Consider the following 68,109-nt stretch of genomic DNA (forward strand, 5'->3'; position numbering starts at 1 on the left):
GATTTAATAGGAATATTTGGAGGATGTATCACTGCAGTCTTCGAATTTAACCACAATTTAAATATATACATTAAACACACAGCTCAGTTCTTTAATACGTATGATTTTATAACTGGGCTAATAAAAGCAACTGTATTTGGCGCCATAATTTCTGTCTCAAGCTGCTATTACGGTTACCATTGCAAAGAAGGTGCACGAGGAGTAGGTGTTGCTACAACATCAACTGTTGTTTTATCGTCCATACTGATCATTTTAGCAAACTACATGATTACTTTGATACATGCGTAACCCCATAATATCAATATTGAACTTAAGCTTATCTTTTGATGATAGGACAGTACTAAAAGATCTAAATTTTGATATATTAAAAGGGGAATCATTAGTCATACTTGGTGGCTCAGGAAGCGGCAAATCTGTATTAACAAAAACAATTATCGGCTTGCTTGCTCCAGACTCAGGGTCTGTTAAAATAAATAGTAAAAGCAAAAATAAATTTGGGGTTTTATTTCAAAATTCCGCTTTATTTGACTACGTTACAGTGTGGGAAAATATATCTTTTAATTATAAAAAGCGCTTTAATATCAGCAAAAAAGAGGCAAAACAGCTAGCAATCGAGAAGTTAAATGATGTTGGACTGGAGGAAAGCATAGCAGATATGTTTCCAATAGAGCTATCAGGTGGAATGAAAAAAAGAGTGGCACTTGCAAGGGCGATTGCACACAATCCAGAAATCATTATTTTGGATGAACCAACTTCAGGATTGGACCCAATTATGTCAGATATAGTAAACGAGATAATAATAAAATTATCTAGAGATCTTAACCCTACAATTATCACGATTACACATGATATTCATAGTGCATTTAAAATAGCTGATAAAATAGCAGTATTATATGAAGGGGAGATCATTTCCCATGGAACTGTTCAGGAAATACAAAATACTAATAACCAATATATAAAAAAATTCATTCGTTATATATAGCTATAGGTTCACAAACGAGATTGTGAGTACTAAACAGTTTAACATAAAAATTGACAAAGCTCGATTCTTAAAGTATGTTTAATTGAAGTAGTAATTACGAAACTATAATGGCAGTAAAGCACATAAGAAAACGTTTATATCAAGCTATAATGTTACCACTTATAGCACTGTTCTTTATAGCAGCAGCTCCATTTGTAGCATTAAGTCTCTTGGTTTTTAACATCTGGAATACAGAAAGTATAAACAAAGCATTAAAGTATATTATTATTGCTCCATTAGTAGTGCTATATTTGCCATGTGCAATGCTAGCTCTAGTGCTACATTTATCAATTAGTACTTTGTTGACAGTCGCAAAAATTACACTTTTTCCTGAGTTCTTTTTGTCTTTGCGAATTAAGGAAGGAATTAAGTTTAGTAGAGTTTTTAGCTTATCTATTACTCAATTCCATAATATGGATTTTTATGCATATATAAAAGACTCTAAAACTTTTTTTAAGATAAAAGATAGTAATAGAAAACTATTAGTAGCACTTCTTAAAGATAACGACTTTAGTATACAAGATGATACACCTTTCCATTTCTATGAAACACACCTAGAGTTTGTGACAGATGTCACTACTAAGATTTCCGATAAAGAGAAATCAAAAATCATATTCGATTATTTAGGCCTAAGTAACTTAAAACCTTTAATCCAAAAAGATAGTTATGGTGAACGCCGTCTGTATGAAATTTATAACACACATGAAAAGCTTATTAAAGTAGTTAATGATATTGACATAGGATTACTTAAAACACTGCTCAAGTTAAATGAATCTTCAGTGAGAAACCCGAAATATATGTGCATTTCGCGGTTATCCAATGTTATAGATTTGTTTGATAATAATGACTTAGTAAAAAACATGTCTGATGCCTTTAGAAACAAACAAATACTTGCTGTGCAAATGGCTGAATACCTCTCCATATTTCTTGGACATGAGTACAATGGGTACTACAGTAAGAAGGTAATGCAAGACAATTTAAAAAAGTTGTTTCTAAAAAAGGATTTAATTGATAATTTATCTTCTAACTTGGGCGCACAATCTAGTTTAATGCTAATAATCAAATATTTTTTGCGTAAAGAGATGAGTGAACGCGAGTTTGATAACCTCACTTCAATGTTGGAAGATAAAAATATGATTGATAATTTAAAACATATTGATGATATTAACAATGTTCTGCCACATACATTAGAATGCAATGGCTATAGCACTTTTTTGGGATTAAGGGAAATTTTTGATCTTAAAACAGCAGCTTCTGATATAAGTAATCTGCACTTATTGTTAGCAAACAATAGGTTGTTTTATAAGTTCAGGGGCATCCCCATTGGAGTCCTTAGAAAAATCTGCAGTACCGAGCTATATGAAAACTGTGCAAATGTTGACGAAGTTTTAGCATTCTTTGATTGCTTGGGTGATAAAAGTAAAAATAAAAATATTTTAGATAATCTAATAGTTGCTTTTGAAAAAGATCCCGAAGCAACTCATGCACTTTTAAATAGTAAATTATTCAATTCTCGGAATGAAATACTACGGGTGCTTTCAGATGAAAAATTTGATGGTAATAAAGTGAGAGAAATATTGAATCACATTAACTTGTTGTGGACGTTGCGAAAAAATAGTATGTTTAATAATGATATGGATCTAGAGGACAAGCTTTTTTATACATTTCGCCCACGTTTCATAAATAGTGAGTTTCGTGGATGTGCACAAGATTATGCTCTATTAAGTGGAATACATAATAATCAGCGAGCAGAAAGAGTTTTTTCTAAAAGTGTTAATCTGTTTCAGATTTTCCTCAAAGAAGCGATAAAAGATAGGTATGAACTAATGTTTCCCATCATAGAAGACACTAAAGTTGAACATTTAGTTGATGGCAGATTTATCTCAAAAGTAAGAGATAAAATAAACCGCTACCTTTCTAACTTACTTATTTTTAAAGGGAACCTGTTTTCAGATGTAAGTAATATACTTAGATTACAGGTAATAATCATCCTTTTTTTTCCGTTGTTTGAATTTGAGGAAGGTCTGCATACCACTCTAGAAGAACGATGGGAAAAAATACTGAAAAGAAAGTTTACAGAGCTTTTTGTGGCACAGAAGTATCAGCAAATTACACCAGAATCTTTAGCAAAAATTCAAGATTTAACAATACAAGACTTATCAGCAATACCAGAAACTGAGGAGATAGAAGAATTTTTAAGAAAAAAAGGAATAACAAATTCAGATGATCTGTCTTTACTAGCAAAATTGATAGAGGACAGTATTCATATTGCAAACGTAATTGGAGAAAGAGTAAGTCTTACACAAAACATAACACAAACAATTTGTGATACATTTAAAGATATCTCTGTAAACCATAACACAAAACAAACACCACCATCTCTTCTTGATTTATGCAAGACAAATATAATTGGGAGTTCTTTAACTGAGCAAATAAGCTGCTAGGCAGGATTTATTTTAAAACTTTTGGCATTCGGCGCCTTGATGCTTTACCGCAACGCTTTTGTTAAAATCTGTCATCTGGAAAATGATAGTTTTTCAAATTGTCGTAAGTCAGTTTAGCTATATATAGGATGACAGAAATTGTTTGTATTAGCTATATTCAAAAGCTCTATTGATATTTTGCAATATTTGTGATAAAATAATAGCTTAAGGTTGAGAGTAAAAATTTATGAGTGAAGCTCAAGGTCCAAACATTGCAGAATGGCAAGCGCAGCAGCAACACCAAGAGGCTGCTGGTGAGAAAAGTGGTTTTGGTCTTGGTCATAGTGACTCTGTTTCAACAGTTGTCGATGGAATGAAATGGTTGTTCAACTTTCATGAAGGAGCAATTGCTGCTTATAGTAACGTGTTTGAAGGTTTGGTGAGTGGCAGTAGTTTAGTAACATTGTTTGGAAAGTCAGGTAATATGTTTGGCATAAAATTTCTTGAAGGCCTTGCAGAATATTTTTCAGGTGGAGGTGGGGAAGATATGCCATCAGAAGGAATGGATATGGCTCATGGTGATGATGGACATCACTCAGATGATTACCCTCATGCCAATAACGAAATAGCTCATAATGCTGATGGTTTGCAAGACATGCATGATGCAGGTGATCACCATGGTCAATCTTTTTCACCTGGTCCTTCACCATCTGTTGGCGATGACCACGGGCATGAACTTGGTTAAACGCTTAAAAACTATTGAATAGTTGGGTTCGCAAGAAAAGTTGCTATTGTTATGAGTTTGTCTTAGTGAAAAAGGTTTCAGTTTTAGGGTCAACAGGAAGTGTTGGAAAAAAGACTGTAGATTTGCTCTCAAAGAGAAAAGAAGAATACCAAGTGGAAGCACTAAGTGCCCATTCGAACTTTGCTCTACTGGCACACCAAGCAAAACTGCTGAATGCAAAATATGTTGCTATCTCCGATGAAAGACTTTACAAAGATTTGAAAGAAAGTCTACTTGGTACAGATGTAAAAATAGCAATTGGTGCTACAAATGTTGCTGCTATACCTGTTGATCTCTCAGTTGTTGCAATAGTTGGCATTGCAGGCCTTGGGCCAGTTATGGAGGTTATAGAAAGCGGTACCAAAGTCATTGCATTGGCAAACAAAGAAAGCATTGTTTGCGGTGGAAAGTTATTACTCAAAAAAGCTAAAGAAAAAAATGTACAAATAATCCCTATTGACTCTGAGCACAATGCAATTTTTCAAATTTTGCAAAATGACGACAAATGCGTAGAAAAGATCATACTTACTGCTTCTGGTGGACCATTCTTAAATTATAGCCTTGAGCAATTAAGAAATATCATGGTAGATCAGGCGCTTAGTCACCCCACTTGGAATATGGGAAAGAAAATCTCGGTTGATAGCGCAACAATGATGAATAAGGCACTAGAGATAATAGAAGCACATAACTTGTTTAACATCAGCCCGGATAAAATTGAAGCAGTAGTGCATCCTGAGTCAATAGTACATGGAATTGTAACTTATAAGGATGGGTTCAACTTTGCTGTGCTTGCAGAAACTGACATGGCAATTCCTATTTCATATGCTCTATCTTGGCCAGAAAGATTAGTTTTAAATTATAAATTAGATTTAACAAAGCAAGGAAAATTGACCTTTCAAGAGCCAGACCATAAGCATTTCCCTGTGCTAAAGCTTAGCATGGAAGTGTTAAACTCTTCTACTCCACAAACAAACAGTATTGTGCTCAATGCTGCAAATGAAATAGCTGTTAATGAATTTTTGAAGTCACGAATCGGCTTTTTGGAAATAGTAGAGGTAGTGGAATCAACAATGGAAAGTTTTGGTAGTTATACCGATATTAATTCACTATCTGATATAATAAATATTGATTGTGAAAGTCGTATTATTGCTCACAAAATTGTTGAAAGTAAAGTTGTTGCGTATAGCTAGAGTAATGTAACCAGACTGCATTCTGTGATTTTTAGCAAAACACGATACACAATCGTCATTCCGCTACTAATTAGCGGAATCTATGCCGAGATACCGCGGCGGTATGACGGTTCGCGGTGGTATGACGGTTAAGTAATTCGTCATCCCGCTGCTTGTTAGCGGGATCTAGAGATACCGCGGCGGTATGACGGTTCGCGGCGGCATAGCTATCTTCAAAAATATGGTTGAATAATTGTTAATAATAGTGTATAATTATTAATATTTTTAAGCACTTTGGCTATGGCTTTATCTAAGTTTCTCGACCCTAAGCTGGATTTGACCTTCAAAAAAATATTTGGCACTGAAAAAAATAAGAATATTCTCATACATTTTTTGAATGATATTTTAGGGTTTACTGAGATAAATACTATACAAGAAGTGGAATTCCTCAGTACTATAATGGATCCTGAAATTGCATCTGATAAACAAAGTATAGTTGATGTTCTTTGCAGGGATTCTAGTGGGGCCAGGTATGTGATTGAAATGGTGCGACCTGAAAGTCTTCGGTCATATTGTTTAAAAGGAGAGGAATTCCTCCAGAAAGAAACTGAAAGGATTCTAAAACTTATTAAACCAGATGTTTTGCCATCTGAGTCTACGCATCAGTGCGAATCGGGCAACCGGTTGGTGCCAAGCGATGCGGACAATGAACCTCCTCTTGAAAAAGAAGATGCTCAATCGTGAGAGGAGCATAAACTACAAGCATCATGTGGTTGGAGAGCTAGGCTAGTGGTATGGTGAACGTAAGTGAAACTTCAAAGTATCGTAATTATGAAGGAGCTAAAGATGCTGATAAGCTCTAACCAAAAAGGTAATGTGGATAAGTTACATTTCTCATTTCTAGATGTACGCAAATAATAACTCCACCGGTATAGAGAAGTCACCTAACCCACTGTTGTATGACAGAAGGAACAGGGTAAGCCTGTATTTTCGCCTACATGGCAAGCAAACCGCAAGGAATGCTGATGGAAGTGCAGGTAAAGGAGAATGGAGAAAGCGAATGCCATTTTGTAACGAAATGGATAGAATTTGTAACATTAATTCGCGTGAAAACGAGCAGACTTCCGTTTGGTCCCTCGTGACAAGAAACTTTGTTAACCACTTAAGGTAGGAAAGCAGATGATTACAAGTAAACCTGTAAGTGCATCTACCGAAAGCTTTGAAGCATGGAAGCAGTTGCCATGGAAGAAATGCCAGAAAGTTATTGTGAGGCTACAAAGACGTATTGTTAAGGCTGTCCAAAAAGGAAGATGGGGTAAGGTAAAAGCTTTACAACATCTTCTCACACGCTCTTTTAGCGGAAAAGCTTTGGCTGTTAAGAGAGTAACTGAAAACCAAGGAAAAAACACAGCGGGTGTAGATCGTCAATTATGGTCAACTTGCAATGCTAAATTTCAAGGAATAAAGCAGTTAAAGCAAAGAGGATATAAACCTTCTCCGCTAAAACGGATTTATATCAGTAAATCTAATGGCAAAAGAAGACCTCTTGGAATACCATCGATAAAAGATAGAGCCATGCAAGCATTATATCTGTTTGCTCTGGAACCGATAGCTGAAACAATCAGTGATCGTCACTCCTATGGCTTTAGGCCTAAAAGATCCTGTGCAGATGCTACAGTAGCTTGTCATTTGTTACTGGCAAGTCGTAATCAACTACAATGGATACTTGAAGGTGATATCAAAGGATGCTTTGACAACATTAATCATGAATGGCTTATGAAGCATATTCCTATGGAGAAGAAAATTCTGCATAGTTGGTTAAAAGCTGGCTTCCTAGAATCGAAAACTCTGTATCCCACAACTGCAGGTACCCCGCAAGGTGGTATAATTTCTCCAATACTAGCCAATTTAGCCTTAAACGGACTTGAAAAGTTATTGGAAAGTCGATTTGGTAAACTCGGCAGTAGAAGAAGAAACAAAATCAGAAGTGGAGTGAACGTAATCAGATACGCAGACGACTTTATTATTTCAGGTTTCACACATGAAGTACTGGAAAATGAAGTTAAGCCTTTAGTATCATCTTTTCTTCATGAGCGAGGTTTAATTCTTTCAGAAGAGAAGACAAAGATTACATCTATCACAACAGGGTTTGACTTTCTTGGTTGTAATGTACGTAGATATAATAAGAAGTTAATTATTAAACCTTCGAAAGAAAGTATTAAAAGACTTCTTAATAAAGCACGTACATTGATAAAAGCAAATATAGAGAACACTCAGGCTATAGTAATTAAGTCACTCAACTCTCTACTGAGAGGATGGGGAAATTACTATCACCATGTGTGTGCTAAAAAAGCGTTTAGAAAGATCGACAATGAAATTTGGCATAGTTTATGGAAATGGGCAAAGAAAAGACATCCTCGTAAAGGATTACGTTGGATAAAGAATCGTTACTTCAAAGTAATGGGTCAACGCCAATGGGTCTTTGCTGCACCCATATGCAAGAACAAACCAAAAGAGATACGGTATTTAAGACTGCTTAAGCTGATTGATATACCTATCAGACGACATGTTAAAATCAGAGCGGATGCAAATCCCCTTGACTTAAAATGGAAAAAGTATTTTGATGAGAGAGTGAAACGAACAAGAATGTTAGCAAGCTCTTTCTCAAGAGAAGGTTCTCTACTGTTGGTGTCACCATTAAGAATGATGTTTCCTGAGGAATCATGAAGGACAAGCCGGTTCGAGAAAAGAAGAACTTAGATAAGGGGCTCAAGCGTAGTGTGGGGAAACCTGCATGCTGCGTTTCTAAGGGAGGGGGTAGTAGTAATACTGCTTCCTTACCTGACCAGCTTACTCGCGATAAAGGCTTCGAAAAACGAGCTCAATTATATGCTGCTAAGGCTTACTCAAGGCAAGCTGATAAATCTGGTAAGTACATTGATTTAAAGAAGGTTTTCTTTATTGCTATCTCTAATTGTAATTTATTTCCTGATAAGCTTGATTATATATCCAGCCACACTATAAGAGATGAGAAAACCAATGAGCATGACTTAAAAGATTTTCAATTTGTATTTATTGAACTACCTAAATTTCCTAAGAATAAGGAAGAACAGCTAGAAAGCATAGTGGATCGTTGGTTATTTTTCTTCAAATATGCAGATGAAACTACGGAAGAAGACTTAAGGAAAATAGCAGAAAAAGCACCAATAATAAAGTTAGCCTACGATGAATTAGACAGGTTTAGCTGGAATGAAAAAGATTTAGTAGCTTATGAAGAAAGAATAATGGATCTACGGAAAGAAGAAGCCATTCTTGAATACAGACTTGACCTTGCTACTGAAAAAGGCATCCAAATTGGCGAAGAAAGAGGCATCAAAATCGGTAAAGAGGAAGGGAAAATTGAAGTCGCAAAAGCAATGCTGGCTAATAATGTTGATGTCAACACTATTGTCAAGTTTACTGGCCTTTCTATTAGTGAGATTGAAGAATTAAGTGTGAACGGTACAGAGTAATTTCAAAGTGCATTTGCAGTTGGAACGGATACATTTAATGAGAGTCCCATTTCACGGTGTTCAAATCTACTCCTTCTTGTACCATCTCCCAAAGTGGGCTCATTTCTCTCAGTCGGCCAACATTTTTAGCAACAAGATCTGCTGCATACAAAACTTCTTCTTTAGTTGTAAATCGGCCTAGGCCAAATCTAATTGATGAATGCTCAAGGTCATGGCCATTATTTAGCGACCGTACTACATAGGAAGGCTCAAGAGACGCAGACGTGCACGCAGAACCAGAACTTACTGCTAAATCCTTGATTGCCATGATGAGAGACTCACCCTCAATATAGGGAAAGCTCAAGTTTAGGTTGCCAGGAATTCTATTTTCATAATCACCATTTAAAACGATATCAGGAAACGCTTCTTTTATCTTGTTATACAAAATATCCCTTAATTCTTCCACTCTAGTTGTTTCTTTTTTCATTTCTTCTCTAGCAATACGTGCCGCTTCACCAAAACCAACTGCAAGAGGTGTTGGAACTGTTCCAGCATGCCTCTTTCCTGTCCACCACCACTAATTAGTGGTATCAGCCTAACACGAGGATTCTTTCTACGTACATATAATGCGCCTATTCCCATAGGTCCATAAATTTTGTGGCTAGAGAGACTCATAAGATCAATGCACATCTCATTAACATCAATTGGAACTTTTCCAAAGCTTTGAGCTGCATCTGTGTGGAAAAATATATTATGCTTTCTACATATTACACCAATTTCTTTGACAGGCTGAATTACTCCGATTTCATTATTTACCATCATCACTGAAACCAGGATTGTTTGATCAGTAATTGCTTCCTCAAGCTTTGATAAATCTATAATTCCGTTTTGCTTAACAGGCAAATATGTAACTTTAAAGCCTTCATTTTCCAGATGCCGACAAGAATCCAGAACACACTTATGCTCCGTGCAGACAGTTATTATATGATTTCCTTTATTTTTATAAAAGTGAGCAACACCCTTGATTGCCGTATTATTTGACTCAGTTGCACCTGAGGTAAAGATAATTTCTTTGCTATCTGCGTTCACCAGATCAGCGATGTGTTTCCTTGCTTTTTCCACTGCTTCTTCAGCAGTCCAACCAAATGAATGGCTGCGAGAGTGTGCATTGCTGAACTCACCAAAGTAAGGTATCATCACCTCTAAAACACGGGGATCTACTTTAGTAGTAGATTGATAATCAAGAAATATTGGTAATTTTATTTTAGCATCGTGTATTTTTTTACTTTCAACATTCATAAAGCTACCACGGAGACAAAATTTACAATTATTTTATAGCATTAAAACTTAATTTTTTCAAGATATAATCTTGCATCAAGTACAAAAGTGTCATCCAAGTAGCTGACACATAACTGTACGAACATTTATTTGCGAAAGCAGTGTGTTAAATGTTATAGCCAGTTTTGCCTCAAACACAAAGGCAGTGCCCAGACACTGGGATGACACCCTATTGGTGGCAATTGCTTCCAAATCATAATGTTTGTACAGCTGTGCGCCGTGCGCTGGAATCCGTTTTAGCCCTTATCTATATCTCAGTTCCACCAACAGTTATTGCGTCGACTTTGAGTGTCGGCTGACCAACTCCAACGGGCACATTTTGTCCATCTTTCGAGCATGTGCCAACACCAGGATCTAACTTTAAGTCATTACCAACCATAGATACTTTTTTCAACACTGTTGGACCGTCACCAATTAGTGTTGCTCCTTTTACTGGCTGTGTAATTTTGCCATTTTCTATTAGGTAAGCTTCCGAAGATGAAAAAACAAATTTTCCTGACGTTATATCAACCTGCCCACCACCGAAATTTACTGCATATAGACCTTTCTTTACGCTAGATATTATTTCCTTCGGTGTATACTTTCCGGGCAACATATAGGTGTTTGTCATGCGCGGCATAATAACTTCTTTATAACTGTCTCTTCTACCATTACCAGTTGGGCTTACACCCATGAGTTTAGCGTTCATATGATCCTGCATGTATCCTTTTAGGATCCCATCCTCTATCAATATATTATAACTGGGTGGAGTGCCTTCATCGTCTACGCTGATAGAGCCGCGCAAATTGGGCAGAGTTCCGTCATCAACTACTGTGATGTCACTAGCTGCTACTTGTTTACCCACAGAATTTGAAAATGCTGAGACTTTTTTGCGATTGAAGTCGCCCTCAAGTCCATGACCCACGGCTTCGTGTAACAATATTCCTGGCCAGCCTGGACCTAAAACGACTGTCATTTCTCCGGCTGGAGTTGGAATTGCTTCAAGATTTACCAGTGCTTGTTCTAACGCTTGGTTTGCAACTTCTTTCCACTTTTTCTCAGAAATAAACTTACTATAAGAGTCCCTTCCACCATGCCCTGCAGAACCTCTTTCGGTACGGCCATCTTTTTCTACAATGACTAGCACATTAAAACGTACCAGAGGCCTGATATCGCTTAATCTGTGATCACCCTTTATTATTTGTACAACTTGCCATTCTCCACTTAGAGTTATTTTTACTTGCTTCACGCAGTTATTTTTGGACCTTACATACTCATTAACCTCATTGAGTAGCTTAATCTTTGAATTCAGATCCATTTCATTTATAGGGTTAATCCTCGAATATAGGCTTTTTGTCTCTTCGTTTAAATTTATTGAATTTGTCTTGTTTAAAGACACTGAGCTTTTTACCATAGAAGCAGCATTACTAATTTCTTTTTCGCTGATCTCAGAAGAACAAACGAAAGATGTACTATCTTCACAAAAAGACCTTAAACCAAATCCCCTTCTAGTATTCAAGTCCATGTGTTTTAATATGTTATCCTCAAAAACCAGGGACTCCGACTGGCAAAATTCTAGAAACAGCTCACCACCATCGCTATTGCTCAAAGCGTTATTGACTATTTTATATACGTTATTAATATTAACATTGTTTTGAGCAAAAAATATTTGATCTAGATTTGGCATTACCTTTGAACTAAAAATTGTTTAAGTATATTATTTAACTTTAACATAGTAAACTATAAAAAGCCCGGGTGGCGGAATTGGTAGACGCGCTAGCTTCAGGTGCTAGTAACTTTTTAAGTTGTGGAAGTTCAAGTCTTCTCTCGGGCACTCTTAGCTTCCATATTGCTTATTGAATTAATTAATGTTATAATATAACATATTAGGTAATATTTATGCTATGTATGGTGAAAAAGATAAGTTAGCCTACAGAAAGAAGGTACGAACTTACTCGAAACGCTTAGTTACTACACTATCTACTATCTCTTTCATTGGATACATAGCGGCATTGGTCTTGAATATTCCTGTCTTAAGTCTGTATTTTAGTATTGCCGGCACTATATTCAGTGCACTTTCGTTTGCTTTAAATATATGGTCACTAAATGATCATTCCCGACAACAGAATCTTAATAAGAAATCTGGCATAAAAAACACTCCAGGACAAAAAAAGTTAACAAAGATCTATCTTGATATAGCATCCAGTGCTTCATTTCTAATAGGAGGTATTGCATCTATGTCGCTTTTTGAGTCTTCTGTTATTTATTTTGTTTCTACGCCTTTTTTTATTCTAGGCTGTGTTATTATGGCAGCTAATATCGTTCAAACTATGATTAGTGAACCACAGACAAAAAACGCCCTTGAGAATCTCTCTTCAAATACTGCAAGAGTACAAGCTTAAGTATTAACTTATACAGGAATATTAGCTATATAATTCCACTGAAGGAAGCCATTCAAAAGAGTTCGATGTAATTAGCGTCAAAAAAGTGTAAGCAGAAATTGTGGGCTTATTGGGGTAGGAGCTCTTAGTACTCCTACTTCCACATCAATTACTTGAATAATTGCTCAAGCTATCAAAATAAAAGTTTTTATTCAGTAATTTGTGTATAAAGGGTACTATTTTACTGGTAGTAAAATAAATCAGAATGAAGTCTATTTTATTAACGAGGCCTTTATTGGATTCGTTCAATACAAGAAATATATTGAGAAAGTATGGATACAAAGTTTATATAGAACCAGTATTCACAATAAAGTACTTAAATCCTGATATATCTGCGTACGAATTTGACGTTGTGATATCTACAAGTAAAAACAGTGTAAAGGCTTTTAGTCAAATATGCAAAGAGGATGACTTTCCGATTATTACAGTTGGTAATTCAACCATGCAGGCTGCAAAAAATTTGGGATTTTCTGATATAATCTCAGCAGACAGCAACGTTGATGGTCTGATATCATTCATAAAAGCTCATTATTCAAACGCAATAAAGTTCTTGTATATAAGGGGACAAGAAGTATCATGTGACCTCAAAAAGAGATTATCTGAAGAAGATTTTAACGTAAGAGAAGTTGTACTCTATAAAACAATCATTAAAAGGAGTCTAACTAATAGGTGTAAAAATTTACTGTTGGATGGTAAAATTGATAGCGTTGCTTTTTTTTCCTCACAGACAGCAAGGGTATTTTGTTCATTAGTTCTAAAAAGTGGGCTATCTCATGTGATGAATAATACAGTTGCATATACCATGAGTAAAAACATTGCTGATAGTTTAAAGTTAATCAAGTGGAAAAAAATTATAACATCGAGGTTGCCTACTGGGGAGAGTTTAATTGATATAATTAATAAGGATTGCTGATGCTAAAGATTGCAACTTGGAACGTAAACTCCATACGTAAAAGAGTTAATCAACTTTGTAGTTTTATAGTTGATAGTCAGATAGATATAGTTTTGCTGCAAGAGATAAAATGTACGGAAGAGCAATTTCCTTATGCAGAGATAGAAAAGTTAGGATATGAATATGCTATCTATGGACAAGTTGCAAGAAATGGCGTTTGTGTTTTATCTAAATATCCAATACTGGAAAAGTTTAAAATTGACATTGTAGAAGGTTATCAAGAAGCGCGTTATATAGAGTGCATAATAAAGCACAATAATCAGAAGGTAAGGGTGGGAAGTGTATACGTTCCAAACGGTCAAAGCCCGGACTCTCAAGCATTTGAATATAAACTCAAGTTTTTTGATAATCTATATGAAAGGATGAGCACTTTGTTAAAGAATGAAGAGTTAACTATTATAGCTGGCGATTATAATGTTGCACCGGATGAAATTGATGTCTTTGATTCAAACTTATTGAATGGCCAAGTGTGCTTTCATATAAGAGAACGTGAGAAGTTAAGAGCGATCTTGAATCTTGGGTTTAAAGATGCGTTTAGAATATCTCACCCAAATTTGCAACAATTCACTTGGTGGCATTATCAAGGCAATTCACTCAGAAATAATCAAGGAATGCGAATAGATTATATGCTGTTATCACCACAAGCTGTAGATAAATTGGAAACATGCTACATAGATGATAGATTGCGTAAGCTAGAAAATCCGTCTGACCATACTCCTGTTGTATGTGCTATAGAATAATAGCAGATCTCTTACACAATTCACTTTTAGCAAACCTGAGTAGTCTTACCTTTGCTGCTCTGTGGTTCTTCCCTTCGTTTGTTTTCCTTTCCTGTCCAAGATTGATCGCGCTGCTCACTCTTTTCGTTTTCCCTGTTGTTTCTCTGGGAAATTTGCTCAGGAACAGGTTGTTGTTCACTCTTTTCTTTTCCTTGGGAAATTTGTTCAGAAACAGAAATGGGTTGCTCACTCCCTTTAGCCTTCTCGACTGGGGTTCCTAAAATTTTATTGATGCCATCGCTAATTTCATTACCCCATTCTTTTCTTTCCTTTTCATCCCGTGAATGAGGGTTATACAAAGTACCTTTTTTGTCATTTGAAAAAAGAACCTCCACTCCTCCTTTTATGGCAAATATTGTGCCGATAGCAGTAAGAACTACTCCGAGTGTAGTAGGACCAAAAATTAACATTGGAATAGTGGAAAGAAGGACAGGAAAAAAGATCTTGCTTAAGAACGTTGTTACCATCTCTTCATCACTGAGTGGTGGTTCATCCTCTTCTTTTTTATCTTTACCTAAGAATGGTATTTTTTCTTTCATCCCATCCATAAAGGAGCCAGAAATATTTTTCGGGTCTATTTTGATCCCTCCAATTAGCAGCAGCAGCATTTCCAATACAAACTTTATGGATGAATCTTTAGCTTCTGTACCGCGTATATCAGCTACACAGTCATCTACTACTTCTTTTATTTTACCATTCTTGAGATTCTCCTCATTAGCTAATTTTTTCTCTCTAATTTTCTCAAATACGGAAAGTAAAAACTGAGAAAAATTCTCTTCACTGAGTGGTTCTACATCTTCTAGCTTGACATTATTGAATATAATTTGATTCTGACTTAGCATGAAAGCGAGTACTGCCTCGTCATCTTCCTTTAATTCTTTAGGTTGTACTTTGTTTTTTAGCAATTGTATAAAGGCATCATGGATTACCTGATGTTCCTCTTTTTCAAAAATTTTCTCATCTTCGTTAGTTACCTGAGTAGGTAACTTTGGAGGTTTTGAACTTTTTACTTGTGGGCCTGTCATGGCTGACCTATTTGCATTTGCTATGTTCTATTCTAACATATTTTTCGTATTAGTTCAAATGATTTATACTCCTAGAATTCACGATGTTTAAGTCATAATTAAGGGAATTTAGACCCCAGTTGTCGCCAACTTTTATTTCTACTTCAAGTGGTACAGAAATTTCTATTGCATTTTCCATTATATCTTTCATAAGTTTTGCTGTTTCTTGTACCTTTTCGTCTTCTACTTCAACCAGTAGTTCATCGTGAACCTGGAGGATTATTTTACCTACTTTTAATTGGTCAAAAAGCTGAATCGTCGCACGTTTTATTATATCAGCGGCGGTGCCTTGCAGTGGTGCGTTTATTGCTGCCCTTTCTGCAAATTGTCTTACATAAGGAATTGTATTATTTATGTCTCTCACAAAGCATCTCCTGCCAAACAAAGTTTCTACATAACCATGCAATCTTGCGATAGACACTGCTTTTTCCATATAGACCTTTATTTCTGGGTAATAGGAAAAATAGTAATTAATGTATTCAGCAGCCTCCGCAATGGTAATTCCAAGCCGCTTTGCAAGACCAAATGGGCTAATGCCATATATAATTCCAAAATTAATGGATTTTGCTTTGCGTCTTAATTGCTCATCTATTTCTTGCACTCCAAAAACTTGCCTAGCGGTGATATCGTGAATATCTTGTTCGTTTGCAAAAGCTTCTTTAAATGCTGCAACGTTTGCAACGTGTGCCAGGAGTCTCAATTCTATTTGTGAATAGTCAGCAGAAATTATCTTATGCCCTTTTGGCGCAATAAATGCTTGTCTGATAAGATTTCCCTCTTCGCTTCTGATAGGAATATTCTGTAAATTAGGATTGCTGGAGCTCAGCCTTCCAGTTGCAGTTGCAGTCGTTGAAAAGCTTGTGTGTATTCTACCATCAAGTGGATCAACTTGCTTTATTAATGCATCAGTGTAGGTGCCTTTTAATTTACTTAAATGTCGCCAATTTAAGATTTTACTTGCGATTTCTACCCCTTCTTCTTCGAGTGCCTCTAGAACTTCATAATTGGTGCTATACGATCCAGATTTTTTTGACTTTTTCTTTTTATTAAGCCCCATTTTGTTGAATAAAACATCACTTAATTGTTTTGGCGAAGCAATATTAAATCTTTCTCCTGCCAAATTATATATCTCATCTTCAAGCACGGCAATTACCTGCTGAAATTTATCGGACAGCTCCTGTAATTTTTGTATGTTCAGTAATATCCCATTTTTCTCCATATCAAATATTACTTTCATAAGTGGCTTATCGAAGCGCTCGTAAATTGTGAACAATTTTTCCTGAAATAACCTTTGCTTTAGCTTTTCATGAATTGCTATTAAAGTTTTTGCCGAGAAAATTTCTGCATTTTCACTCAAATTATGCGCAACTATGTTTGGAATACTGTGATCGTGTTTTCCTGTATCCAAGCTATACGACATTATCATCAAATCATCAACTGAATCTAACATCTTCTCTGTTGCAGGGAAGATTTTCCTGATCTCTTTAATGTTATGTATTATTTTAAGCACTCCATTTGAGAGTAAAGTTGAGTTAATTGTAATAAGTGCATCTTGTATGCTGTCTTGCTCTATATAAAAAATATTACTTTCGCTATAAGATAGACTTAATACATTGTTTTCAAGGTGGTAATGAATTGCAATTTTGCCTTCATATCTACAATGCTCCAAAAATTTCTCTAACTCTTCACTACTATATTCTATTTTCTCTTTTGTGCTAGACCCATTATAGGAAAAAAGCTTTTCCATTTTACCTATTAAAGAATTGAATTCATACTTCTTTAAAAAGGATAATAGTTTTTCCATATTTGGAGGGCGAACTTCACATTTTGCAATATCATGTTGAAGGTCTACTTTTTCGCATAGTGATAAAAGTTCTCTTGAAATTAGCGCTTTTTCCTTATGTTCAGCAAGAATATTACGAATCCTCGTTTGCTCGATGTTATCAATGTTCTCTATAATATTATTCAATGAATCAAATTCATCTAATAATTTAGTGGCAGTTTTTGGGCCTATTCCTGGAACGCCTGGAATGTTATCAGATGCATCACCAGTTAGAGAAAATAAATCAAGAAGCTTGTTTGAATTTACACCAAATTTTTCTACTATTTGTTTTTCATCTATGTATATATTTTTAATAGGATCAAATATTAGAATATTGTAATTCAAAAGCTGGAACAAATCTTTATCTGATGAAACGACTACCACTTTAAAGTCTTGGTGGTTGGCGTATTTTGCAGCTAGTGTTGCGATTATATCATCTGCTTCATAACCTTCAATCTCTTCATAGCTGAGGTTAAAAGCTTCTACCGCTTCCCTCAGTATGGTAAACTGTGGAGTTAGATCCTCAGGAGGCGTTACTCTGTTCGCTTTGTACTCAGGATATAAATCGTGCCTAAAATTCTTTTTTCCTGCATCAAGTGCTATAGTTAAATAGTCCGAATGGGCAATGTACTTAAGAACCATATTCAGAAAGCCATATACACCACCTATTGGCATTCCTGTTGTGGTAATTAAATGAGGTAGTACATAGTAAGCTCTGAAAAGAAAACCATAGCCATCGATGATTGTGAAAGTTTTTTCTTTCATTGTAGATATTTATGCGTGCTTTTGATGGTCCACTATTTAGCTGAGAAAATCAAGTTTTTGTTTTTCTGCTTTTGAGCGTTGTAAGAGATTTTACCGAAAATAGCATTCATGATGGGGATGTACACATATGTAATATTAAAACCTAGTAGAAGAAATTTGACCTTACCCAGAAAAAGTGGAGAGAAAGTGTGGAATGTTTTTTACAAAAAGAATGATGCATCAAATTGTTCTGGAATGCAATAGTTAATAGTGACGTTGTTTGTTATAAAAAATTTCTATGTATTCAAATATTGCAGTTCTAGTGTGTTGAGCAGAGTGTTGTGAAGTATCAATAAGTATTTCTCTTTTCAATGAGCTAAAGAAGCTTTCTGCAACAGAATTGTCGTAACAACAGCCTTTATTACTCATCTATATTCTTTACAGCTAAGAGATATTGATACCCTTGCGCAGTATATTGTGAACCTTGGTCACTGTGCAGCAGTAGATTTTTAACAGGTTTACGCCTATTAATGGCCATTAATAAAGAGTTCATAACCAATTGTTTATTTATTGCACTACTCATTAACTACCATACGTGAGAATTATTGCTGCCAAATATAGCCATCCCTCCTTGGTTTTGATGTAAGTAATCCCATACTTTATTTGGTTGATCAACAATAAAGTTTTGATCTAGTATATTGGGAGCTACAGCTCTATTATCTGTTTGTTGTTTTTTAATTTTAAACTTTCTTCTCAGTATAGCCCTGATGTCATTTTTCTGCATAATACTTTGCACCGTTTTCAAATTGCAACTTTTACCCAAAGCCTTCAATTCAGCATGAATTTTAGGAGCTCCATATCTACATTTAGAAACTTGATATATTTTTTGAATAGCTTCGAGTAGCTCTTTATTTGCTGATTCTCTACTGCTTATTTTTCTTGTGGTCCACTTATAGTAGCCACTAGCAGAAAATCCTACATAATTCCTGTACTTTATAGCAGTTACTATATAAAAAAATATTTTACTCTTTTTGACTGGCCAGGGCTTTTTTTTAAATGTCTCTTTCCCTTGTTACTCTTGCTTTGTAAATCAAACCTCTCTTTGTCATAAGGTGCTACATCTGGAAATGCATTTGCCGCTGACTTTTTTTCGTTATATTTCTTCATCCATTTTCCTAATACACTATCCCTTATTCCTAGATCTCTTGCTACTTTTGCAACTGGTTGACCTACCTTTCTTTGTTCATTTGCCAGCTTAACAGCTTCCAATTTGAATTCTGCCGTATATTCTCTTGCCATTTCTAATCCTCCAAAATTTTATTTTACCCGAAAAAACTCTTTTCTTTCTCTCCACTTTTTCTGGGTAAGGTCACTATTTCTTAAGTAATTTACACTTCAGAGTTTATCTGCTTTAAAGTTTACTCTATTCTGTTTCAGCATTTGTCATAAATCCTTAATTATTTCTGTATCCGTTCAGGAGAGTGGTTTAAGAAACAATAGATAGGAGATTTTGGAAAGGATTGAGACCCCTTTGTTTCCAAGTTAAGTATAATGAAATTATCCGCTCAAGGAATGTATTTCCCCGCTTTGATTGTGTAAAATATGAGTTTTTGCGATAAACGACATAATGCCGAATTTGCCGTTCAGCGTGGTTATTTGTCAGCGGAATATTTTCTGGGTCATCTAAAAATTTCCACATCATTCTTTCAGATCTCAGAACATTTTTTGCAACTCGAGAGGCTCCAATTGCTTCAGGTAAACGAGATATCTCCTTCAAGTAATACTTTGTACGTTTTCTTAATTTTCTGGCACGTCTGACAAACCTCAAAACATCTATCTCACTTTTTAGTAAAGCTTTTTTTAGTGCAAATAATTCAGTGGCCACGTTTCTCAAGTAACAACCCAGAACTTTAACTTCAATATTCCAACTATGTGCTAATCTTTCAAAATCTCTTGATAAATGTGCCCAACAGATTTGCCTGTTTTTATCGGCAAAATAATTGTATGCTGCATACCTGTCAGTTATTACCAAGCTATTGCGATTGCAGAATTTACTATTTTGTAAAACTTTCATTCCTCTTGACTCTGTAAATTTTACAAAACTTGCCGTATTGCTTGCAAACATCCAACACCAAGCGAGTTTACCTTTGTTATAATGGCTCGTTTCATCAATATGTAGAACTTTACTCCTACTTATCTCTTGTTCGATCTGCTCATACATTTTTTTGCATTTTGAAGCAACTCTATGTTCACTATTTGATATGCTACCGACGCTTATGTTCAAATTGAAGATATCATTTACGACACTCGCTATTTCGCGTTTTGAATTTTTGTAGAATCCGCTGAACGCTGCAATTATTGACTTAACCCTTGGACCAAATGTATCTGGCGTAACACCTTCCGGTAACTTGCTACTTCTTCTCTTTCCGCATCTCCGACAACGGCCATGTTCTAACTGATATTCCACTACATAAGGCTTGATTTCTGGAAGATCAACTTTCTGATGAATATATGGTTTTTCACATATTGCAATTTCTCCTCCGCATTCGCAAGTATTAGGCAACTCTATCTTTACTACTTTATCTGCATCCATGTTGGCGCGAAAACTTCCTTTATGACCAACCTGACCGCCAATATTCCTTTCGCTTTTCGGCTTATTCTTTTTTATTTTATACAACTCTTTGGAACTTGGTATTGATGAATTTTTTGAGCTTAAACCGAGTCTTTCTCTTAACTCAGCATTTTCTATCTTTAAAGCCTTATTTTCTGCTTTTAAACTTTCATTCTCTTTTTCCAATCTTTCTATTTTTGCTTCTAACCTTTCTATTTTTTGCTGTAAATTTTTGCAAAGTTCTAAAAGGTTTACCATATTATTTCACTTTTGCTCTATGATTATCTTTTTAGATCACCTTGTCTACCTTATTCTGCCACTCCGCTGAACGGATACTTATTTCTGACTTTTTAGTTCAGTTTTTAACCATTCTTTCCTTAACTTAATGGCAGTGACAATAAGCCTATCTATCATTCTGATGTGATTTCAGTTTTGTTTACGTGCAAACTCTCTAATCCCACCTTGTAGTTAGGATAAATTAGAGAGACATTAAGATCTTTTTTAATTTTAACATTACTTACTCTCTTTGATCCTAAATAAAAACTCTGTGCATAATCTGGTAACTCAATTGGTTCTGGAGGGCTAACATTGAGAAGTTTGGTCGCATATATTACCACTTCAGATTGTGTAGTGGGTAAATCGTCTGCACAATTGTATATTTCACCAGGTTTTATGTTTTGCATGGAAGAAAATAAAATATTCGATATATCTTCAACGTGAATACGAGAAAAAAAATGCCCTTCTTTTTTCACATTTCTTGCTTTGCCAAGCTGCAAGTCAATTAACACGTTCCTACCAGGACCGTATATTCCAGCTAAACGAAAAATATGTACAGGCAGTTTGCTATTTAGCCACTTCTTTTCAGATTTAAGGCGCTTTTCTCCTCTGATTTCTATAGGTCTTGTTTCAGATTCCTCATCCACCCAATTACCAGAGTGATCACCATAGACGCTAGTTGCAGACAAATAACCAAGCCATTTTACATTTTGCAGACAATCACCGTATCTCTCCACAACATCATCGCCATCTGGAGGAATAGAAATTAAAACGTGCGTTGCGCTTTTAAGCAGATCTTGACTAACTTTCTCATAATTAAAGAGGATTACATCTTGTATATTTTTACTTCTTGATGTGCCACTGACTTTCCAACCTAAGTTCAGTAATTTTTTCGATAAAAATTTAGCTACATATCCATAACCAAAGCAAAACAAGTGCATGAAAATTAATTTTTAAAATTCTTCTTGATAAATTCTACTCCTAATTTTATTCCCTCTTCATTAATAATATGCCCTAATGCATGAATTGGGTGTCCTTCAACATTTACTCCATTTTCTTTCAGAGCTTTAACCGCTAAGTCGAGGGACGAAAAAGGTACCACGTCGTCAGCATCACCATGGATAACACATATGTTAGGTTTTGACTTGATCTCTGGTGCAGTTTTTGAAGGTGAAAGAAATCTACCAGAGTATGCAACAACTGATGCACAGGATTGAGAGCGGGTGAGAGCTGTATGTATTGCAAGCATTGCTCCTTGAGAAAATCCAACTAAAGAAAGTTGCGTATCTTTTAAATTAAGCTCCTTTAATTTTGTATCAATGAAATGATTTACAATTGATGTAGCATTTTTTACTCCATTATATAGCGCTTCCTCACTACGATCTTCCAAGCTGAACCACTGATAACCATCACCTATTTCTCTTTCAAACGGAGCATTGGGTACTGCAAAATATGAACCCAGTAAAAACTTGCTCATAACTTTAGCAAGGTGAATGAAATTATCGCCACTTGAGCCCCAACCATGTAAAAAAACAATCAAATTTTTCTTATTTCCGCCTGCACAAATTTCTGGACCTCTAAGTTCAATCATTTTTTTTCCTTTTGCGTTTATATTTTTATCTAACACTAATTTTCAAATTTGTAAAACCAATGTGCAATTACGTTCCCGATACTATAGCTAAAGTGACTTAGGTTCATCGACGATTTGAAAAACCGTCATTCCGCTACTTGTTAGCGGAATCTATACTAAGATACCGCGAATGAATCGCGGTATGACGTAGGATTGCTGTCATTCCAGTGCTTGACACTGGAATCCAGGAAACTTAACTTTACACCAGGTAATAAGAACTGGATCCCAGTGTCAAGCACTGGGATGACACCTCTGGGCACTGCCGTCATAAAGGAACCAGTGTCAGCTACTTTCATGACATCAATAATTGACCTCGACTTACCGTCCAACTAGAAAGTTGTATATAGAATGACAGAAATCCAGATGTTATTTATTTACTTTCGATCTTTTCTATCAATTTTTTAACTAAGCCTCTTAGCTTTTTACTGGATTCATTAAGCTCTTGAATCTGCGAGCTGCGCTCTTTCATTAGTTCCTTATAGTTACCTCTTATGTAGTCAATCATTTCCTTCATCTGAGCAATCATCTTGTTAACATCCATACTGCCCAAATCAGGTATCATGCCAGGCATAGCCCCTTCTAACATACCGCCAGCCATAAGCTGCTGAGACATTTGCATAAATGGTTTTAAAGCCTGATTAAGCAATTCAGGATCCTTGGCTAATTTTTCTATTTGCTCTTTGCAAGTATCCATATACTGCTTCATAAATTCATCTCCTTGCCCTTTGTCTATCATAATTATAACCTACCTAAAAATACGTGTCCTTTATTATATATTATTTTAAAATTAAAAACAATACAAAATACCTGTCACAATTGCATTAATACTTTTTAAATAATAAAAAATGCTCCTTTGCTTATAAAGGGTCACATACTTTCTTTAACCACTCCTTATCTTTGACGCTATTTTCTAAGTTTTTATAGACAAATTGATGGTAGCCATTTATCCATTCAATTTCATCCTTAGTAAGCATTTGCACACTTATTAGCCTTCTATCATATGGAATAGAGGTTAGTTGTTTAAATCCCAAGAAACCATTTTTATGTTTATCAACATACATCAGATTTTCAATCCTTATTCCATACTCTCCCGGAATGTAATAGCCAGGTTCGTTGGATAGTATCATGCCTGGCGTGAGTTTCACTTTATTTCCCTTTGATATTGCTTGTGGTCCTTCGTGTACTGATAGGTAACTTCCTACTCCATGCCCTGTACCATGCATATAGTCCATTCCAAATTTCCATAAATGCGTACGTGCTAATATATCCAATTCTCCACCAGTAGTGCCAGGAGGAAAGATGACACTTGCTATAGCAATGTGAGCTTTGAGTACTATTGTATAGTGGGTTATTTGTTCATCAGTTGGATTGCCAATTGCTACAGTTTTTGTCACATCAGTTGTGCCGTCAAGGTACTGGCCACCAGAGTCAATCAAATACAGTCCATCTTTCTGAATTACTTTATTCGTCTTACTGCTTGCACGATAGTGAATTATTGCTCCATTCTCATTAAATGCTGAAATTGTTGGAAAACTTAGTTGCTTAAACAAATTCTGCTCTTTTCTGTATTCTAAAATCTTTTCTTCAGCTTCAAGTTCTGTACCAACATTATTTTCAAGCCAATATAGAAAATTTGTAACTGCCACTCCATCTCTGATATGCGCATTTATAGCCCCAGCTATTTCAGTTTGGTTTTTTGCTGCTTTATAAATTAGACAAGGATCTTCTCTCTCAGCTACCTGTTTATCTTTTATTACAGCCATGATACTCATTGGAGTTGTGCTTGGATCCATGACTATTGAATTTAGCTTGTGCAGCGAATTTTCTAGCTCACTAATATCAAAAATATTTATATGATTGCCTAAATTTGCTTCTATAGTTGAATGTTCTTTATCTTGAATAAACAAATCAACATTACCGCTTTTATACAATATAGCACGACCCAATATACATGGAGTATATTTAGCATTTTCGTTTCTTAAATTTAATAACCATGAAATTGAATTTGGATCAGTTAAAAGCACTGCTTCAGCTTCTTTATCTATACTTTTAGCGACTTTTTCACATTTGTCCTTACTACTTTCACCAGCATGTTCAATAGAATGTAAAACCACTGCTTGTTTTCGATAGTCACTTTTTTTTCCAGCTAAACAGGGTATTAATTTACAGATATTCTCATACTTTCTTATATCTTCTATGGTAAAATATTGCAAATAATAACCTAGTGAGGCAGTCGATGTTAAGTTTGCTTTTATCCATTCGCGTGGATCCTCTTCTTGTATATTATATACTTGAAAATTGCCCCGATCGAGCTGATTGCGAGCTTGTGTGATATAGCGTCCATCCGTAAAAAATGGGCACTTGTTGTCTTTTGTAACGATAAGTAGCCCATTTGTTCCTGTAAAGCCACACAGCTTTGTTAGCTCCTCTGAATACTCATTTAAATATTCATCTTTAGTATGCAACATAAATGCATCAACGTTTATCTCGTGCATAAAAGAACGAAATTCTTCGATTTTTGACATAGAACACCTCATACAAAATTAGCAGCCACTTTCGTTTTCCTGTTTCTCAAATACACTAATATGCTCACTATCGCTGCGGGAGTGATGCCTTGTATTTGCTTTGCAATGCCAATCGTCGCTGGTTTTATCGTCTGCAACTTTTCTATTACTTCACTTGACAGGCCTTTAACTTGTGAATAGTTGAAATCAATTGGAATTTGAGTGTTAATTTCCTCTCGTAAAAACTTCATATCCGCTTCTTGTCTTATTAGATAAGGTTTGTATTTTGCTTCAATTTCAACCGCTTCGCATATTTCATTCTTAGCTCTATTATCCGCTTTGGTGTGTCCCATTTTGTCATTCCAGCGCGTGACGCTGCTTAACTCCGGCCATATTTCTTGTAATTTATTCCAGTCGATGTTTGGATAGCTAAGTAAATCTAGTGCCGTTTTTCTTATCCCATCATAAGATATTTTGATACCATAAGACCTAAGCTGCTCAGGAGTAATCGTCAGACTCCCTAACTTCTCTTCAAGCTGCTTAATGGATTCAAGTTTATTCTGTAAAACAGAGTATCTCTCATGCGAAACAAGGGAAATATCATAACCTTTTTGTGTTAATCTTCTATCTGCATTGTCTGACCTGATAGCTAGCCTATATTCTGCACGCGAGGTAAATAATCTATAAGGTTCGATCACCCCTTTAGTGACTAGATCATCTATCATTACACCGATATACGAATCTGTACGATGGAGAACAAAGCTTTCTTTTTTTTCAAATGCAGAGAGTGCTGCATTAATTCCGGCGATAATTCCTTGCCCTGCTGCTTCTTCATATCCAGTGGTGCCATTAATTTGGCCAGCAAAATATAGGCCTTTGACTTTCTTGGTTTCAAGAGTATGAAACAGCTCTCGTGGGTCAATATAGTCATACTCAACTGCATATCCAGGTCTTAGTATTTCTGCATTTTCAAGTCCCTTGATACTCTTTATCATTTCACGCTGCACTTCAATGGGCAATGAATTTGAAATTCCGTTCGGGTATACAGTATCATCATCCAGGCCTTCTGGTTCTAAAAATATTTGGTGGCTACTTTTTTCTGCGAATTTTTTCACTTTAACTTCAATGGATGGGCAGTATCTTGGCGCAACAACGTCACTTAGATACGAAGAAGCTGACCTATGAAGATTTTCTCTAATTATTTTATGCGTATTTTCATTAGTATGGGTAATAAAGCATGATACCTGAGGTTGGTTAATTTTTTCTGTGAGATAAGAAAACGGCACAGGTGGATTATCACCCACTTGTTCTTGCAATATTGACCAATTTATAGTGCCACGATCAAGCCTTGGTGGAGTTCCGGTACGCAGTCTACCTAATCTAAAATCATATTTATTCAACGTATTTGCAAGTTCTACTGCAGGCTTATCTCCCATTCTCCCTGAAGGGGTTGTTTGTTCTCCTATATGAATTACACCTTGCAGAAAAGTTCCTGTGGTTAAAACGACTTTACCTGTTAGTATATGTTCCCCTGAGCTTGTTATTACAGCTTTAATGCACAATTCTCCATTGTTATTACTCTCTATAAGGAAATCGTCAACTGACTCTTCTTTTACCGTCAAATTGTTATAATTTAGAATAATTTCCTGTATTGCTTGCTTGTATAATTTTCGATCTGCCTGTGCACGTGGTCCCCACACTGCCGCACCTCTGCTGCTATTTAAAATGACTGAGTGTATGCTTGCTCGGTCGATTGCTCTTCCCATTATTCCATCAAGAGCGTCAACTTCCCTGACTACAACACCCTTTGCAACTCCTCCGATTGCTGGATTGCAGGACATTTCCCCTATAGTTGAAATTTTATGAGTTATAAGCAGCGTGTTTGTACCAAGGCGAGCTGCCGCAGCAGCCGCTTCGCACCCTGCATGACCACCACCTACTACTACTACATCATATTTATGCATGCCTTCTTGAGTAATTCTTACTCTACTAATATTCTAACTATTAGCGGTTAATGTCAAATTTTACAGTAATTAACTATTTCAATCATCAGTGGCTAATGTATAGCTAACCCCACGTCATACCGTCACGGTATCTCTAGATCCCGCTAACAAGCAGCGGGATGACGGTTTTTCAAATTATCGGGTTTTAGTGGGGCGAGCGACCAGGATCGAACTGGCGACATTCAGTACCACAAACTGACGCTCTACCAACTGAGCTACGCCCGCCAAGATATAAAATTTCTAACATAAGAGCGCAAATAGTCAATTGATTATTTAACTCTCCTTTTGCAGAGGGTTTTAAGTTTAGCCAATAAATATTTTCATTGATACTTTTACCATTATAGTTAATTGTATTGACACTAATGAAGTAGTGGTATGTTTAAAAGTATTTTCACATTTAGTTTTTTTACGGCTATTTCAAGGATCTCAGGGTTAATAAGAGATGTATTGATTGCTACAGTTATTGGTGCAAACTCTCTTGCAGACATATTTTTTTCTTCGTTTCGCTTTGCCAATCTATTTCGAGCATTTTTTGCAGAAGGAGCGTTCACTACCTCATTCATACCGTTATACTCGACAGAATCATATGATAATAAGAAGGCATTTAATTTTGCAAGTAGTGTAATATCCATTACGTTTATTATCTTAGTAATTTTTTGCCTTATCATGCAAACTTTCTCCCCTTATATGATTCAAATTTTTGCTCCTGGATTTGACCAAAGTAAGTTTACCCTTACTGTTACTTTATCAAGAATTATGATGCCCTACATAATCTTTGTTTCAATTGCATCACTTATTGGTGGAATGCTGCAAGTAAAGCAGCATTTTGCTTCAACAGCTATTGCACCAATCGTTTTGAATCTCTGTTTAATCATCAGTTTGTTTGTGCCTTACGTAAAAACTCCAGCGCACAACCTTTCTATAGCTGTTCTTATAGGAGGAATTTTCCAGCTACTTTTGATACTATTTAGTGCATACAAGTTAAAGGCAGCTTTTTCTTTTAGCCTTGAATTAAGCAATGAAGTAAGGTTGTTTTTTAAGCGTGTGATACCTGCAATTATCAACAATTGTGTAACTCAAATAAGCTTATGGATTGATACAATAATGGCAAGTTTTATACCAAATGCGGTGTCTTATATATATTATGCCGATAGACTAAATCAACTACCGCAGGGAATAATCGGTACTGCAATTGGTACAGTGCTTCTTCCTCTAATTTCAAAACAGGTGAATAATACTGAAAATATAGTCAAAATACAGAACAAGGCTCTCAACATAGGATTAATGTTAATTATGCCAACAACTGCTGCCTTTATCATTATTCCCGACATAATTTTACTTACGCTTTTTTCTTACGGCCGGTTTGATCATTATGCAGTGCAGCAAACTGTTCCCACTTTAATAGCATTTTCTCTTTCTTTACCTGCATTTATTATAAATAAAGTATTGCTACCTACATTTTTTGCTAAAGGCAATCTGAAAATACCAACCATATTTTCGCTAATGTGTCTTGGAATTAATGTAGTGCTAAACCTTTTGTTAATGAACAAGTATCAGCATACGGGGATTGCTATTGCTACTTCCGTTTCCACTTGGATAAACTCCATTCTATTAATTAGTTATTTAACAATAAATAAGATGTATAAGGTTAGCCAAGCGTTATTGTTAAATATCATGAAAATTTTTGTAGCAACGGCAGTCATGTCAATAGCCCTTTATATTTTTAATTCTTTGTTGGCAGGATTATTTTTTGATAAAATGTTGGCTCGTATTGTTTATTTAGCGACTTTAATAGCTTTGAGTGTTATTGTTTATTTTGGTACTCTTTACTTAACTTTTAGAGGAAGTTTGAATAATTTGAAATATGTATAAACCAGATCTTTTGCTAAAGGAACAGCAAACGGTGTCATCCCAGTGCTTGACACTGGGATCCAGAAATTTTGTTGATTGTATGATCTGGAAAACCTTGTTTAAGTCACACTGGATTTCAGTGTCACACATACAACTGTATGAGTGTTGTGATTTGAAAGCAATTTCCACCGGGAAGGGTGTCATCCCAGTGCTTGACTACTTGGATCCAGCTTCTCATGCAACCTCATCAAAAATGTTGTGTTTTAACATAAGATTAGCTACTTTTTTGCTAACCAACTTAATGTCTAATCAAATTTTCTGGATCCCAGTGTCAAGCACTGGGATGACAGGAGTGGGTGCTGGGATGACAGGAATAGGCACTGGGATGACAAGACGAAGAGATGCCGGAATGAGAGGTCTACTATGAAACTTTCTTTATACGCCATATTATCAATTTCTTTAGTATTAGTCCTTCTTCATGTTGCTGCAACTTTTAAGGATTGGAGTGGCTACAGGCAATATATCATAAAAGAGTTGGAGAAGACGTATGATGCTAAAGTGCATATTGGAGGGAAAGTTGAAGTTTCACTCATTACTCCAAAGCTCACTATTTATAATGTATATGTACAATACAACGAAAATAAAGAGCAAAAGTTATCAGATTTAATTAGTGTAAGAAAAATTGAAATAAGACCATCGTTCCTATCGTTGTTTTTATTTTCGTTGCAACCAAAGTCAATCACATTGTTTGGCATGAAAAGCAATAAAGAAAATTTAATTAATATTATAAATACAAAAGCCAGTGGTAACACAGTCGATATAGTAATAAAAGACAGCCAAGTAAGTTTTAAGAGTGATTTCGCTGATATTGTTAACATAAAGGAGGTTGCTGTAAAAAAAAACAGGCAATTCTCTGGTAAAGTAAAGGTAGGTGACAATAATTACGATTTTTCAGGAAAGGTTGATATCACAAAAAAGAATGTACACATTAGTGTTGAATCAAATTTTGTAAATTTGCTATTTACAGGTAATAGAAATCAAGAAGAACTCCAGGGTAATTTAACACTAACGATTAATAATAGTTCCGGTTCTGTGAGTGATTTAGCAAAAATCATTAATCTTAGCTTTCTCTCTCATGTTATTCCTAGCGAAAATATCAAGATATCATCCAATATAAGTCTTAATGAAAGTGAGTTTACGGCAACTGACTTAAAAATTGATTCCAAAAGCATGCAAGCCAGTGGTACAATACAAAATGATAGAAAAGGCAATCACACTAATTTCAATATTAGCTTCAGTAAAGTTGATTTAGATTCCATACAAAATGATTCACAAAGAACAATGAATATGAAGGATCTTCTGGAATGTTTTAGAGCAGTTGTGCCAAAGAACTTGAGCTTAAATTTTAATATGGAAGCTTCTAACATTCAATATCAAAACAAAATATTGGACAATTTCCGTGCTGTACTAAAATCCACTGATGGCAAAGTAAAAGTTAATACGCTTCTTAAATTTCCTGGAATCAATAATATATCTTACTTATCAGGAGAGATCTCAAACAATAATGTCCTATCTGAATTCAACGGCGATTTATTAGTCGAAGGAAATGATTTTGGGTCATTCATTTCATGTTTTTTCCCTTCTATAAAGATGAAAGAAAACCAGAAAAATCAATTTACACTAAGTTCTAAACTGCACCTTGCACCAAGAATATTATCTATCTCAGACATTAGACTGCTAAATAATAAGGAATCCTTGCAAGGGTCAATTAGAGTAAGCCACACAAAAAAACGCAGTGTGGTCGATGGTGAATTTAGCATGCATAATCTTGATGCAGATAAATATGATCATTCATTATTTAGCAGTTTACCTAAAATGCAATGGCTGAAAAATTTTCAGTATGATGCAAATATAAAGGCCCGTGTTAATAACCTTACATTGAATGATACGAAAATTAAAAATTTGGATTTTTTGCTGAAAATGGAAAAAGGTAAGCTAGTTGCAGATAAAATAAAACTATCTGGAGAAGATTTCGATATTACCGGTAATGCAAAAATATTAGCAGATCAAAAATACGCCAAACCTTTATTAGATGTTAACCTTACGGGCAGTAAATTTAATGGAAAAATTATTACATTACCAAATTTAGTAGAGACGAAAAGAAATTCAAGAAATGAGATAGATCAAATTCAATGGTCAACAAAGCAGCTTGATTTTTTGGATGACAAAGAAGGCTTTGATGCAAATGTGCAAATCAATACTGCAGAATTTAAAACCAAGCAGAATGTTTTGAAAGATTTTAATTTGGATGCGGTAATGAGAAACAACACTATCACTATCAGGCAGGCAAGTTACGTATTAGAACACGGGCAAGTGTTTTTTCAGGGTTATTTAAGATCAGACTCAATAAATACAAGGTTTTCTATTGTAAATTTGGACACTAAAAAGATTGGTAAGGTTATAGGAATTGACAATGTAAATGGTCAGGTAAGCTTAAATGGTGAAATCAAAACTCAAGGAAAAAGTTTTCATGATTGGGCTAGTAACTTATCAGGAGATGTAAACTTACAAGCGCAAGGAATAGAAGTTACTAATGTAGATTTCAATTCATTTATCACTAATTTGTTAAGCAGTAAGAATAAATCTGAAATTTCCACACTTGCTTATATTGATATATATAATGGTAAAACATTTTTTGAAAATATTAGCGGAAAAGCAAGTATTAAGAGTGGTATATGTTCAACTAGTTTACAGTTCGGGATTGATCAAGCATCAGGGTCAATCTCTTCTAATTTAACCTTATCTAACTTCGCTTTAGCTTCTATATTCAGGTTCTTTTTCATACCACCAAACTATAGTAATCCAATCTATATCGATATGCATTTGGATGGCCCTATTTGGCGTCCTAAGATGAGTTTTGATGTAGACCAAATCTTCACCGCTCTGGTTGGCAAGAAAAATAGTTGATTTACTAACATCTGTTTATAAGAGTCATATGTGCTTGACACCTGGTTAATATTAGGTTAATATATTGATATGAGGGTTAAGTTGTAGGTAAAAAAAATGTTTAGTATGTTTTCGAATCTTTTTGGCAAAAATTCAAGTGTTATTGGAAGTGATGTAGAAGTTAGCCCTATAAAAGAAACAGTGACTCCTGTGGATATTGATGAGGGTTTTGAGGAGATTGATCTTGCAGAAATTGATGAGAGTGATGTAGAAGTTAGCCCTATAAAAGAAACAGTGACTCTTGTAGATATTGATGAGGGTTTTGAGGAGATTGATCTTGCAGAAATTGATGAGGAAGAATTTTTTGAATGTGCAGCAACACAAGAAGAACTAAATTCGTTGCTTGAATCTGAATTACAAGGTAAAACTATTTCTTATGCCCTTAAGCCATTGCTTTATACTGCAAAATATGGAGCCAAAGCACTATCAGCAACAACGGTAGTTGTATCGTACGCCTTAAATGGGGCTTCATATGGTATAGCTGGTATATCTTATATTCCCTGTAGTGCATCAAAGATACTTGAGGAGATTAAAGAAAAAGATAAAAATACAGTAGGATACAAGATGATCACTGCTTCTCAGAATTTGCTAGATCTTACGTCAGGTGCTATATATACTGTGTCATATGTACCATATGGTGCTGGAGTAGTTTTAAATGGAGTGTCTGGTATAGCGAATCAATTAGATTCTTCTTTATCTCCTGAAAAAATAGAGCAGATCTGTACTAAATCAGATTTGCTTGTAGATAATTTATCTAGTAAATTAAAGGGAATAAAAATAGAGAATTTTTCACAAGCTCTAGCGGTAGCTCGTTAGGCGTGTACGGTTTAGGGGACAATAAACTTATCTGAACGGATATCTTCAAGCGTATCTGTTCAATGGTGCGGTAAAAAATGGTTGCGCAGACAAAGTTGCTATAGCTAGTGCAACCCTACGTCATATCGCGATTCATTCGCGGTATAGATTCCGCTAACTAGTAGCGGAATGACGGTTTTTCAAATTGTCGATAAATCTAAGTCAGTTTAGCTATAAGTAATAAACATCAAAACTTCAACTCAATTTATCACCACCTGGCTGTGGTGGCAAGCCAAATGCTTCCCTTTTTTCATTGAGTGTCATAAAGCTTGCATTTTCTACGTATTTCCACAACTTTTGTCTCTTTTCCATGAGAATTTCTATTGTATCTTTGTCATACGACAAGCACAGATCTTCACCAAATCTTGGTATCAGCCAAGAATTCAGGTGACAGATAATATTTTCTAGCGTTGGTAAAACCGTCTGCTCCCAAAGGGACAGGCGTGCTTCGACTAAATTGCTATAAGTGTTATCACCTGGTATGCCAAGCAACTGCGGCGGAACGCCAAAAGCCAGGGCAATATCACGAGCTGAACTGTGTTTGGACTCAATAAAATCCATATCCCTTGGTGATAAGCTCATTTCCTTCCACTCCAAGCCTCCTTCAAGCAATATCGGTCTTCCAGCGTTTATAGAACCTGAATAATGATCATTTATTTGCGCTTTTAAGCGTTGGTACTGCTCTTGACTTAAACTTCCACCACTTCCATCTTTCGCTGATTTCACAACTATTGCACCACTTGGTCTTGCTCCGTTTTGCAACATCGCTTGATTCCAAGCACCCGCCTGATTATGCTGATCTATGCTATATGCAGCTGCCTCAATTGGTGATAGCCCATACCAATCATTCAAAGGATTAAAGGTCTTTAAGTGCAACACTGCTGAACATCCAGTTAGTTTATCAACTTTAAAGTCATAACTGTTGTTATTTATGGCATAACGATAGATATAAGGAACGTTATTTCTCCCTGGAACAATTTCAACCCTATCTGGGCGCAGAAGATAAAGCTCTGTTGGTGGTTTTCTATTGTTCTGCGACTCAACCATCAATATATAAGAATTGCCGTTAACTAACCGATAAGTTACAATCCCCTCAATAAATTCCGATTTTGATGTCATTGGGTTAGGAGAATAAAGTAATTTCAGTAATGGATGGGCTTTTAGTTGCGATTTTCCCTGGTCAGTAAGCTGGCAGAGAGTAAGAGGTACCGAAGATGCAGCACTTGCAATCATATTGATTGCTCGAAAGGCAATAACATTTTTTATGTAACCTTCCTCAGCAAAACTTACATAATCACGCTTACTCCAACTTGGCTCCATCATTAGCTGCAAAGCAGAATATTTAGTAAATACTGCGCTTTTTTTTCTTTGAAAGATGTTGAAATTCATATGTGCCTCCTAAAAAATTGAATTTGTGGTAGAATTATATCAATTGGTGTCACAGGAAGGATATACTAACGTACGAACATTATGTTTGAGAGCAATCTCTACACAGTAGTTAAATGGCAGGCACAATAAGGGGTAGCAAAAAGAATGAGCTTTTTTTTTGAGCTGAGCGAAGCCACCTAAGGTAGAAAATGAATCAGGAAGGAGTAAAAATATATTTAATATTTATATGATGTACTTACTTATAAATATCTTTTCTGTGTCCTATCTCTGTGATAACCACTTCATATTTTATAATATTTACGGAATAGATAACGCGATAATCACCTACCCTTAATCTTCTTTGTCCTTTAAATCTGTAATATAATGGCTCACCAAGGTTAATGGGATCAACTGTAAGGCGCTTATTTATCGCATTTATGATCCTTAATCTTATTGTTTTTGGAAGAGCTGGAAGGTCTTTCTCAAGAACGCTTTCTATGAAGATAATATTGTATTCCAGTCTACATCCTCACTTCTAATTTTCTTCACACCTGAAACATTACGTCTAGCAGCACGCTCAATTAGTATTTTATCTTCCTCATTTTGAATTGCTTCTTGTATTAGCTTCTCTGCTAGTTCTTTAATGGACTTATTTCTTATTTTAGCCAGTCCAGCAAGACACTCTGAAATTTCGTTGTTGAAAGTTATGCTAAATTTTGAGTTTGCCATATATTTTACCTAAAATCTACTAATAATTATACAACATTTTTCTGAATTTTTCAATAAAAAAAGTTGCCTATACGTAAAGAGGACCTGTGTTGACAAATAATTAAACATTTGTCATGTACTATGTTTGTTAAGGAGAAATAGCACAGAAGTTAGTATTAAGTATATTAGGAATAAGAAAGGCTGCGCCCAGTGTCACACACTGGGATGACAGGAAAAGAACGCACTGCTATACTAAAAAGAAAAGAAATTGAACATGACAGAATGGCTAATATCTAATCAGCTTATTGATTATAACTGTGCCGTAAAATCTATGGAAGAGAAAATTCAACAAATTCACAATAATTCAGCAGACGAATTAGTATGGCTACTCCAGCACCCTCCACTTTATACTGCAGGAATCAGTGCAACAGATGACGACGTTGTTGAAAAATTATTTCCTATATATAAAACAGGCAGGGGTGGCAAATACACATATCATGGTCCAGGACAGCGCATCATATATTTAATGTTAAACCTTAAAAAAAGAAATAAATGCGACATAAAGCTATATATTAGAGACCTAAGTAAGTGGATAATAAATGTTTTAAAGCAATTTAATATACTTGGAGAATTTAAAGAGGATAGAATAGGTGTTTGGGTGAATAACAATGGAGTAGAAAAAAAAATTGCAGCTTTTGGTATCCGTTTAAGAAAATGGGTAACTTATCATGGCATAGCGCTTAACGTCTTTCCAGACCTCTCTCATTATAAGGGTATTATTCCTTGTGGACTGCAAGATTATGGCGTCACGTCAATGGAAGAACTAGGAGTGAAAGTTCCACTCTCTGAATTGGATGATATACTAAAAAAAGAGTTTTATAAGATATTTTAATGATTGTTTATCTTTTATATTTCATTCTCACTTTATGTGCTAACACAAGTATTCATGCAATCGACCAAGTTGATATTATTGCTCCTTCCTCCAAGGGAAAAGAATCAGATCTGACTACCATAAAAGAATATGTAGAAGCTTTGGATTTTAATCCCCATATTTCGGAGAAAATATATAGTAATGATAATCCATTTTATTCCAACTCTGATGAATTCAGAGCAAATGATTTGGTTAGTGCACTAACCGGTGATAGTAAAATAATCTGGTGTATCAGAGGAGGAGAAGGGGCTTCTCGGTTAATTCCCTATCTAGAAAAGTTACCCAATGATAAAAAAGAAAGGATTGCTCAAAACAAAAAGATCCTCATAGGCTATAGCGATATAACTGCCTTGCACATCCATCTACAAGCTAAATATGATTGGCAAACTCTTCACGGCACCATGTTGGAAATGATAGTAAATAACTCCGTTTCTGAAAGCTCTGTTGAAAAATTGAAAGAGTTAATTCTTAACAAGCGGGATTCTATCAGATTTGATAACCTAAAGACGATAAATAATGGCATTAGACTAAAAGATGGCAGATTAAAGTCTAAAATCATCGGTGGTAATATGACTTTAGTTGAAAACAGTATAGGAACTGTTTGGCAAATAAATGCGAAAGGTAAAATTCTATTTTTAGAGGACATAAGAGTCTACCCATACGCAATAGAGCGCAGTTTAGATCACCTAAAACAAGCTCACATCTTTGATGGAGTACATGCAGTAATCTTTGGGGATTTCGTTAACTGCTATAACGATAACCTTGTTGAAGTTGTAAAAGAAAGGTTTGCAAAAAGTGTTAACTTTCCTGTATTTACAATGAAAGGGGTAGGCCATGGACATACAAATGATCCTTTACCTTTTAACACTCACGCTATTATTAGCGTTCAAGACGAAAAAGAAGGTTTGTTTTTTATGGACGTGCAGAATGTTAGCTACACATAGCTGATAGCTCACTAGGCTTCTTTTGAAATTGTTAAGGTAATTGTCATCCCAGTGCCCTGACTACTTGGATCCAGAAGACTTAATTTTAACCAAGCAGGCTGCATAATAAAGGCTGGATTCCAGCGTCACGCGCTGGAATGACAAGGTATAAACCTTATCGTCATGCTGCCGCGAACCGTCATACCGCCACGAACTGTCATACCACCACGAACCGTCATACCGCGATTCATTCGCGGTATCTCTAGATCCCGCTAACACGTAGCGGGATGACGGTTGTCAGGGTGTCATGCAAGTAGCTGACTACTTGGATCTGGTAGACTCAAATCACAATGCCCGTAAAGCTGCGACCCTAGAGCTACTATCTCTCACCCACTGCAAATATTGCACGGTACTATCCACTTGATCATCGTGTCGAGTTTCAGGAAACATTAAAATCTCATACTCAAAATCGTTCAGCCATACTGCTTGGTGCGGCAGAAAAACCTTGCCAGACTCTATAATCGGAACAATTTGATAAAATCGAGTGAGTTTGTCATCATGTGGTACTATTTCGATAATTGGTAAATCACTGTTTGTCTTTAGCTCTTGCACCAATTGCTGACCACTTGTTTTTGCTTCGATTAAAATTGCGTGTGGCGTCCATCTTGCTGCTAAGGAAAAAACTTGCTCTTTAAGCTTTGGATACTCAAGCTTTGCGCGATATACATCGAGTAAATAGAATTTATTGCCCACTTTTGTCCAGGTGGTGCAGACGCTAAAGTTGCTCATGCTGCTTGTTGAAACTGCAGTGTCCCAGCTCTGAGTGACATATGAGAGACTATCAGAAAAATTTCTATAGCGCTTCAGCCACTCTCGTTTAATTATACCACTTGAAAGTGGCAGAGGGTTTTGTTGATATTGTGCAGCAAAAGCGTAACTTCCAAGTTCAACCTTTATCATCTCAACTTCTTCTTTTCCTCCATCGAGGGGATATAGCAACTGACCTTCTTCTCTTGAGTATAATATTACGGGTGGTGTCATTCTAGCACTTGATGCTGTAATCCAGCTTTTGTACTCATTTGTAGTTACTCGGGTGACAGGAACAAGAAAAGGAGGCGCTGGCTTTTTGATTGAATAGATAATCTCCTTATTTTCAGATATCATCGGTAAACAAGTATGGTTCCATATGTTTTTCGGTTTGGAGAGAAGGTGCCCGGTTAAATCTTCTTGATGTAGCCTATGCATCACAAGAACAATTACTCCTTTTTTTCTATTGTTGAGCCTGGCTACTAAAGTCTGGTCAAACCAATTTGTAGCACGCTTTCTAAACGTTTCACTCAAAGCTTGGGCGGGACTCAGTGGATCATCCACGATGATGAAATCACCACCTTCACCTGTTAACGTCCCTCCAACTGACGTTGCGATTCTGTATCCTCTCTGCACTGTTTGAAATTTGTATTTGGTATTCTGATCTTTGGATAGTTCTACCTCTGGAAACAGCTCTCTATACCAACTAGACTGCATTATGCATCTTGTATCGAGCGAGTGCTTTTCGCTAAGCAGCCGAGAGTAGCTTGCAACTATTATTCTTGCAGTTGGCTGATTTCCCAGTATCCATGCGGGCCACGCAACGCTTATGCACAGGGACTTCATTGAACGCGGAGGCATATTGAATATTATTCGCCTCATTTTGCCAACATTTGCCGCTTCAAGTCTGTCTGCTATGACTTTTATATACTGATAATCATTATACTCACACCCCGGCACCACCGTTTGAAAGCACAGTTCAATGAATTTTAGAAAGTTCATGATATAATGTTGAAACCAACGCGTGACGCTGGGATGACAAAAAAAGGAGCACTGAAGGCTATAGGTGAGACGTTGCGGTATCTCTAGATCCCGCTAACAAGCAGCGGGATGACGAATTACTTAACCATCATCTACACCGTCATACCGCGATTCATTCGCGGTATCTCAGCCGCTAACAAGTAGCGGAATGACAACAATCCTACGTCATACCACCGCGGCGCTAACAAGAGATCCCGCTAACAAGCAGCGGGATGACGGTTGTCGTTTAGCTATAAATATTAAGAAATTTACCAAATAAAAAAAAGGCAAAAGAAGCCCCGTGGTTGGCTAATTACTTACATTATACTTTCAAGTATGGCGTTTTTTTATTCTAAACGCTTAATAACCGCGATTTAGCTGCTTTTTAATGCAACTAACCTTTAGTCATAAATGTTTAAGAAATTTACTAAACAGAAAAAAAGGCAAAAGAAACCCTAGGGTAGCTAGTTATTCACTATCCATTTTTTAAATCGGCGTTTTTTGATGTTTTAAATGCTTTATAAGCGCATTTCAGCTTATATTAGGTAAAAACCTAGAAATTTTATAAAGACATAAGATGCACATAGTGCAAAAAATTAAACATGGGACGCCAGATACGTGAGTTTTTTTGTCATTTAATCTGTACAGAGAAGATAAATAAATAGCTTCAGTTTCATGATAAGGGGACTGGCAAGGCTTGTCAAGCAAGTTTTTTGCAATATCAGGGGATAATTTCGACCATAAATCCCTATCAATAAATTTTAACAAAAATACTTCAGTGCATTTTCAAATATAAGCATTCCATCGCCATATTTTGGCACAGCAACACCTAAACGCTTGCTCTTTTCTTTTTCAAGGGACCAATTATCTTGCTGGGTAAAAAATATTCCCCTTTCTGGATGGGGCATTAAAGCTAGCACTCTTCCACTTTTATCTGATAAAGCTGCTAGGTCGTATGTAGATCCATTCGGATTGTAAGGAAATTGTAGGTTAGCATAGTTGCCATTTTTATCAATGTAACGTAATGCGGTGGAATTGCTCTCAATCAATTGGTTCAAAATATCTTGATCCATAAAAAATTTGCCTTCCCCATGAGCAATAGGGAGATATAGTTCACTCAGACCCCGTAGCCAAACAGAATTACTCTGCGGATTAACTCTCACTCTAATCCAGCGGCATTGGTAATCGCCTATATCATTATGGATTAAAGCTAGATTAGAGAACTCTGGAATTAATTTTACTAATATCTGACAACCATTACATATTCCTATAATCAGCTTGTCCTGAGATAAAAACTCTTGAAACTCATCCAACAAGTTGTTTTTAATACGTAAAGCAAACGCATTACCAGCACCAGTGTCATCACCATAGGAAAAACCCCCTGGAATTGCAAGTATATTGCTTAATTTCAGTTCACCTGGATTATCTATGATATCGTTAATGTGAACGATTTTTACTTCAATATTACCAATACCAAGTTTTCTGCTGCATTCCATAAATGCAAATGCAGTTTCTTTTTCGCAATTTAAGCCATAACCAGATAGGACTGTGATTTTCATGAATTGCTAAAAATTAAAAAATTCGAATTTCCTTTTTACAAAATTTGCTACTAAATTTAACGCAAATAACACCAATAATAAAGCTATAATTGCGATAGCAGCAAGTTCAACAAATGCAATTTCAGGATTGCTTGACCATATGTATATTTGCACAGGTAGAACAGTCGCCGGATCGAAAAAGGACGTAGGTGTATCAGCAATAAATGCCACCATACCCATCATAAGTAAAGGAGAAGATTCACCTAAAATCCTTGCAATTGCAAGCACAGTACCATGTATTATTCTTGGTAACGCAATCGGTAAAGAGTGATCTAATATCACCTTGATGTGAGGTGCACCGAGCGCAAACGCTGCATCTTTTATCGTAATAGGAACATTCGCAAAGGCATTTTTTGTTGCAATTATAATATTAGGTAACATCATAAATGAAAGAGTCATTCCACCAACAAGTGGTGAAGAGCGTGGTAGCCCAAATATGCCAAGATAGAGAGTTAAGCCCACTACACCAAATATTATTGAAGGCACTGCAGCAAGATTATTTATGCTAATTTCTACAATATTAGTCATTAGCCTATTTTTAGGCATAAATTCGTAAAGACAGATGCCCGACATAATTCCTATTGGTAATGCTAATGCTAGGCACACTATAATTGTCATTAATGAACCGATAAACGCTCCGAAAATCCCTGCATTTTCAGGTTCACGAGAGTCAGATTTAAGGAATAAAGACTTATTAAAAAATTTTTTCACTCTCCTCTTTTCTTTTAGCCAATCAAGTAATTTAGCATAACGATCATTCAAATATTTATCTTTATTTATTGAATTAATTATACTTGACGCGGTAAACCAGATCTCATATTCACCACTATCTTTTACTTTCTTACGAAAAAATTTCTCTAGTTCTTTGTAAGAATTACGACTTAAAATTTCGTCACCGTCTTTAAAATCAGTTCCTCCAAACACCTTACGTAAAGAATCGTTGAGTAAGCCAATGGACTTATACCGCAAGTCACTAGGATTACTCGCCAAAGCAAGATCAGCATTTATTTCAACTGGCAATAAAATTTTCGTTACTGTTAAGGCACTGTAAGAGTTAACTAATATACTCAACAATATACACACAGGACAGCCAAGTGAGATAACTAGTGCCGTGAAAGAACAAAAGCGTAGCGCTCTGTTCTTTTTATTTTTCCTTTTTATACGAGCATGTACACGCCTTGACTGAAGTAATTTAAGGAATTTTTTCTTTATACTCATTTACTTTTCTTTACACGAGGATTTGAAAAAACTTTCCCCTTTTTTGTCATGCAAGTAGCTGACACTGGGATCCAGCAGGCTTTGCCTGCAAATAATTTTTACATTTTCCATGAAAGCACAAACCAAAAGGAGAATAATGAATGCTGGATCCCAGTGTCGGAGCATTGGGATGACACCACAGCGGGAGGCAAACACAATGTTCGTACAGTTGTGTGTCACGCACTGAGATGACAAGAGAGAGTTCTGAGATGACACAATTGACATCACTCCCTATTGTATCTACTTAGATTTCTTTTTAACATAAGTAGTACGCTCTTTGATCCTTGCAGCTTTTCCAAATAGTTTGCACAGATAATACAGTTTTGCTCTACGAACCTTTCCTTTTCTTGTCACTTGCACTGAAACCAGTGCAGGAGAATAAACAAAAAACTGAGACACTATACTTTCTCCATGGCTCACTTTTCTGACTGCAAAAGAAGAATGTAACCCGCGGTTCCTTTTTGATATACATACACCTTCAAATATCTGTATACGTTCACTTGTACCGTCAACTACTTTAAAAGTGACCTTCAAATCATCGCCAGGACGAAATTCTGGTATTTCTTTAGCTAACACTTGCATTTGCTGTTCGTTAAATTTTTTAAGTAAATTTGTCATTTATCTCTCCACTCAATAATTCAGGCCTACGCTTTTTTGTTATAACATGAGACTGCTTCTGCCTCCAATCACTTATTTTTTTGTGATTGCCAGATAACAAAACCTCAGGTACTTTATATCCCTTCCACTGCTCAGGTCTAGTATATTGAGGATATTCAAGTACACCACCACCATAATTAAAACTTTCTTCAGTAATACTATCGGTATTATTTACTACACCTGGAAGAAGTCTAATGCATGCATCAAGAACCACCATTGCAGCTGGCTCACCTCCTGAAAGTATATAATCTCCAATACTTAACTCATAAGGAGTATACGCATCAATTATCCTTTGGTCAATACCTTCAAATCGACCACACAATATTGTTATATGAGGAAACTCTAATAATTCTCTGGCAATATTCTGATTAAACTTAGTTCCAGATGGAGTCATGTAAATAAACTTAGTGTTTTTATGAACAGAGAGCATACTATACTTTCAAGTATGGCGTTTTTTTATTCTAAACGCTTAATAACCGCGATTTAGCTGCTTTTTAATGCAACTAACCTTTAGTCATAAATGTTTAAGAAATTTACTAAACAGAAAAAAAGGCAAAAGAAACCCTAGGGTAGCTAGTTATTCACTATCCATTTTTTAAATCGGCGTTTTTTGATGTTTTAAATGCTTTATAAGCGCATTTCAGCTTATATTAGGTAAAAACCTAGAAATTTTATAAAGACATAAGATGCACATAGTGCAAAAAATTAAACATGGGACGCCAGATACGTGAGTTTTTTTGTCATTTAATCTGTACAGAGAAGATAAATAAATAGCTTCAGTTTCATGATAAGGGGACTGGCAAGGCTTGTCAAGCAAGTTTTTTGCAATATCAGGGGATAATTTCGACCATAAATCCCTATCAATAAATTTTAACAAAAATACTTCAGTGCATTTTCAAATATAAGCATTCCATCGCCATATTTTGGCACAGCAACACCTAAACGCTTGCTCTTTTCTTTTTCAAGGGACCAATTATCTTGCTGGGTAAAAAATATTCCCCTTTCTGGATGGGGCATTAAAGCTAGCACTCTTCCACTTTTATCTGATAAAGCTGCTAGGTCGTATGTAGATCCATTCGGATTGTAAGGAAATTGTAGGTTAGCATAGTTGCCATTTTTATCAATGTAACGTAATGCGGTGGAATTGCTCTCAATCAATTGGTTCAAAATATCTTGATCCATAAAAAATTTGCCTTCCCCATGAGCAATAGGGAGATATAGTTCACTCAGACCCCGTAGCCAAACAGAATTACTCTGCGGATTAACTCTCACTCTAATCCAGCGGCATTGGTAATCGCCTATATCATTATGGATTAAAGCTAGATTAGAGAACTCTGGAATTAATTTTACTAATATCTGACAACCATTACATATTCCTATAATCAGCTTGTCCTGAGATAAAAACTCTTGAAACTCATCCAACAAGTTGTTTTTAATACGTAAAGCAAACGCATTACCAGCACCAGTGTCATCACCATAGGAAAAACCCCCTGGAATTGCAAGTATATTGCTTAATTTCAGTTCACCTGGATTATCTATGATATCGTTAATGTGAACGATTTTTACTTCAATATTACCAATACCAAGTTTTCTGCTGCATTCCATAAATGCAAATGCAGTTTCTTTTTCGCAATTTAAGCCATAACCAGATAGGACTGTGATTTTCATGAATTGCTAAAAATTAAAAAATTCGAATTTCTTTTTTACAAAATTTGCTACTAAATTTAACGCAAATAACACCAATAATAAAGCTATAATTGCGATAGCAGCAAGTTCAACAAATGCAATTTCAGGATTGCTTGACCATATGTATATTTGCACAGGTAGAACAGTCGCCGGATCGAAAAAGGACGTAGGTGTATCCCTTTTTTGTCATGCAAGTAGCTGACACTGGGATCCAGCAGGCTTTGCCTGCAAATAATTTTTACATTTTCCATGAAAGCACAAACCAAAAGGAGAATAATGAATGCTGGATCCCAGTGTCGGAGCATTGGGATGACACCACAGCGGGAGGCAAACACAATGTTCGTACAGTTGTGTGTCACGCACTGAGATGACAAGAGAGAGTTCTGAGATGACACAATTGACATCACTCCCTATTGTATCTACTTAGATTTCTTTTTAACATAAGTAGTACGCTCTTTGATCCTTGCAGCTTTTCCAAATAGTTTGCACAGATAATACAGTTTTGCTCTACGAACCTTTCCTTTTCTTGTCACTTGCACTGAAACCAGTGCAGGAGAATAAACAAAAAACTGAGACACTATACTTTCTCCATGGCTCACTTTTCTGACTGCAAAAGAAGAATGTAACCCGCGGTTCCTTTTTGATATACATACACCTTCAAATATCTGTATACGTTCACTTGTACCGTCAACTACTTTAAAAGTGACCTTCAAATCATCGCCAGGACGAAATTCTGGTATTTCTTTAGCTAACACTTGCATTTGCTGTTCGTTAAATTTTTTAAGTAAATTTGTCATTTATCTCTCCACTCAATAATTCAGGCCTACGCTTTTTTGTTATAACATGAGACTGCTTCTGCCTCCAATCACTTATTTTTTTGTGATTGCCAGATAACAAAACCTCAGGTACTTTATATCCCTTCCACTGCTCAGGTCTAGTATATTGAGGATATTCAAGTACACCACCACCATAATTAAAACTTTCTTCAGTAATACTATCGGTATTATTTACTACACCTGGAAGAAGTCTAATGCATGCATCAAGAACCACCATTGCAGCTGGCTCACCTCCTGAAAGTATATAATCTCCAATACTTAACTCATAAGGAGTATACGCATCAATTATCCTTTGGTCAATACCTTCAAATCGACCACACAATATTGTTATATGAGGAAACTCTAATAATTCTCTGGCAATATTCTGATTAAACTTAGTTCCAGATGGAGTCATGTAAATAAACTTAGTGTTTTTATGAACAGAGAGCATACTATCTACTGCATCACCAACTACATCAGAACGCATAACCATTCCTGCTCCACCTCCATATGGAACATCATCCACAGTTGAATGTTTATCTTTCGCAAAAGAACGAATATTTATTACTTCAAGGTTCCATATTTTTTTTTCTAACGCTTTTCCGGCAAGAGAATAGTTCAAAAACCCCGGGAACATTTCTGGGAATATGGTTAATATTGTAACATTGAATGCCATTAAGGTTTATTTTAAGTTATTTGGGGCTATACTCTAAGAATAGTAAATTGATATAATATATAGTTAAATTAAACATGTCACTGAATAAAACGATATACGAAGGTAAAGCGAAAGCCATTATTGAAACTGAAGACTCATCAACTGTTATACAGCACTTTAAAGATGATGTTACAGCATTCAATAAGGAAAAATATGAAATTATTGAGAGCAAAGGAATAATTAATAATCATATTAGTGCTTTTATCATGGAAAAGCTTGAGAAAGCAGAAATTAGCACACACTTTATAAAAACTCTAAACGAAAGAGAACAGCTAGTCAAAAAACTCAAGATAATACCTCTTGAGGTAGTAGTTAGAAATGTCGCAGCTGGCAGCTTTTGCAAACGTTTTAATATCAAAGAAGGTGAGAGGCTTGCATCTCCTATAATCGATTTTTTTTACAAAAATGATGACCTAGCCGACCCAATGGTAAGTGAAAATCACATACTGTATTTTGATTGGCTATCTAGCAAAGAAATGGATGAAGTTAAAACTACAACTTTAAAAATCAACGAAATATTAGTTCACCTATTTTCAAATGCAAGTATATATTTAGTTGATCTCAAGTTAGAATTTGGCAGATTAATAAATGACAGTACTAAAATCGTTTTAGCTGATGAAATTAGCCCTGATAACTGCAGATTATGGGATAAAAATACTTATAAAAAGCTAGATAAAGATGTCTTTCGTTTGAATTTAGGAGATTTAAAGGAAGCATACCTAGAAGTTGCAAAAAGACTGTCAGTAAAGTTAGGTTAACTAAATACTACTCTATCAAGTGGAGGGTTACATGCCTCATCAAGTTTTCCAATAATTTCAATTTTTTCTCCACGTTTTTGGAAATGATTTTTCACGTTTTGCATATTCTCAGAACTTACGATCAATACCATACCAATACCACAATTAAATGTTTTTAGCATTTCTTTCTTCTCTATTTTACCCTCCTTTGTTAGCCATAAAAATATATCTGGCCATTTCCAGGAATTAATGTCTATGTTTGCAAATAAGTTTTTTGGAAGAATTCGCGGAATATTGTCTACCAAACCACCACCCGTGATGTGCGCAATACCTTTTACTTGTGACATGATAGGCAGCAAAGAATCAACATATATTTTTGTTGGTTCAAGTAGTATTTCACTCCAAGATTTATTATTCCATAGAGATGTATCGTTATAATTTATACCTAAGCTTTTGAAAACATGGCGCACTAAAGAAAACCCATTTGAGTGAATTCCACTTGACTCTAAGCCAACTATATAATCACCTGCTTTCATCATACTACAGTTTGGAAGAATTTGCTTTCGATCAACTACACCAACCACAAACCCTGCAAGGTCATAGTGATTATTACCATACATTCCAGGCATTTCTGCAGTTTCCCCACCAACCAATGCTATTTTAGCTTGCTTGCACCCCTCTGCAATGCCCTTAACCACAGATAATAAAACATCTTTGGTCAAAACGCCTGTTGCAAAGTAATCAAGGAAAAACAAAGGCGTTGCTCCTTGTGCAAGTAAGTCATTTACACACATTGCAACTAAATCTATACCTATAGTATCATGTTTATTCACTTCTTGAGCTATCAACAGTTTCGTACCTACTCCATCAGTTGAGGAAACGAGTACTGGATGGTCATACTTCTTACTTAGTGCAGCAAAATCAAATAACGCAGAAAATGAACCTATTTCGCTGATTACTTCTTCTCTAGTAGTTTCTTGAGCAATAGGCTTGACTTCTTTTATTAACTTATTATATAGTTCAATATCTATTCCTGATCTGGTATAAGTATTCATAATCCTTTTATAAATTTTAAAATTGTTAATACTATATTAATGCCTTGATATAAAAAGTGCAACGAAACTTTCTCTTAATTGACTATTATATACTTACCAATATAGGGTAACTTAAATCATTTATAATTATCCAATGAACGAAAATACCAAAAACATACTGTTAATAACGGAACTGCTATCAGGACGGCTGCTTCATGACTTTGCTAACTCTATGAATGGAATAACGTTTGGCGTAGAAGAGCTTGAAGTAATAGATAAGAATGATGCTGATGCGCAGAAGGAAGCGTTGTTGTTTCTTAAAGAAAGCTCCGATGATTTAATATATAAACATAAAGTTATGAAGCAGGCATATTCTTCTTCAATGGATAATTATAGCTTTGATAAGACCAAATCTAATATCGAAAATTATTTATTAAAAAAAAAGTAAAGCTTACGTGGAAAATAGACGTATACTCTGCAAAAAATAAGGAAGATTTAATTGAAAAGATAAATAAGATAATTTCTAATATGGTGCTAACTATAGCCAGTGCAGTGGCGGAAGTTGAACTAGTATCTGTTTTACTGAGTCAAACAGAAGATAAAATGCTATTAACTATAAAAATTCTAAATGAACACAAACCAATAAGCAAATCATTAGTAGACAAATTAATCAAAAAAAATGACACTAATTTAAATACAAAAGATATTAATATCTATATGACCTCTTTATTATTAGAGTACTATAACACTGAAATGCATTATACTTGCGAAAATAATTTGCTGGAAATAGGTTTAACTATAACTTGAGTTGCATATTTGGTTATTACAACTTTTTCTTCGTGTCAAGGCATTCCCCGACAAGGGGTACCAAATCTAATTTTTGTAATCACTTAAGTCTAGTACTATTTTATTAATGTAGCGCTCATTTGCATCTTTGATGATAAACTTCATACCATTTTTATATTTAATGACTTCATCTACAGAAGGCACTTTACCAGCAATCGAAAGAATCAAACCACCAAGTGTAACATAGTCTTCTTCAGGGTCACGTAATTCTATTTTTAGATCCTCTTCTATATCTTTTATAAGAGCCCTTGCTGATACTTCAAACTTATTTTGAGACAATTCAGTAATGGTATATTCTGAATTTATTTCGTTTTCACTATCAATGTTTGGTATTAGTTCCTCTATAAGATCAGTCATTGAAATTAAACCATCAGTTCCACCATATTCATCCAATACGATAGCTAAGCATGATTTAGAAGAGTTCATCCTAACAAAAAGATTAGTTGTCTTCATCGAGGGTGGAACAAATATTACGCTTTGTATAATATGTTTCAGATTAAAATTTTTATCCCTATTAAAAATAACATCTTTTACATAAAAAAAGCCTATTACGTTATCAAAGTTATTTTTATAAATTGGTATTTTAGTGTGGCAAGTGTTTTTTATCTTCTTTATTATTTCACGCTCGCTTGACTCAATGTCTACTGCGCATATCTCTGTACGTGGAGTCATTATATCCATTATACCACAATCGCGGAATTTTAATAGACCATTAAATATATTAAGGTCTGGCAGATCTTTCATTAATGCCTCAGTCGCACACTTTTTCAACACAGAAGCTTTTTTGAAAAGGAAGAGAAAAATTCTATATGCTATTTTTTCTACTAAGGTTCTTTTTTTACTCAATTTATTCCCTGTAATGGCAAAAACGTTTTCAGATTAGATTTATCAAGAAAACTGTTATTAAATGTTTAATAAGCATGTGAATAATGTCAAATTAATTTGTGAATTATTTGTTGATATAAAATACCAACAATTGATCAACAACTTTTTCAACAACATATACATAGTTGTGTAACAATGCATGATGGTAAAGTATTTTCCATAAAAGAAAATTACTGACACTCTAAACACCTTACTTATACACATAAATCATAACAGAAAATCAATAATATACGAAAGTTACTCACATATTTATCCACAAGTTGAACAACGCCAATTTTTACTGAATTTTAAGTTAGTAACAAGTTATTGATAGAACTATTATTATTACTATACTTTAATATACAAAAGAATAAATAGAATAGATTGGAAAGCGGCAAAACAACAATAGCGAAAATTATTAAGAGAAATGAGCCGGGTGGAAGAGTGCCTATCTGGCTAATGCGTCAGGCTGGCAGGTCTCTTCCTGAGTACCGCAAAGCAGTAGAAAATATGAATAATTTTATGGAGATATGCTACAACACAGATTTAGTGACAGAATTGACGTTACAGCCGGTGACAAGATTTGACATGGATGCGGCGATAATTTTTTCAGACATTTTAATAATAGCTGATGTTTTGGGTTGTGACGTGAATTTCGTACGCGGTGTAGGTCCAATAATAAAACCCGTGGAAAGTCCTAAGGAATTGAAGGGTCCACAAGAAATTGAAACTAAAACCTTACCAATTCTAAACGCTATAAAAAAAGTCAGAAGCCAATTACCAAAAGAAAAATCTCTCATAGGATTTGCTGGTGGACCATGGACAGTAGCCTCATACATCATAGAAGGTGGGAGCAGCAAAACTTTTTCCAAAGTATTAAATTTTTATCCTTCGTGTTTGAAGGAAATAATTGAACGAATAACGGAAGTAACGATTATTTATCTAATTAAACAGATAGAATTTGGAGCAGATGTTATTCAGCTATTTGACAGTAATGCTGGTGCGTTATCGGAACCATTGTTTAAAGAATATGTTATCGAACCAACAAAGAGAATTATCTTGGCAATAAAGGATAGATTTTCTGATTTTCCAATAATAGGTTTTCCAAGGTCTGCTGGAAATCTTTATAAAGATTACTGCGAACAAACAGGTGTATCTGCAGTAAGTATAGATTATAATGTTCCAATAAAATGGGCGAAAGCGAATCTAAACATCCCTCTACAAGGAAACCTTGATCCTAATCTTTTAGCCTATAATAAAACGGAAGCAATCAAAGAAGCAAAACGTATAATAGATTGCTTTAGAGATTTACCCTTCATATTTAATCTCGGACATGGAGTACTCCCTGATACTCCAGTTGAAAATATTGCTGCGTTGGTAAACCTGGTAAAAAGCTACTAATACAATACACAAAATTCCTAGCTTTTTTGTTGTACGGGGTTTATCATTTAAATTTAGCTTCAGTAAAATATGTCAGACCTTGCAAAAAGAATGTTCCTAATAAAACCATCACCTACGATTGCTGTAACTGATAAGGCAAATAAGTTGAAAAATGAAGGAAAAAAGATCTGTGTTTTAGCTGCAGGAGAACCGGATTTTGATACTCCAGATCATATAAAAAAAGCAGCTATTCAAGCAATAAGTGAAGGTAAGACTAAATATACTGCTGTTGATGGAACGCGTGAGCTGAAAGAAGCAATAATTAATAAGTTAAGAAAGGATAATAACCTCGAGTACACGCTTAACCAAATCTGTGTTGGTACAGGTGCTAAGCAGGTGTTATTCAATTTGTTCATGGCAACAATTAACTCTGGAGATGAAGTTATTATTCCAGCTCCTTATTGGGTTTCATATGTTGATATGGTAAGTCTTTTTGGCGGCTTGCCAGTTGTAGTAGAATGCAAACAAAATTTTAAACTGACAGCGGAATTATTGAAAAGCAGGATAACTAAAAAAACTAAATGGTTAATTCTTAACTCACCGAACAACCCTGCAGGAGCTGTGTACACATGTGATGAATTGAAAGACATAGCACAAATATTGCTTGAATATCCACATATGAATGTCGTTACAGATGATATTTATGAGCATATAATATACGACGAAAAGTTTTTTACTATCGCTCAGGTTGAGCCGAAGCTTTATGATAGAGTTTTTGTAGTCAATGGAGTATCAAAAGCCTATGCAATGACAGGCTGGAGAATAGGGTATATTGCAGGTAGAAGTGATGTGGTAAAAGCTATCTCTACGCTGCAGTCTCAAAGCACTTCTAATCCAAATTCGATAGCACAAGCAGCAGCAGCAGCAGCATTAAACGGTGATCATAGTTTTTTGAAAGAAAGAACAAGGATTTTTAAGAGTCGTAGAGATTTTATGGTGAAAGAGCTAAATTCTGCCCCGGGATTATCAGCGTCTGTTCCACAAGGTGCGTTTTATTTATTTGTCTCATGTGAAGGATTGCTCAGTAAAAGCACAAAAAGTGGTAAGATAATAAATAATGATTTAGATTTTACTGAATACTTACTGGGAGATCATTTGGTTGCTGTGGTTCCAGGAATTGCATTTGGTCTAGAAAATTTTATCAGAATTTCTTATGCAACCTCTCAGGAACAATTAGAAATTGGATGTGATAGTATTACTAAAGCGTGCCAGGAGTTAAAATGAAATAGACTATCCATAAGTTGTATATTTTGCCATACTTCGCCAAGGTTATTTTGAATGTTCTAACTTGTGTTTTTCTATGGAAGGCATTTTTATTGATTGAGCAAGTGTCTTTCTAATATTGAATTCCTCATTTTTTTCATTTTGTTGCAGTAAGTTAATGTTATTTATTTTATTTACTAAATCTTTCCCCTTTTCCAGAGTCTTTAAATCACTTTCGTTAATGTGATGTTCATTGTAAAATTCTGCAACAATTTCTTGTATCTTGAAAAAAGCATCTAGTGTTTTTAAGCTTAAGCATTAGGTGGAGAAGGGAAGAACTCTGGAAGATTCCTTAGATATAAAATCTGTAGAAAAGAAAAGAGTTCCCTTCTCAAAAGTAGAGGCTGGACGGTATCGTAGAAAGGCCTAAATGGTTCTAATTCTGTATTCACAAGGTAAGCCTTACTTTTCATTTTTAATAGTAGTATATGGAGTTATATATGATCAACAACTTTTTAGGTATAGATGTTTCAAAAGAACGCTTTGATGTTTCTCTCTCATTCATAAGTAAAAAAGGAAAGCGTGAAACTAGGAAAAGGAAATTTAAAAATGATGATACTGGGTTTCAAGGTCTACTGAACTTTCTACAAAAACATAACGTAGAAGAAGTAAAAGCTTGCATGGAATCCACTGGTTGTTATAGCGAAGCTTTGGCTGAGTTCCTCCACAACGCTGGATATTTCGTTAGTGTTGTAAACCCAGCTTGCATAAGATTTTATGCAAAAAGTAAGCTTACACGACAAAAGAATGACCAGACTGATGCAGAGATTATTGCAGATTATTGTCAAAGACAGGAACCTTCTCGTTGGACACCACCTTCTCCTGAAAAGAAAAAATTAAAACATCTTTATCGTTGCTCAAATGCGTTAAAGGATGAGTTAACATTAGCAAATAATCATTTAGAAAAGAAAGAGAGACTGCCTAAAGAAGTTGCAAATGCTTGGGAAGACCTTGCAATGAACATAGAGCAAAAAATAGAAACAATAAAAAACTCCATACGCGAACTATTAAAACAACACAAAGAATTGTTGGAAGATTTTCAACTCCTATTAACTATTCCAGGAATAGGAGAGGAAACAGCAATAGCTATTTTAGCTGAAATTCCTGGTATAAAAGCCTTTATAAATGCTAGGCAATTGGCAGCATATGCTGGAACTATACCACAAAATATAACATCAGGCTCATCCGTACATGCCAAGCCCAGATTAAGTAAAACCGGTTCACGAACATTACGTAAAGCAATGTACTTTCCTGCTATAGCAGCTAAAAAGCATAATCCTATCATTATGGCTTCTTGCGAAAGATTAAAAGAGAAAGGCAAGCATGCTATGGCCATAGTTGGTGCTGCAATGCGTAAGTTACTTCATATAGTTTTTGGTGTTTTAAGTTCAAAAAAGGCCTTTGATCCAGATCATATCAAGAACTATAGGGCTAAAAGGTTAACTGAAGGTTTAGTACTTTAAAATCAAAAAATGCTTATAATTCATCTTATGTAAAATGGCATCTTACACAAATTTATTGAATGTTGTTGGTTAGTGGATATGTTGATAAGTAAATTTCTGCTGTTTTATATGTAACTAATTTACTTATCAACATATCCACTAACTATAATCTGTATACTGCTACACAGTTGGAAGTATTTTTTGATTTTATTATGCAATTTGGAGAATTTTTATGACTTTTTTGTTGACTAACAAGACGGTATCTTTTTTCTACTTAGTTTGGGTTATGCAAGAAGTCTAATGAAGTGAAAATAAATTTATTTACCAAAATAGAGTTGCCTTGGTCTACAGATCTTAGTTTCTTTATCATTTATCATTTCATACCACTGAGTAACCCAACCAGTGGTTCTTGCAAGTGCAAAAATAGGTGTGAACATATTTGAGGGAATATCGATAGCATTCATTATTATACCTGAGTAAAAATCAACATTTGGATATAACTTACGCACAATAAAATATTCATCCTTTAAAGCTATTTCTTCAAGTTTTTTTGCAATTTTAAGCAGTTCATTATTTTGTTCTAGTTTACTTAGAACCTCATGGCAAGCGCCTTTCAATATACGCGCGCGCGGATCATAATTTTTATAAACACGATGTCCAAATCCCATCAATTTAAATGGATCTTTATCATCTTTAGCTTTTTCGATGAATTTATCTATATCTCCACTTTGCTCTATCTCTTTTAGCATATTTATAACTGCCTCATTAGCTCCACCATGTGCTGGTCCCCAAAGTGTAGCAACTCCTGCAGAGAGGCTTGCAAACAGATTAGAACCAGCCGATCCCACCAATCTGACAGCCGCCGTAGAAGCATTCTGTTCATGATCAGCATGGAGAGTAAATATTTTATCCAGAGCTTTTGCAAAAAGGGCGCTTTTATCATTATCAACAGCATCGCCAAATATCATCTTTAAGAAATTTTCACTGTAACTTAATTCATTGTTAGCATTTATGAATTCCTGATTGTTGTTATGCCTACAAATCATTGCAATAATTGTGGAAACTTGCGCTATTGCAGAAATTCCAAAATCTAGGTCTTCACCATTGACATTGTTGCCATGCTTTTCATGATAAGATGCTGACAAACTTGCAAAACATGCAACTAAGATTGACATAGGGTGAGCAGTTTTTGGAAATGCTTTAATTACATTTGTAACTTGCTCTGATACTTTGGATGATTCTTGTATTTTGAGAAGAAATTTTTTGTGTTGCTCTGAACTGGGTAATTCACCATAGAGCAATAAATAAATCACAGCAGTAAAATTATTATTCTCTGCCAAATCAGCTATATTATGTCCCCTATATTTAAGAACTCCTTCATCTCCATCAATGAATGTAATTGTAGAAGAGCATGAAGCTGTAGAAACAAACCCTGGATCGTAAGTGAATAATCCTGTCATCTTATATAAATCCTTGATATTTAACACATCAGGACCTGTTGTTCCGCTTAATACAGGTAGCTCGATTTTTAATCCATTACTTAGTTCTAATAGCACTTTTTTATCCATCACTTAAGCTACTTAAATTTTATACAGAATATACAAACTGAGGAGTATATATTCATACAGTTAACTTTACATTAACCGTATTAAGCGGTCATCAATGCTTTTACTTTTGCATTTAAGCGACTTATTTTACGCGCAGCAGTATTCCTATGAATAACACCTTTATTCACACACTTGTGTAAATTAGATTCAGCATTCCGAAATGCCAGAACAACATTTTCTTTGTCGCCAGACTTGATTATATCAACCAATTTTCTAATAGAGGTGCGAGTTTTACTTTTCCGCATCTTATTTATTAAAGTGCGCTTTGCTATTACCTTTATCATTTTTTTAGCACTCTTATGATTTGCCATATATTAATACCTAAAATACTGTACTTTTCTTTTAATTATAAAGTTTTTTTGTTAATTTGCAATATCAGTTTTTCCTATGGTTAATCTACTGCTTCTCTCTTCAATAATTTTTTCTAAACTTTGCAAGAATTCATTTTTGTTTAACCCAGGATATATTGGGGGCAATATTTCTATTACTGCCTTTCCGGGATTCTTTCTCAGAGAAAGTATGCTTTTTGGCCAAAACAAACCAGTGTTTAAAGCAACCGGTAACACAGGAACAGATAATACGCTATATAAAACAGCAATACCTGGTTGATATTTTATATTTTGGTTTATAGTTGTTCTTGTACCTTCAGGAAATATTATTATGCTTCTATTTTCTTTTATACGCATTTTTGCTAGTTTGACTATATGGCGTATAGAACTGATACCATCTGAACGGTTAATAAAAATCATTTTCAGCGCTATAAGATGCAAACCAATGAATGGAATCCATTTCAATTCACGTTTTAAAATAAAAACCGCTTTTCTAAATAGTAGTATAAAAATAAATGTTTCAAATGGAGATTGGTGTTTAGATGCAATGATAAAAGGTTGCTTAGGGATGTTTTCCATTCCCCTCACTTCATATTTAATGCCACATAATAAACGCAGCATGAATAATACAACTCTCACCGAACAGACGAGGAAAATGGTTATTACACACTCAGAAAAGAAAATTACAGGGAGAGTAATGAAAGTATAGAATACCTCCCATAATATAAGAAAGAAATTAAACAATAAACTTGAAATCACAAACTCACATAAATTTATTTAAATTTAACTTTATTACAAATTAAAAACAATAAATTTAATTATTGATCATCTGAGTAATAGGATGCGAATCAGCTAATTTGTCCTTTAACTTTTCGTTAGCAATATGAGTATATATTTGTGTTGTAGAAAGGTTAGTATGGCCAAGAACTTTCTGTATCAACACAATATTTGCTCCGCTATTTAGTAGATGGGTAGCAAAAGAATGCCTAATCACGTGTGGAGAGATCTTATTTTCATCAATATTGCATTTTCTTGCCAACTCCTTCATTAATTGACCGACCCTCTGCCTTGTAATTGGTTTATTAGGTTTATCACCTGGGAATAGCCAATCGGATTCCTTTTCTTTAGAGATCAGATTATCACGAACTGATAAATAATTTCTAAGGCTCTGCAATGCTTGTTCATTAAAAAGAATTTGCCTCTCTCTACCACTTTTTCCTTTTATTATTATATAGCATTCTTTGTTATTACTGTTTATTAAATGTGACACTTCACATAATTTCATACTAATTAGTTCAGAAACACGCATTCCAGAAGAGTAAAGGATATCTAAAATCGCACATAGCCTTTTACTGCTTATCTCTTTATTCGATTCGCTTGCTGATTTTCTCACTGTGTCCATTAGCAAAAATATTTCTTCGACACTTAAATACTTAGGCAAAGGACGAGAAACTTTTGGATTCTTTAATTCAGCATCATTAGCCGGCGCTGGATTAAAATCTATTATTCCGTCATTAAATAGACACTTGTAAAAATTTTTCATAGCGGATATTTTTCTTGATATAGAGCTACTTTTATATTTTTTTTGTGTACATAAAGATTTCACATAATCTTTAATATTGGTTTTGTTTACACCAACCAAGGTAGTGCCGCTTTCCAATAAAAATTCTTCAAACTGGTGTAAATCCGAACGATAACTTTCCAGAGTATTTTGTGCAGCGAACCTCTCTGAAGCTAAAGCATCTATGTAATATGTTATGTAAAGATTTTCTTTTTTATTTTGCGACTGTTTATTTTTCATTATCAGTTCCTATATTTATTTCTTTGGCTATAATTTGATTAGAAGTGTTCCCTGTGTTTCTTATGAGAAAATATGAGACAAATAAAGCATTTATCAATAGAGTGAACATCACAAACTTTTGCTTTAACCTTTTTCTTAAATTTAATCTTACTCTTATCATAGTTAAATTATAACGTTAAATCTATAAAAAACACCTTATAAAGTGAGCTCTACTATAAATATAGAATACTTCTTAGCTGTATCTATCTATATTTATTATAACATAACATTGATTATAATTCTAACATGGACAGATAGAGATTCCAATTACGTTAGTGTTATGGGTGTTAATAAATTTTTAATATACACCTTTACAAAAGAAGAAATCAAATGGCATCTTTTTTTAATAAAGTGCTAATAAAAGGAACGGTCACATTTGACCCTATAGATTCATTATCTATCTTTTCTATAATTTTATCAATGCTATAGAAAGAACGTTCTATTCTTGCTAAAATATAATTAATCACTTTTAAATCAATTTTTAACTGTTTATCTGAAAATCGTTTTATTAGCATAATTCTTAATAATTCCTCGCTTGCAGGCAAAATTTTTACGCTGATAGTTGATAATATTCGAGAACTTAAATCTCTTAGTTTGAAGTTAAGCTTTTTTGGTGAAATTGAAGAAGTGATTAGCAGCCTCTTGTCGTTTTCTTTCATGTAATTGTAACAATGTAATAACATTGCTTCATCTTTAATGTTTTGTACGTCTTCTAAAATAAAAGCATCGCTATACCTAATCTCGCTTACGAAGTTATTCACATTGATAAAGATTGCATCGTTTATTGATTGCCAAATATGAGCAAGATGAGTTTTACCGGAGCTTTTAGGTCCAAAAAGAATCAGACATTTCCAAGATAAATCATTAACTACCGAATTATATACGTGCTTATTTTCATCTAAGATGATGTAATTTTGCCGGCTATAATCAGCTTGATTGTTGTTAAATAAATTTAATTGCACGTTGAACCTCTTACGTAACCTCTTTCTGGTAGTAATTTTTGCGCAGAAATTTACTTACGCTCCTCAAATGTGTCAGGTATTCTGGGCTCATTTCTCCTCTTACCATAAATTGATTATGCAAAAGGTCTGTTAGCCGTTTTTATAAAGCTCACTTTTAAAATATTTATTGATTGCATATTCTACTGATACATTGAACATTGCTATTATTGGAATAAAAAGTAATATACCTGTAAATCCAAAATATGAAGCGCATATAGTAATTCCCAGAATAATTACAGTTGGATGTATATGAACTTTTTTTCCTATTAATAAAGGAACTAATATATTTGAATCTATTAATTGTCCAACACCAAATAATAGCAAAACGGCAGCACTTTCAAACCATCCACTAAATTGAGTGATGGCGCTCAAAAACCCAATAATGGTATATAATAATGGCCCTACGTAAGGTATGAACGTTAACATTCCTGATAAAATTCCAATAACAATAGAGTGTTCCAATCCGATTATGCTCAGACTCACAGAGTAAAAGACCATCATGACAATACATACATTTACCTGCCCCTTTAGATAATTAGATATAATGAAATCCACTTTGGAAAAATAATCTGCAATTTTTCCTCTGTAAGGAATAGGGATTAATTTACTAGCTTTTTCTATAATTAAAGGCCAATCACGTAATATATAGAAAAACACTACAGGAGTAATCACCATTAATGATACCGTGTTAAAGCTTGAACTTAACACTTGGATTATAAAGTTACTAGCAATATCAAGAGCATTCATGAAATAAGATACATAGTTGCTGTAATTTTCTGCTAGATTTTTAGATAAATGATCAAATAAGCTATCCTCGATTTTTATATTAAGAAATTCTAATACAGAGGGGATTACTTTAAGCTTTAATGAAGGCACTTTACTCACTAAGAAATTTAATATTGAAGTAATTTGAACATATATAATAGGTAAAACAAATGTTATGACTAGTATAAAAGCTATTAATAAAATAAGTATTATAAAAATTACAGAACATGAACGCGGTATTCTATACTTTTCAAACTTAACTACTAGCGGATTAAACAAATATGCAATAACAACAGATATTAAACATGGAAAAATCATAGGACGCATCAGGAATAACATCCCTATTATAAAAAGCAGTATAAAACAAATAGTTATATGACGTTTTTGCATGCTTTTAGCATAGCTAATTTACTGAAAAATATACAGTTTATTGTAAATACTGTCTATTCATTGTTTTATCAATTTTATTAAGTATTAGATCAGTCAAATTTTCACCCAATTCCCAACTAGATAAAACTCCGTTATGTGGATCATCTTCACACCTTTTCGAATTAACAGTCTTGATCAATTTTCCACGTAGCAATACATCATTTTCTATTGCGTGCGCCAATTGTGCAGGCTGTGGTACTAAGTAATCTTCTTTGCTATTAATAACTATTATTGGCGTATTCAATTTTCCTTCATCTCGCAACTTTCGTATATCGTTTACTAAATCAAAATCTAGATCTAAAGCCTTTAGCAATTTTTTAAAAATGGATGGGGGCAACATACTTAAAATTTTTGCTTGAGGGATCGGAAAATGCTCTATTGCTGTATGAAAAGAGCTGAAAGTGCTAGTAAAAATAACACCTCCAAGTTTAACGTTTTTGTCTGCAAAGTGCTTCAAAACTGCCGATGCAACTGCTCCTCCAAAGGAATGGCCAAAAAGTATAATGTTTTCAGGCCTCACACCCTTGTCCATTAATTTATTGATTTCTTCTATCGAGGGCTTAAGCAAACTTTGATCTCTATTTATAAAGGGAATAAAAATAAGCATTAAGGATAAAAAAATGCAAGTTAGAGCAGCTAAGCTTGCTAAACCAACTACTCCAGCTGTTATGGGGCTTATAAGTAGTAATATTGCAATGGGCGCTGATACAGATGCCACGAGGAACAAAAAGCTAACTGCAGCATAAGTTATGTAGTTCTGAAATGCGCTTGGATATTTATGTGCATGGTTATTATTTGATCCATTTAAACCTTGTACATAATTGTGAGCACTTTTATAGTTATCCCCTATTCCATGAAAGAATATAAGGTGTATCTCATTTTCCTTATTACACTTAGTAATGTGCATTCTAGCATCATATTATATCTTAATTAAAATAATACACTCTTTTTTTAAAACTGTAAATAACCTGTTACTATACACTTACGCTGAAAATGATAAATATGCACACTAACAGACTTAAGAAATACAAAATAGCAGCATTAATAGTTGCAGCAGGAGTAGGCAGTAGATGCAGTTCTACGATTCCTAAGCAGTATACAGAACTTGTAGGTAAATCTGTTTTATTTCATACAATTAAAAGATTTCTGACTAACCAATATATAGATCACATAAGAATAGCAATTAATAGAGACCATGAAAACTTCTATGAGAAAGCTATATCACTAATTACAGACACTAAATTACTAAGTCCAATATATGGAGGAGAAAACAGGCAAAGTTCAGTTAAACTAGGGCTTGAAAGCTTACAAAAAGTTAACCCAGATTTTGTAGTTATACACGATGCTTGTAGGCCTTTTGTGTCAAATGTTCTGATAGATAATTTGGCTCAGTCCATGATTAATGATCAATATACAGGAGTAGTTCCAGCAATAGATGTTGAAGATACTATGTCATTGGTAAGTAATAATTTCATTGAATCTACAATTTCAAGGGAAAAACTTAGAGCCATACAAACTCCTCAAATTTTTAACTTTAAAGAACTATTATCATGTCACCAATCAACCAAAGAATTTACTGATGATTCATCGCTAATGATAGAGCACAAAAAGCGCGTTGTGATTATTAAAGGTGAAAAAAGCAATTTTAAGTTAACCACAAAAGAAGATATCAATATGGCAAAACTCCTTTTTGAAGAGCCAAAATTTCGTGTCGGAACCGGTTATGATATACATAAGTTCATTAAAGTTCAAAATGGTGCTGAAAGCTTTATAAAAATTTGCGGTGTGAAAATTGAACACAACATGGCAATAGAAGCGCACTCTGATGGTGATGTTGCAATACATGCAATCGTTGATGCAATACTCGGAGCACTGGGATATGGCGACATAGGAGAGCACTTTCCTCCTAGTTCCTCTGAATGGAAAGATTGCAATTCATCTCACTTTCTTGACTTTGCTGCTAAAAAAGCAAAAGAAAAAGGGTACAGCGTGTCTAATTTAGATATTACTATAGTTTGTGAAGAGCCTAAAATATCGCCTTACAAAGTAGAAATGAAGAAATTCATATCAAAAGCATTAGAAATTGATGATGAATTTGTAAATATCAAAGCAACCACTGCAGAGAAATTAGGTTATATTGGAAGAAATGAAGGAATAGCAGTGCATGCTTCTGTGTTATTGCATACAAACTTTTATTGGAAATAGAAACGAAAAAACTTACTTGACACCCTTCGCCAGCCCCCTTATCATGAAACTGAAGCTATTTATTTATCTTCTCTGTACAGATTAAATGACAAAAAAACTCAACGTATTTGGCGTCTCATGTTTAATTTTTTGCACTATGTGCACCTTATGTCTTTATCAAATTTCTAGCTATACAAGCTAAAATGCGCTTATAAAGCATTTAAAACATCAAAAAACGCCAACTTAAAAAATGGATAGTGAGTAATTAGCTACCCTAGGTTTTCTTTGCCTTTTTTTCTGTTTAGTAAATTTCTTAATGTTTATAATTTAGATTAGTTGCGGCTTAAAAGCAGATGAATCGCGGTTATTAAACGTTTAGAATAAAAAAACGCCATACTTGAAAGTATAATGTAAGTAACTAGCCAACCACGGGGCTTCTTTTGCCTTTTTTTTCGTTTGGTAAATTTCTTAAACATTTATGGCTAAACGACAACCGTCATCCCGCTACGTGTTAGCGGGATCTAGAGATACCGCGGCGGCATGACGTAGGACTGCTGTCATTCAAGTAGCTGACGCTGGAATCCAGCCTTGCTGTAATCTCATCAAGAACGTTGTGTTTTAACATAAGATCAGCCACTTTTATGCTTACCAACTTAATAAAATTCCTGGATCCAAGTAGTCAGGCTACTCGGATGACACCTTCATAAAGTGAAATGAGATCCCGCTAACAAGCAGCGGGATGACGAGAAAGGGGCTACTCGGATGACACCCTCATAAAGTAAAATGAGATCCCGCTAACAAGCAGCGGAATGACGGGAAAAGAGGTGCTGGGATGACACCTTCACAAAGTGAAATGAGATCCCGCTAACAAGCAGCGGGATGACGGGAAAAGAGGTGCTAGAATGACACCGTTTACTATGTAACATCTCATCATATCACAATGTTCGTACAGTTGTGGCGGTATGACGTAGAAAAACTGTTAACTTAAATCTATATTGACATGTCCCATTTTACGCTTATCCCTAACCTCTTTTTTCCCATATATGGTTAAACTAGCTTTTTCGTTGCTCAAATACTTATGAGAATCATATATATCATTACCTATTATATTTTTCGTCATACAAGGAAAGCGTAATACTACTTCCTGCATAGGTAGCCCGCATATTATCCTAACCAGTTGTTCAAATTGACTAACGTTACATGCATCCAAGCTCCAGTGGCAAGAATTGTGAGGTCTGGGAGCTAGTTCATTAACTAACAATTCGTTATCCTTAGTAACAAAAAATTCAATAGCCAGAATTCCTATTACATCAAGCGCATTTGCTATTTTCTTTGCAGCTCGTTGTACCTCTTGAGTTAATTTACTATCTATTTTAGCTGGCACTGTTGAAGTATCAAGTATTCCATCAACGTGGTAATTTTCTGCTATAGGAAAAAAAGCTACTTTACCGTTTTTATCTCTTGCAACGACTATTGAAACCTCTTTCAGTAAATCAACACTTGCTTCAAGAATGTACTCTGTATTCCAATCAAAGGAAGCAAATTGCTTCACTTCAGAATCATTCTCAAGCACATATTGCCCTTTTCCATCATAACCCATTTCTGTTGTTTTCAGCCTTGTTGGATAGCCAAAAGCTCTACTGCTTTTCAGTAGCTCATTATAATTTTGTATACTCTTATAGTTAGCAGTTTTTATACCCAAGTTTTTAATAAAATCCTTTTCTCTCAGTCTGTTCTGCGAAATGTGTAACGCTTTTTTACCCGGATAAAAATTTACATCGATATCAATTGCACTACATGGAATATTTTCAGACTCAATAGTAACTAAATCCACACTCTGTGCAAAAGATTCAAGAGCTTTCTTATCAGAGAAATCTGCTATTGTGAAATCATCAGCAACAGAGCAAGCCGGATCGTCTTTAGCACTGGCAAAAACATGTGTTTTTTGTCCAAGTTTTGTTGCAGCGATAGCAGTCATTTTACCTAATTGTCCACCACCTATTATTCCTATTACTTTTTTGCTAAGCGCATCTGGTTCATTCATACTATAAATTGATACTTCCTAATTAAAGTATACTTGAAAAATCTATGAAAAAAGTATATAATTAAGATACTATTTTCTTATCATGAATATTTTATAATGATAGAATACACACTAACTACCAACTTTGTTGAAGTTACAGTTTTACCAATTTATATTGAAGAGCAATCCATTCCTTATGAAAATTGCTATGTATGGATGTATAACGTTAAGATAAAAAACAAAAGCCAATCAACTATTCAATTGTTAAGTCGTCATTGGCAAATAATAGATTATAAGGGAAAAGTAAATGAAATTGCCGGAGTTGGTGTTATCGGAGAACAACCTGTGATAAAATCTGGAGAGGTATTTAAATACACAAGTGGAACATACTTAAATGTACCGTCAGGAATAATGCAGGGTAAGTATGAATTTCTGAATGAAGAAAGCATAAAAGTTTTTGAAGTTATGATACCACCCTTTTCTTTGGATAGTCCATACATCAAAACTAGACCCCATTAACTGTCAAAATAGTTTATTTGTAACCAGACTGCATTCTGTGATTTTTAGCAAAGCACGATACACAATCGTCATCCCGCTACTTGTTAGCGGGATCTATGCTAAGATACCGCGAATGAATCGCGGTATGACGGTTCGTGGCGGTTATGACGTGTTAGCTATAGCTATCTTCAAAAATATGGTTGAATAATTGTTAATAATAGTGTATAATTATTAATATTTTCAAGCATTTTTGCCATGGCTCTTTCAAAATTTCTCGATCCTCGCAATGATTTGTGTTTCAAAAAAATCTTTGGAACGGAAAAAAATAAGAATATCCTGATCCACTTTTTGAACGATATTTTAGGGTTTACTGAGATAAATGCAATACAAGAAGTTGAGTTTCTTAGCACTATTATGGATCCCGAAGTTGCCTCTGATAAACAAAGTATTGTTGATGTTCTCTGCAAGGATTCTCACGGAAATAGATATATAGCAGAAATGGTGCGACCTGAAAGCCTTCGGTCATATTGTTTAAAAGGAGAGGAATTCATTCAGAAAGAAACTGAAAGGATTCTAAAGCTTATTGAACCAGATGTTTTGCCATCTGAGTCTACGCATCAGTGCGAATTGGGTAACCAGTTGGTGCCGAGCGACGCGGACAATGAACCTCCTCTTGATAAAGAAGATGCTCAATCGTGAGAGAAAGCATAAACTACAAGCATCATGTGGTTGGAGGGCTAGGCTTAGTGGTATGGTGAACGTAAGTGAAGCTTCATAAGTATCGTAACGATTAAAGAGCTAAAGATGCTGATAAGCTCCGACCAAAAGGTAATGTGGATGAGTTACATTTTTCATTTCTGGATGTACGCAAATAATAATTCCACCGGTATAGAGAAGCCACCTAACCCACTATTGTATGACAAAAGGAACAGGATAAGCCTGTATTTTCGCCTATATGGCAGGCAACCCGCAAGGAATGCTGATGGATGTGCAGGTAAAGGATAATGGAGAAAGCGAATGCCATTTTGTAACGAAATGGATAGAATTTGTAACATTAATTCGCGTGAAAACGAGCAGACTTCCATTTGGTCCCTCATGACAAGAAACTTTGTTAACCACTTAAGGTAGGAAAGCAGATGATTACAAGTACAACTGTAAGTGCACCTACCAATAACTCCGAAGCATGGAACCAGTTACCCTGGAAGAAATGCCAAAAAGTTGTTATGAGGCTACAGAGGCGTATTGTTAAGGCTGTCCAACAAGGCAGATGGGGTAAGGTGAAAACTTTACAACACCTTCTCACACGCTCTTTTAGCGGCAAAGCTTTGGCGGTTAAGAGAGTAACTGAAAACCAAGGAAAAAACACAGCAGGTGTAGATCGTCAAATATGGTCAACTTGCAACACAAAATTTCAAGGAATAAAGCTATTAAAACAAAGAGGATACAAACCTTCTCCGCTAAAACGGATATACATCAGTAAGTCTAATGGCAAAAGAAGACCTCTTGGAATCCCTACGATAAAAGATAGAGCCATGCAAGCATTATACTTGTTTGCTTTGGAACCGATAGCTGAAACGATCAGTGATCGTCACTCTTATGGTTTTAGACCAAAAAGATCCTGCGCAGACGCTACTGTGGCTTGTCACTTGTTACTGGCAAGCCGTAACCAACTACAATGGATACTCGAAGGTGATATTAAAGGGTGTTTTGATAACATTAACCATGAATGGCTCATGAAGCATATTCCTATGGAGAAGAAAATTCTTCATAGCTGGTTAAAAGCTGGCTTCCTAGAATCAAAAACTCTGTATTCCACAACTGCAGGTACCCCACAAGGTAGTATCATCTCTCCAATACTAGCAAATCTAGCCCTAAATGGACTTGAAAAATCATTGGAAAGTCAATTTGGTAAACTTGGCAGTAAAAGAAGAAGCAAAATCAGAAGTGGAGTAAATGTAATCAGGTACGCAGATGACTTTATCATTTCAGGAATCACACGTGAAGTACTGGAAAATGAAGTAAAACCTCTAGTATCGTCCTTTCTTCAGGAGAGAGGTCTTATCCTTTCCGAAGAGAAAACAAAAATTACATCTATTACAACAGGGTTTGACTTTCTTGGTTGTAATGTACGCAGGTATAATAAGAAGTTAATTATAAAACCTTCAAAAGAAAGTATTAAGAAACTTCTTAATAAAGCACGTACATTGATAAAGGCAAACATAGCGAACACTCAGGCCGTACTAATCAAGTTGCTCAATTCCCTATTAAGGGGATGGGGAAATTACTACAGCCATGTGTGTGCGAAAAGAGCTTTTAACAAAATAGACCATGAAATTATGTGTGCTCTATGGAAATGGGCAAAGAAAAGACATCCTCGTAAAGGATTACGTTGGATAAAGAATCGTTACTTCAAGGTAATGAAACAACGCCAATGGGTCTTTGCTGCACCCATATGCAAGAACAAACCGAAAGAGATAAGGTATTTAAGACTGCTTAGGTTGATTGATATACCTATCAGACGACATGTTAAAATCAGGGCGGATGCAAATCCACTTGACTTAAAATGGAAAAAGTATTTTGATGAAAGAGTGAAACAAACAAAAATGTTAGCAAGCTCTTTCTCAAGAGAAGGTTCTCTACTGTTGGTGTCACCATTAAGAATGATGTTTTCTGAGGAATCATGAAGGACAAGCCGGTTCGAGAAAAGAAGGACTTAGATAAGGGGCTCAAGCGTAGTGTGGGGAAACCTGCATGCTGCGTTTCTAAGGGAGGGAGTAGTAGCAATACTACTTCCTTACCTAACCAGCTCGCTAAAACTAAGGGCTTTGAAAAACGTGCTCAAAGACAGGCTGACAAAGGCGATCAATATCATGACCTTAAGGAAATTATCTTTATTGCTATAGCAGACTGTATTTTATTTCCTGATAAGTCTGAGTATAAGTCAAAGCATACCATTCGCGATGAAGATACTAATGAACATGATCTAAAAGATTTTTACTTTATATTTATTGAGTTGCCTAAATTTCCAAAAACCAAAGAAGATCAGCTTTCAAGTATTGTTGAGAAATGGGTCTACTTCTTTAAATATGCAGATGAGACTAGTGAAGAAGAGCTGGAAAAAATAATAGGTAGTGATCTAATAATTAAAAAGGCCTATGAAGAACTAAATAGGTTCAACTGGTCAGAAAAAGAATTTATTGCCTATGAACAGGAAATAAAACGTATTCTTGATGAACAGGCTGTCCTTGCTCAAAAACTTGATGATGCTACTGCAAAAGGCATCCTCATCGGACATGAAAAAGGCAGAAAAGAGAGGGAAATTGAAGTTGCAAAGAATCTACTTAAAGCAGGAGTTTCTATTGATATCATAGCTCAAACTACTGGTCTTACAGCTAATGAAATTAAAGACTTAAGCTCTTTGGATGTTTAGATGAACATCTTTGTACTAGATGAAAACCCAGAGATTGCGGCAAAAATGTTATGTGATAAGCATATAGTAAAAATGCTATTAGAAACTGCTCAGTTACTGAGTAATGTTTTTTCAATAGCATTAAAAGTGCCAAATCCTTTAGTCAGCATCACAGACCAGAATATAGAAGTTCCATATAAACTTACTCACAAAAACCACCCTTGTTCTCTATGGGCTAGACAATCCAAAGGGAACTTTTTCTGGTTAATAAAATACGGAAGGGAGCTGTGCAAAGAGTATACTTGGCGATATAAAAGAAAACATAGATCAGAAGAAGTTATAGATTGGTGTGATAGTAATAAGAATTTGCTTGTTTTTCAATCAACCGATATAAAGCCTTTTGTACAGGCGTTACCAGATCAATATAAGTCTAGTCATTCAGTAAAAGCTTACAGAGAGTACTACCTAAAAGAAAAGATGAGGTTTGCTAAGTGGGAAAAGGGTAGAGAAGTACCGGATTGGTTGCTAAGCAGAATCGTACGTCTGAAAAGCCGCAAATAAAAAGAACGCCTTAATTAGTAGAGAGGAAGGTGCAAAAAAACTAAAACATCTTCTCACTTTAACTCTTAATTAGATTTGAGGTAAATCATTAAAATCTCCACTCTTTTAACTGAGTCTGATAAAATTTAAAAACGGCAGTTTATTGAATACTTTACATGATTAAACCATTAAAACTCTTCAATTTTACTGAATTGATGGTAATTTCAAGGTATTTGCTGCTCAAATTTAGATACATGCTAATTTCTCTATTATAAATACTTAAATTATAAACTATTTACTCTTTAATTTTGGTTATTAGTACTGCGATCCAGAGGTATTCCAACATCACTCACTTCAGAAGAGCAAAGTACTCTGATAATCTGGAATTTCAAAGTAAGGTCTCGATATTACTTCTTTTATAACCTAACGAAAATCTGAGTTCAGAACATAAAACCAGTCCCTTAATATAACTACTTTGCTGTTCCCTTACTATCATTTACAAAGAAGCCCTTATATTTTTCTACTAAATCTGGTCTTTTCTTCATCTATATCTCCTTCTACACCTAGAACTCTATTCGCCAATTCCCTATTCTCTAGAGAAATAAGTAATGCTCTATATCACCGTCAGAA

At 35.0% G+C, this 68,109-nt stretch overlaps 5 protein-coding genes, 1 long non-coding RNA gene, 2 other non-coding genes and 1 pseudogene across 10 annotated transcripts; 3 read left to right on the plus strand and 6 right to left on the minus strand.

The window, feature by feature from the left end:
* Window positions 1-8,685: 8,685 nt before the first annotated feature.
* On the minus strand, window positions 8,686-10,234 carry LOC123257981 (annotated as a pseudogene).
* Window positions 10,235-11,954: 1,720 nt separating this feature from the next.
* Window positions 11,955-12,039, plus strand: Trnal-cag. Its single transcript has one exon. It is a non-coding gene; the product is annotated as a tRNA-Leu (tRNA).
* Window positions 12,040-13,220: 1,181 nt separating this feature from the next.
* Window positions 13,221-15,852, minus strand: LOC123257982. The gene is made up of 2 exons (XM_044717911.1): window positions 14,388-15,852; window positions 13,221-14,327 (listed from the first exon to the last, which is right to left on the minus strand). Exons 1-2 carry the CDS (start codon window positions 15,400-15,402, stop codon window positions 14,266-14,268), a joined length of 1,077 nt encoding a protein of 358 aa, XP_044573846.1. The 5' UTR covers window positions 15,403-15,852; the 3' UTR covers window positions 13,221-14,265.
* A 5,028-nt stretch (window positions 15,853-20,880) lies between these two features.
* Window positions 20,881-42,405, minus strand: LOC123257975 (uncharacterized protein RBE_0759-like). Of its 2 annotated transcripts, XR_006507951.1 has the most exons (8): window positions 35,743-35,851; window positions 34,850-35,681; window positions 34,372-34,794; window positions 34,203-34,308; window positions 34,034-34,141; window positions 26,273-26,408; window positions 23,332-26,207; window positions 20,881-23,273 (listed from the first exon to the last, which is right to left on the minus strand). XR_006507951.1 is itself a non-coding variant. In XM_044717905.1 (5 exons), exons 4-5 carry the CDS (start codon window positions 34,210-34,212, stop codon window positions 32,939-32,941), a joined length of 1,209 nt encoding a protein of 402 aa, XP_044573840.1. In that variant the 5' UTR covers window positions 34,213-34,308; window positions 34,372-34,794; window positions 34,850-35,681; window positions 41,692-42,405. The 2 variants fall into 2 exon arrangements, 1 of the variants encoding a protein (XP_044573840.1); XM_044717905.1 differs by lacking the exons at window positions 20,881-23,273; window positions 23,332-26,207; window positions 26,273-26,408; window positions 35,743-35,851 and adding an exon at window positions 41,692-42,405 and having other exon boundaries at window positions 32,939-34,141; window positions 34,207-34,308.
* On the minus strand, window positions 27,184-27,256 carry Trnah-gug. The gene has a single exon. It is a non-coding gene; the product is annotated as a tRNA-His (tRNA).
* On the plus strand, window positions 27,235-29,768 carry LOC123257976 (probable lipid II flippase MurJ). The gene is made up of 2 exons (XM_044717906.1): window positions 27,235-29,298; window positions 29,352-29,768. The coding sequence occupies exon 1, from the start codon at window positions 27,407-27,409 to the stop codon at window positions 28,901-28,903; it is 1,497 nt and encodes a 498-aa protein (XP_044573841.1). The 5' UTR covers window positions 27,235-27,406; the 3' UTR covers window positions 28,904-29,298; window positions 29,352-29,768.
* LOC123257977 (putative carboxypeptidase RC0549) lies at window positions 35,711-36,713 on the plus strand. Its single transcript, XM_044717907.1, has one exon. It carries the CDS (start codon window positions 35,711-35,713, stop codon window positions 36,692-36,694), a length of 984 nt encoding a protein of 327 aa, XP_044573842.1. The 3' UTR covers window positions 36,695-36,713.
* A 3,304-nt stretch (window positions 42,406-45,709) lies between the features above and the next one.
* On the minus strand, window positions 45,710-47,475 carry LOC123257986 (phosphoribosylformylglycinamidine cyclo-ligase-like). Of its 2 annotated transcripts, XM_044717915.1 has the most exons (3): window positions 47,455-47,475; window positions 47,118-47,395; window positions 45,710-47,024 (listed from the first exon to the last, which is right to left on the minus strand). In XM_044717915.1, the coding sequence occupies exon 3, from the start codon at window positions 47,018-47,020 to the stop codon at window positions 45,983-45,985; it is 1,038 nt and encodes a 345-aa protein (XP_044573850.1). In that variant the 5' UTR covers window positions 47,021-47,024; window positions 47,118-47,395; window positions 47,455-47,475; the 3' UTR covers window positions 45,710-45,982. The 2 variants fall into 2 exon arrangements, with proteins under 2 accessions (XP_044573850.1, XP_044573849.1); XM_044717914.1 differs by having other exon boundaries at window positions 47,118-47,474.
* A 219-nt stretch (window positions 47,476-47,694) lies between these two features.
* On the minus strand, window positions 47,695-49,215 carry LOC123257987. Its single transcript, XR_006507955.1, has 2 exons — window positions 48,976-49,215; window positions 47,695-48,699 (listed from the first exon to the last, which is right to left on the minus strand). It is a non-coding gene; the product is annotated as an uncharacterized LOC123257987 (long non-coding RNA).
* Between the last annotated feature and the right edge of the window lie 18,894 nt (window positions 49,216-68,109).

This window comes from Drosophila ananassae (assembly GCF_017639315.1).
Source record: "Drosophila ananassae strain 14024-0371.13 chromosome 4 unlocalized genomic scaffold, ASM1763931v2 tig00000078, whole genome shotgun sequence".
NCBI classification, from domain to species: domain Eukaryota; kingdom Metazoa; phylum Arthropoda; class Insecta; order Diptera; family Drosophilidae; genus Drosophila; species Drosophila ananassae.

What these genes read in the sequence shown, in the direction of transcription:
- LOC123257982 (XM_044717911.1), bottom strand. Translation starts at nt 15,402, where the DNA reads ATGACAGGCCCACAAGTAAAAAGTTCAAAACCTCCAAAGTTACCTACT. An exon ending in AGAACCACAGAGCAGCAAAG is followed by an intron (nt 14,328 to 14,387) that starts GTAAGACTACTC and finishes ATTATTCTATAG; the next exon opens with CACATACAACAGGAGTATGG.
- LOC123257976 (XM_044717906.1), top strand. Translation starts at nt 27,407, where the DNA reads ATGTTTAAAAGTATTTTCACATTTAGTTTTTTTACGGCTATTTCAAGG.
- LOC123257977 (XM_044717907.1), top strand. Translation starts at nt 35,711, where the DNA reads ATGATTGTTTATCTTTTATATTTCATTCTCACTTTATGTGCTAACACA.
- LOC123257986 (XM_044717915.1), bottom strand. Translation starts at nt 47,020, where the DNA reads ATGAATACTTATACCAGATCAGGAATAGATATTGAACTATATAATAAG.